This window comes from Brachyhypopomus gauderio, chromosome 9 (assembly GCF_052324685.1).
Source record: "Brachyhypopomus gauderio isolate BG-103 chromosome 9, BGAUD_0.2, whole genome shotgun sequence".
NCBI classification, from domain to species: domain Eukaryota; kingdom Metazoa; phylum Chordata; class Actinopteri; order Gymnotiformes; family Hypopomidae; genus Brachyhypopomus; species Brachyhypopomus gauderio.
This window is the reverse complement of record NC_135219.1, coordinates 18,602,381-18,674,469: the sequence shown is the minus strand read 5'-3', so window position 1 is coordinate 18,674,469 and position 72,089 is coordinate 18,602,381. Positions and strand designations below refer to the sequence as shown.

The following is a 72,089-nucleotide window of genomic DNA, read 5'->3' as shown; positions in this document are numbered from 1 at the left end:
CACACACACACACACACACACACACACACACACACACACACACACACACACACACACACACACACACACACATCTCTCTCATACCCACTCCACACATACATACATACATCTCTCACAGACACACACACACACACACCTCTCATACAAACTCCACATACACACAGACACACACATACATACACCGCACTTAGACTTAGACAATCTTTATTGTCATTCATTGTACACAGGTGTACACAGAATGAAATTTCGTTGCATTTAAGCTCGCACGGAGTATACAGAGGAAAGTTATTGATAGTATCACAGAATTTAGATATAAAATATATCAATAGATTTTTTAGTAACCCAGGTTTAAGATTTAAGATTTCAAGAATGTGACCGTTGGCATCATCTTTCAAACCCTCTAGCATTTCCTTCAGGAAATGCAAATCTAGTTTTATTGATGTAAATCAGTGGCATATTTATTTTGAGGATAAAAAGCACATATTGTACATGCATTACAAAAATGTGGTTTACTAATGTGGTGTCTTTTATTAAGCTAACCACAAGATATTCAGAAGTGAGCTGTGTACTGTATTGGGCAGTAGATGAGAGGGGGTTCTGTTCCCTGCAGGAAACACACATTCAGGACTTGGAATGGAAGTACCAGGACCTGGAGAAGACTAAGATTGAACTGGATGAAAACCTTAAACATCTGAAGACCCAAATCGAGCCGAGAGAGATTTACCTCAAAGAGACGGAGAAAAAGATCCGGGAGGTAGGAACTGTGTTTCATTATACACAAACTGAATGGATCTTGTCCAGGTCTCTGTGAGAGTCACTGCATTTAATTAACGTCATTTAATTAAAGTAATTCTCTTTTTGGGAGAATCTTCAAGCACCCTTACTTCAGACACCTTATTGGAAACCATTACAGTATATGACTTCCACAGAACCAGAAAATAATTAACATGCATTTATGCAAAAATTTACACATAGTATTTGAATATAGCAGACGTGGTGTATTAATGAGTAGTAAGTGTTAATGAGGGACGTGGTGTATTAATGAGTAGTAAGTGTTAATGAGGGACGTGGTGTATTAATGAGTAGTAAGTGTTAATGAGGGACGTGGTGTATTAATGAGTAGTAAGTGTTAATGAGGGACGTGGTGTATTAATGAGTAGTAAGTGTTAATGAGGCTGTTTTTGGTGTTTTTGTTAGATGACGGCTGCGTTGAAGCAGTACAAGTTGCAGAACATCCAGCTACATGTGAGCAATGATGAACTCAAGCGGATACTGAAAGCCAAAGAAAAGGAATTGAACACAGAGAGGCAGAAGGTGAGTGTAGCCAGGCCTCCCAGGGGGAGTGTAGCCACGCCTCCCAGGGGGAGTGCTGCCACGCCTCCCAGGATGTCACACCGCAGTTAAACCCAGGTGTCCGGTGCCACACACCTGCATTCATCTTGCTTGGGACTCTTGCATGCTGTAAAAATGTTTTGCAGGCTTAATTTGGACCATACTGGATGTGTGTGTGTGTGTGCTTGTGTTTGTGTGTGTGTGTGTGTGTGTGTGTGTATGTGTGTGTGTGTGTGTGTGTGGGTAACCTAGGGCAATAAGTTAGAGTGGTGCTTCTGTTTCTGTGTTTGGCCTTGTTTCCATGTTAATTTCCTAATTCAGACTTAGAGATTTGCCTTTGTTATTTTTATTGATGTAATACGTTATATATGCAAGAAAGTACTTCACAATTCCCCCCACCACACACACACACACACACACACACACACACACATACACACACATACACACACACATGCAGACCAAACCCTGCCTATAATAGCTTTGATTTTCCAGGTCAAGAACGGCGAGACCCTGGGCTGCAGGATAAAGACGGACATCATTAACTGCATTAGGGTTTTACAAGAACCAAAGAAGTTAAAGGAAACTGTCCGCAAGCTGTATGAACATCATGTTCAAGGATCTGATGTGGTGAGATGAACACACAACACACACACACACACACACACACACACACACACACACACACACACACACACACACACAGCTCAGACCATTCATGTCTGGTTTTTGTTTACAGTGCCAGGAGGAGAAAGTCAGTGCAGACGTCCAGTCTGAGTTCCGCAGGCAGAGGGATTATCTCGAGAAGAAGGTGGCATCCCTGACCAGGAAGCTGGCTGAAAATGAACAAAAGCACAAATCACGCTATGACAAGCTCGCGGAGGTAGCGCCGACTTCTCCTTTAGTGTTGGCTTCCCAGTCCTGTTTCTTAAATGGGATGATCTCCAACGACTTTCTAAGACGTATTTTAGTTACTGCACGTGGTAGTCTGTGTCTGAGTAGGAGTGACCGTCTGCTTTTGCTCGCCACGCAGGAGAACTTCTTGCTGATCAGGGAGATCAATGAGCAGCGGTTGGCCCAGGATCACGTCAAGAAGCAAACGCGTGCCGTCCAGACTCAAGCCAGAGGGACCTTGTCCAAGAGCTCCACCCACCACAAGAGTAAGTGGAAAAAAATGGGGGCAGACAGCTGTTTTGTTATGACCAATGTAGTTCTTACAACTAACATTTCTCTCATCCTACACATACTAAGACTTTCTCATACTTTGTATTAGCGGCATAATTCAAGGATGTCTTTTCAACACTGGAAGGTGCTATTTATATGGCTGTATTATTAGCAGCGTAACAGTCAAAGGCTGCTTATATAAAAACTCCCCCCTTCCAGTATCTTACTTTTTGATTCGTTGTCACCCTGTGACCACAGCAATGGCAGAGAGGGCAGTTACGCAGCTGACCTCGGAGGACAAGACCGAGCAGAAGATCCAGTTACGGCGACCCAAGATCGAGAGGCTGAAGCTTCGTGGCCAAGGCCTTTCTCCGCCCCTCCCGGCCCTGTCGCCTAGCACCAAACTGCCCGCCCTCAAACTGCCCGCCCTCAAGCCGTGAGCACCGTCCACATCAATTCCACAGCTTCAGATGTGGATGCCAGAATTGTCATTTTATTATTGTTCTTTTTTTATTGTATAATAAAAACAGTGCTTGCAATGGTATGATTTTGGTACAGTTTATTTCTAGATTGCAGATTGCAAACTGGATTTCTAGACATTCTTATACTGAAATATGTAAATATACAGAATTTTTAAATAAAGGCAAGTCTAATATATATATAATATATAAAATATAATATCTAATATATAAAAATGTATAACTAATATTAATTCTAACAATAGAGGAATGTTCTGAATAATAAAATTTCAGTAAATAGTGCATATTTACTCTCGGAAACGAGAACCGGCAGGCTTGCCTGAAACGCTACTCCCACATGATGACAAGCTCAGTTTAGGAAAAATTGAGGCCTCTAAACTTCCTCCAACTTAATGAGGACAAAACAGAAGTTCTCCTCCTAATCTAATGCTTAATCTCGCAGACTATCCCATTACACCTGGCTCAGTAGCCAAAAACCTAGGCGTCATACAACCATCCAAAATGCGTCCGGGACTCTGACACAGTCACAATCTTTAAGTCTAGGTTGAAAACCCACTTATTTAGTTTAGCGTTTGATAATTAATATCCCCCCTTAGATAAAGGTGTAGATCCAGGGGTTCTTAGACGAAGGGTTTTATGGTAGACTGGGGCGCTGGTGCTGTTATCCTGTCATTGCTCGTGGTCACTCAAGTTTGTTGACAGTCCAGTGGATGGATGCCAATGTCTCAGAATGCTCCCAACTCTATGTTACCTTCTGGTTCTGCCTTTTTATCTAGGCTGTAATAATTTTACTTAGGCAGAGCAAGGCAAGGCAAGTTTATTTATATAGCACCTTTCATACACAACAGTCATTCAAAGTGCTTTACAAATGAAAAGAATACACAGAAAAATGTAAAAACAATAGATTTAAAAGAAATTAATCACATTAAAAAATAGAATAAAATAACATAAAATGTAAAAAAGTAAAGTAAATAAGATAATAAAAAAGTAAATAAGATCCACGCTCTCTCATACAACAAACACTGACACAGAGTGCGACCTTCACTCTCACTGGTTGTCTGCGAACTGTGTGCTCGTCGGCCCACAGTTATGCGCGGCCACCTGGTGCTCGACTCCCAGCCGAGGGTGCAACTCCCAATCACTCAGTTACCCTGCCTGGTAACCACCAATGGTGCCACCTGTTGTGACAGAAATGATTGATTATTGACTAATCATCATTGATTAGATCATGTTTAGTTATTATAAGAGATCATTATGAACTTTATGATTTTGGACATGTCCATTCTGACTAAGCAGAAGGACTACAATAATGAAGTAGTGTGTTTCAGTGTAATCATGTACTTATGTTCAGTTCATATTATGCATGTGTGCTATACTGTGACCCAGGTCAGGGAGAGTGCTGAGCGTAAGAGCACTCTGTTAACTGGTAGTCACTAGGCTACTAGTCTTGGGTCATTTAGCTTTCTCTGTGTTCAACTGATACATCAGTTGCTTCCGCTAACTCTAGGGAAGTCCATATTAGGAGATACACACATGTGAGACAAAGTAGCCTGCTGGACGCTTATGTTTTGGAACATGCTGTGCTAAAGATAACCTGCTGTTAGAACTGCTGAATTGTGTTTAAGATTGTATATAAGCAGGGGGACTGCCCCCCTGCCTTCAGAGTTGTCATGCTTGAATGAGACTCTCATGTCTATGTCTGTCTTGTTTCTGTCTTTGTCCTATATATATATATATTTATATTTTTGTAATAAATTAATCATTTAACCACGTCTGAGTCCTCATCCATTTAGTAGAAAATTTCCACGACACTGTATACCCCCCCGTGGAGTTTGACCGCCAAACCTCTCGACCCTTGTAGAGTTAGATCCCCTGATCCTGGCGTCGCCCCCTGATCTTGGCATCGCCTGTGTATACACGTACCAGGAGAGAAATCACAACCTCTGCAATAAGTTTCTGCTGAGGAGAGAGACAAAGTTTAGTTTAACTAAAAGCAGATCTAAAGAGGGAGCAAAGATAAGAAGATAAAAATAAAAAATTAAAATTAAACAAAAAAGAAACAAACATAATAAAATCTAAAATAGCAAGCATGATTAAAACAGTAGATTTAAAGGAAGTTAAATTAATGAAGATAAAAGTGCCGTTACAGAGTAAAGGTAATTAAACTGAGCTGAAGGCCTGCTCAAACATGAAGGCTTTCAGTCTGGATTTAAAAGTATCTAGTGTTGGGGTTCTTCTAATGCTCTCTGACAACCGGTTCCATTTCTGAGCAGCGTAGTAGCTAAACGCCGCCTCTTTACCTTAGGCTGCACTAACTGACCAGTTCCTAATGATCTGAGAGTTCTGCTCGGCTCATATTGTTGGAGCACATCCAATAAATATACTGGTCCTGCACCATTAAGACATTTATAAACCAGTAATATTACCTTAAAGTCTATCCTGTAACATACGGGTATCCAGTGTAAGGATTTAAGGATGGGAGTGATGTGCTACCTTCTTTTACTCCTAGTGAGAACTCTGGCAGCTGCGATTTGAATCAGCTGAAGCTGTTTACTTGTTTTTTTTTTGGGAGTCCAGTTAGGAGCCCATTACAATAATCAATCCTACTAGAAACAAAAGCGTGGATGAGTTTCTCCAGGTCTGCTTTAGCCAGAAAATCTCTAAATTTGTTGATGTTTTTGAGGTGATAGAAAGCTGATTTGGTGATGGCTTTGACATGACTGCTAAAGGTGAGATCAGAGTCCGTTAGTACACCAAGGTTACGTACTAGTTCTTTAGATTTTAGGGCTCTCGAATCTAGATAGGCAGCTAGTCTGTGTCTTTGCTGTTCCCAAATAAAATAATCTCCGTTTGATCTTTATTTAACTGCAGAAAGTTGTGTTTCATCCACTTGTTTATGTACTCAGTGAGTCTAGGGGACCGTAGTTGTTTGGGCAGAGAGCCATGTAGATCTGAGTGTCATCTGCATAGCTGTGGTAAGATATCCCATAATATATCTTATATTATATATCATATATATATATCAATATATCTCATTATATATCTTATATATATCAATATATCCCATTATATATCTTATATATATCAAGATATCTCATTATATATCTTATATATATATATATATCAATATATCTCATTATATATCTTATATATATCAGTATATCCCATAATATATCTTATATATATCAATATATCTCATTATATATCTTATATATATATCAATATATCCCATTATATATCTTATATATATATCAATATATCTCATTATATATCTTATATATATCAATATATCCCATTATATATCTTATATCCCCCATACTCAAATAGTGGCCCACGGGCCTATTTCTGGCCCGCGAGTAGTTTTGAAAAGTGTTTTTTTTAGGAATCTTTTTTTTCAATCGCGCTATCCGCTTTTTTTGAAATCGCGCACCGCGATCTCAAGACGCTGCCGAGGATTGCCTTTATGGCAACAACAAACACGTAGTAGACGCCCAAATGCGTTCGCCACCCCCCCCCGTCTACAGTTTACGTTTTACGTTCACAGCCGCCAAACCCTAACCGGCCCCTTCAGTGATAGAAAAAAAAAATGTGGCCCGCCATCATTTCTATTTGAGTACCCCTGTCTTATATATATCAATATATCCCATTATATATCTTATATATATCAAGATATCTAATTATGTATCTTATATATATATCAAGATATGTCATTATATATCTTATATATATCAATATATCCCATTATATATCTTATATATATATCAAGATATCTAATTATGTATCTTATATATATCAATATATCTCATTATATATCTTATATATATCAAGATATCTAATTATATATCTTATATATATATCAAGATATCTCATTATATATCTTATATATTGTCCGTCCACAGCGGCTGTTGTTGTTGTTGTTTGGTGACGTCATGTGCGTCCCTCAGGTGGGCGGAGCCCGTGATCCGTCTCACCTGAGGGTCGTTTGTTTGCCTATATATGTCTTGTCTTTGTACCAGTTGACCGCTGGTCATTATATCCTTAATTTGGATCTTTTGCACGGGTTTTGGTTTGCACACTTTCTATTAAACCATCCTTTTTCCCTGAGACTTGGCGTGATTGCTTCCTTTCCAGTTGCTCAACCCGCTGGTCACAATATCTCATTATATATCTTTTATATATCAAGATATCTCATTATATATCTTATATATATCAAGATATCTCATTATATATCTTATATATATCAAGATATCCCATTATATATCTTATATATATCAAGATATCTCAGAAACATTACCCTCCTTTTCCACAAAGAAATTCCTTTCTTGAAGGTATGAACTGAACCATTTTAGGACAGTTCCTGAGAGTCCAACCCAGTTCTCAAGTCTATCTATGAGAATTTTGTGGTCAATGGTGTCAAAGGCAGCGCTGAGATCGAGCAGTAGTAGAACAGACATGTTTCCTGAGTCTGTATTTAGCCGAATGTCATTGATAACCCTAATGAGTGCAGTCTCAGTACTATGATTAGGTTGGAAGCCAGACTGAAATTGGTCTAGACAGCTATTTGTGGACAGAAAGTGCATAATTAGCTTGAAGACAATTTTTTCTATTATTTTTCCAATGAACGGTAGATTAAAAATTGGTCTATAATTATTCAACAAGCTTTGTCTAGAGATTTCTTTTTCAAGAGAGGCTTCACAACTGCAGTTTTTAATGCACTCGGAAATACACCTGACATGAGTGAAGAATTTACTATTTGAAGAATGTTCATTGATATTGCGGAAAAGACATTCTTTAAAAACTTGGTTGGTCATTACCATTATCAAGGCTGCAAGTGGATGATTTGAGATGACTCACTGTATCAATTAAACCTTCTTCATTAATAGTACTAAACTGGCATATGTTGAACATTTTGCGTGGTTGTGGAGAGACAATTGGCTCGTTGGTGGATGTAGGCGTACAGATGGCATGTCTGATATTGTGGATTTTAGTATTAAAGAATTTTGCAAACTCATTACATCTCTCAATTGAAACTAGCTCAGGGGTCATATATGTAGGTGGGTTTGTTAGTCTGTCAACCATAGTGAAAAGAACTTTGCTATTGTTAATAATGCTAGAGAAGAAGGATTGTCTAACTTTGCACATTATTTTATTGTAATCACGCAGCCTATCTTTGAAAATCTCTTTATATACGTGAAGGTTGGTTTTACGCCATCTGAGCTCAGCCTTTCTGCATTCTCTTTTTTGGTGCTGAACTGCAGGATCATTTCTCCATGGAGCTTTCTGCTTACATTGCATGGTTTTAACTCTTAACTGGTGCAATCTGATCCAAAATACTGGCAGTTTTTGAGTTGAAACTATCCAGCAGAGTATCAACAGAGCCTGATAGTTGGCAAGGTGCAGAGCACACTTTGGTAACATAAAGTGCAGCTGTCCTTTCATTTATCTGTCTTTTCTTTAACCTAACCTACCTGGCATTGCTATGGATTGAAATCCACATTTCAAAAAATACACAGTAGTGATCAGACAATGCAACATCCTTAATACAGGCTGAAATGTTAAGACCCTTTGAGATAACCACATCCAAAGTGTGACCATGGCAGTGTGTGCTTGCAGACACATGCTGAGAAAGTTCAAAAGATTCAAGTACATCATAGAATTCTTTGGCATAACTATCATTGGGATTATCAATATGAATGTTAAAATCACCAGCAATAACAAAATGATCAAATTCAGTAGAAATAAAAGATAACATATCTGTGAAACCCCTTTTAATATTTTACTCAAATATTCAAAAGATGTGAAATCACCAAGTGGTAACTGTTTGCATTGGAAAGTATCATTAAACAGCATTGCTACACCTCCCCCTTTCTTGCCATTGTGAGAAACATTTAAAAAGTTAAAGTTTGGTGGAGCCGACTCAGTTAGCACAATATCAGCACTATATGAATTTAACCATGTCTCTGTTAAAAGCATGAAATCAAGCCCATAAGATGTAGTTAAATCATTAATTAGATAAGACTTGTTTGTAATAGATCTGATATTTAGTAGAGCTAACTTAATAACCTGTGCATTTTGGTTCAGAGACTGAGATACTTCCAACATACTGTAGGTTGGATGTATTCACAGTATCTGACCTAAACTCCTTGTTCTTTCTGCTTCTGATCAGAACTGGAATGGGAGAGATAATTGGGACACAGGGTCCATGCTTGTTTTGAAAATATGTACCGCTGATATCAACACTGTAGCAGCACGGACCCAAAAGATGTAAATTTTCCTTTACGGTGGTGGAGGGTGGGTGGAGCTCCTGCTGGTGATGAGCTCGCGAGCGGAGCTGTCTATTTGGTGGATTATGAGCTTGTTTTTTACTTTGAGGTTGTGGGGGAGATTTGTTTATTAAGGACTGTGGGGGAGAAGTTGAGGTGATTTGCCGCTGTACCTGAGGACTCGCTGACAGTGAAAGTGTCAGTCTTGTCCCTACAGATACAAGCTTCTCCATGGTTTCTGGGAAGTTCAGGTGAGGTGATGATGAGGTGGAGGATGGTGTGGATTGTCTATTCGGTTGTGGTGTTTCTGGCAGCTGATACAGCACATGGCTCCCATCTAATTACTCCGCATCCTCTGTGGAGGGAGGATGTTGTGTCTCTGTAGTGGCGACGGTGTCCTTGGGTGTTAACGCTGACGTTTCTTCACCAGTTGAAACAGAGAAGTTACACAGAGATAAAATAAAGTTTTCTGACAGGAGATTGACACCCCTCTTGTTAGTTTGCAGTCCGATTGAAGAATTCTCTCTTCCCAAAAAACAGATTGAAGTTGTCAATGAAGTTCAGTCCATTTGACCTGCAGGTTTTCTGCAGCCAAACATTTAATGCCAGTAGCCTTGAGAACGTATTGCAGCCCCCTGCAGGCACAGGGCCACTGATGAATACCTGATTTAATGCCGGAGTTGCTGCCACACTCCAGAAATGTTTATAATCTCATCTGTCCTGTGTATGTCCTTATACAGAGCTAATTTTCCCTGTTTTATTTTCTCGAGGAACACAGATGAGGAGAGACAAGCCTTTTCCAGAGATCCATCCTGGGCCAGCCACCTCCTGCCTAACCGGATATGCCTACACCAAAATGGACATTATCCCTTACAGGTCTAAATTGTTCTTCTGTGTAAATTGTTGTCATTGGCATGGTGACCGGCGTCGGCCCAGAGGAGTATTTTCAAGTGTCCAATACTCATCTCTGTCACACACACATCACCAATAAATGTAACAATTCAGCATGAAATAAAAAAACAGGAAATACTAAGGCCAGCAAAATGGTGGTGGATCCTCTTAGGACCCCCGGCCTGCTACGGACCTGCTGGCGCTGCCATCACCGTTTCCTAGCAACAGACGTCACGCCACACACCCGTCCCACAAAAAAATGTCTTCTGCTCCACACTCCACCACGTCCCCAGAAACGAAAGCTTATGGAGAGATGCAAATGTGAGTGGGAAGAGGCACATTGATGACTGAATAGCATCATTTAAGGCAAATTAAGATGAATTTAAGGCAAATTGAAAGGTTTGTAAAATATTGACAATGATATGGTACAGAACATTGTTATTACTGATTCAGTTTCCTATTGAAACTACTATTGAAAGAACAAATCATGTCAATAGATTAAATCTAAACCTCTGTTTAACTGTTTGAATGGTCTGATTCAATTTAATTAAGAATTTGTCATCTCACTCATTCTCTCCAGGTTACCGCAGCACCACACAGTCACAACCTCAGTTACAACAGTGCTGACTGTGCACATAAACTGCATCAAAATATTCTTTCAAAATATTCTTTCAGATTCAAAATTTAGGGAGAACAAAGGCAGAGGCAGTGGTTAAAGATGTCCTTGCTCCAAAGGCAGTGAGTGACGTTGTGAAGGCCCTAACATCAGATAAATCCTGACCATTCTCATTACACACAGATGCATCAAATAAAAGCAACAGGAAGATGTTTCCCCTCGCTGTTCAATATTTCAGTCCAGAATGTGGGATCACCAACAAAATGTTTGATTTCATGGAGAATCCAGATGAGTCTGCTGCCGGGATTGTAGCTCTGATAGACTGTGCATCAGACTCTGGAACAGCTGAGCTGATTTCTACCTCACAAACTATCTCTGGACTCGTTCTCGCCCCCTACTGTGCAATTTTCCTTTGCACATTTATTTGAGACACCTACAGCTATATACATATTTACAACGCGCGTTCATGGAAAGAAATAAAACAGTCTTAAATTGAGTCCTCTTAATCAGAGTTTAAAGATCGGTGACTGCAAAGTCACATAGATCCCGTCATCACATACATTACGAGCCTGCTCTCCCAGGCTCGTCCCCCCTCTGCCTAGTTACACCCCATTATATTCTATAAGCCCCTCCCCAAGAACATTCCATTCATCATACATTATTTGAAAAAATAACTGTTTTTGCACAATTTCTTGCATGTGCTGGCACTCATTATCTCCAGGGTAGTTAATTTTGCGATGTGGTGCAGCCTTAAATTGTGAAATACAGAGACAACAAATGACAGGAACATGTTTCTGCAATGTGCTCCCCGAGTAAAAACACATCTTCAGAACCAATCTCAGCCCGAACGAACTGGTTGACAAAGGACACACTGACACCTGTTGATTTTTGGCGTATCACACGCTCTGCTGCTCTGACCACCTTCACTGTTCCATCTGAGGGGATCATCAGACCACCATTGTTTTTAAGTTGAAGCAGGTGGTAGATCTGGTCAAAGGATGAGGGTACAGCACCTTTGACAAGGCTTGCACGGCACACCTCACAGGACAGTTTTTTCAGAATTTTTCGGACAACAAACCCTGAAATGTAGACCAGGGCATTGTCCACAAGACCACCAAAGCAGGTGGGCAGGTAACTGTGGTCACATATGACTGCAGAAATGTTTGCAGATGGGGACGGGAGCTCTTCTTCTACCATTAAAGCAGAGTGCATGTCTGCAGCCGATAGTGATACAGTCTCATCTTGTGCTGCCACGTTGCCTGACGCACTTGGTGAGACACCACAGCGCACCATCAGACGATGGAAAACGCCCTGGAACTGCCCTGCAGTGGGACTGTTATTCCAGCCTCCTAAAAAAATCTAAAACATTTGCACACTTAGATTACAGAGATATTTAATGAGGACACTCATAGTCATCAAAGACACATCTTCTGAGGGTAAGTATGGAAAATGTATAACCATGTTTCCTCACAGGCTATGAAATGTAAGTATGGTAATAACTGTATAACCATGTTTCTTCCACAGGTAGGCTATAAAAACAAATGCATAGGTGTCTGAAGAGGTCTATAATATTGTAAACAAGTGATGTATATTCTCTACTAGAATGCCCACCCAGATGGTACCAATATCCGCTCTGGCTCACGGACTGAAAAGACTAATTATAATGTGAAATTTCTACCTGATGCCCTGACAGAATGGAACAAAAGTTCCAAGTGATCCTGACTGAAGCGGTATGTGCAGACATAATGCTGGACTTGGAATTTTTTGTGTTCCTTGTTGCTACAGGCTAAAATATAAGAAACTTAAAACAACTTCCATAAAACATTTGAATTAGTATACCACATTGTATTGTAATACAGAATACATCACTAACCCCTAAACATGCAGAAAGAACAAAAAGTAAAAACATGTTTTTACCTTTTAGCAAAGTATGATATTAACTTTTGTTTCACATATGTATCATAAATACATCTAAGTGCATTACAAATACGTGCTTTCATGATGTGTGTGTGCGCGCGCGCGCGTGTGTGTGTGTGTGTGTGTGTGTGTGTGTGTGTATATATATATATATATATATATATATATATATATATATATATATATATATATATATATATATATATTAGTGGTGGGACTTTAACGCGTTAATTTCGATTAATTAATTACAGGAAAATTAACGCACTAAAAAAATTAACGCATTTTAACGCATTTAACGGACGAGACACTTTTGCACCGTGGAATGTTTCTCAGTGCGCGAGTTCCGGCCATACAGATTATATGGACGCACAATAAGATGAGCATGATGGAGATGACTGAAGAGGCTACGTTGGTGGATGGGAAATTTAAATATAAGAAACTTCCAGATGGAAGTACAAACAAAAATAGTGTTATTTGCACTTTATGTAGGAAGGAGTTCGCTTATCACAGGAGCACTTCCACCCTTCGTTACCACCTCAACGCAAAACATGTTGCGGGTAAAGCTGGGCGTACACTGTGCGATATTTTAAATCGTGTACTCAGCTCCAGCTCAAACTGTACGACTAAATCGCAGGGAGGGTCGGCTCATGAAGCTGCTTCAACAGTGCGATACTCTCACGAGGAGCGATTTGAATTTCAAACATGTTTGATGTTCTTGCGACGCTGCGATTTCTGATCGGGAGTTGGTCGTGAGGTGTGAATCGCTCCTCGTTTACCTGTGTAAACTATACGATGCACGACACGCGATTGAGCCGAAACGAGTGAAAAATCGGCAGAAAATGGGCCAAAAATCGCACAGTGTACGCCCAGCTTAACGCGCAGGTCAGTAATGGTAACTTAGCTGCTAAATGTATTCCTAGTACGATAGGGTGACCAAACGTCCGTAATTCACATCCTGTGAGGAAACGTCCTGGTTTTTAAATTACCTTCATTGGACCATTAAGACTGGATTAAACTTTCGCGAATGGCGCGCGACTCCGCACGCGTTTATACATGATGCGTCACATTATTTGTGTTGTCCGCTCCCTGTGGTCGAAGATAAATGCTTACAAGAAGCGCTGCGAATTACGTCAACTGATGCAAGTTACGAACTACCGTCCAGGGGTGAGTTTCCCAAAACGTTCTTAGCGCCAAGTACTTCTTAACCTCGTACGTAAGAACGTTTTGGGAAACTCACCCCAGAAAGACAATGTCGAAGAAAATCCAGCAGCTGTATGATGAGGAAAGAATTAAAACAGGTTATTGTGAAGAGTGCCACAAATGTGGCTCTGACTGGGGATCACTGGACCTCTGTTAGCAACAAGAATGATCTTGGTGTGACAGCTCATATTATAGATGATGAATCTATAGATGATGAAGATCCAGTCATTTGCTTTGAGCATGCAGAAGACCACTTCTAGGCACTATGGAGATGCCTGTGGCAGAGGCCTGGGAAATTAAAGAAAGTCTACCATCTAAAATGGTATTAAAAACATCTTCTGATTTACTTCAATTCTTCCAATATCCTGAGCAAAACTCCCTAAATTAAACAACATTTTTGGTCAGAATTTCCAATGTTCTGAACTGTTTTCTGCACACTACACATATATTGGTCTTCGTAGTAGACTGGTGGAAAAATAAACAAGATGTTGAAGTTTATGATTATGTTCATTGATTCATTCATCATTCAAACTTAAATGAATATTTCTCATGTTAAATACTGAAATGCGATTAAAATGCGATTAATTTCGATTAATTAATTACAAAGCTTCCGATTAATTCGATTAATTTTTTTGATCGCGTCCCACCCCTAATATATATATATATATACAGTCATACCCCTGTCAAATTTTGACTTAAATTTACTTTTATTTAACCAGAAATTATATTTTTGACTGGAAATCTCCCAGGAGATAATACGATGATGTACAAGAGGCATCATTGTGGGGAAAAAAAATTCTCAGCTTTTATTCACATTTGAACAAAAAGTAGCATGTCCAAAATTATTCAGACCCTTCTCAATAATTAATAGAAAAGCCTTTATTTACAGCAATCAAACGCTTCCTGTAATTGCTGACCAGCTTTTTGCATGTCTCCACTGGTATTTTTGTCCATTCATCTTTAGTGATGAGCTCCAACTCTTTGGAGGTTGGAGGGTCTCCTTGCCATCACCCTGATCTTTAGCTCCCTCCACAGATTTGTTGGTATGGGAGGAGTGAGTAGTTACAGGCTGCAGTGTGCCTGTAATCAGGCATGTGATAAGGGCACCATGGGGTCCTTGCAGCAATAGCGTGGCTAAGCTAAGCAGCACAACGGGACGACAGGGTTGGAGCGTGAGCTCGACTTTACGGAGTGTTCGCTGTTGTAAGGTACGGTGCATTTTTACTCATGTATTCTGCTTTTAAATGTGAGACTAGTGTCCAGTACTAAGTGTTTAGTCCTGCTCTTATATCGAGGGAGAGGCCCAGACGAGGCGCCTCCTGGTGCAGTACTATTGTGGGAGCAGAACTGAGTCATTAGTAGTTTTGACGGGGTTAAAGCAGGTATGTTTCACTTGTATACGGAGTTTTATGGGTTGGGGATTTAGTTAAGCTACATAACTGGAGTGCAACCTTTAGCTTTGCTCTCTAACCACCTGTGCCTTTTAGTTTGCTTAGCTAGCCCCTGTAGCTTCTTGGCCTTAGGCGCTAACCACCTACAGCTTCTATCTTTGGCTGGTATATAATGCTTAGTTATTGCTGCTGCTCCTTTATAAGTTTAGTTTAGACTTGATAAAGACGAGGTTTGGTTCAGAGCGCCGATTTTGGATTAAGAAAATGTTAATGTTGTGGATATTACAACTTGTGTTTGTTTCCCATCATTTTTGTCCCATGAGCCTGATATCATGTTAACCCTTTGAGTTGGTATGTTTTGATAGCTTGCCAACCTTGATGATGATGTTTGCTTCATCTCCTGTCCGTTTATGTGTCCTAAACATGACGGGTAAACAAAAAAAAGTATCGTTTCAACAACGTACAGACAGCAGGTCCAACCACCACTGCTGTGTGCCATTCTGCACAGCATCGACAAGGTGTAATTCCTACCTGAGCTTCCACACCTTTCCAAAGGACTCAGAACTGCAGAAACAATGGGTGGTTAAGATCAGGAGAGATCATTTTATCGTCACGAGTACTTCCCGAGTGTGTTTGCGACATTTTATCGCTGCTGATCTGCTCGAACCTCCCACTCCTGCTGGACGACGACGACTGCGACCTGGAGCTTTTCCTGTGCTATTTCAATGGAATAACTATACTATTCCAACTCCATGATCTGGAGTATGGGAAAGAACAGAGCGTCCACCCAACACTGATCTAACAGAGATGCAGATTGACCATGATGATGATGACCCCTTACCGTGTCATGAACATGACTACTGCGTCAGTAATGAGCCTGCTGCGCTTGATCTCTCCCTCAATGAAAATGAAGAGCTACGCGAGGAGATATCAAGGCTCCGAAAACAAATCGAAGACTTAACTGTCCGCAGCAAGTTCTGTTTGGAGCGGTTTTCTGCCTCTGATGACGACATACGATTCTTTACCAGGTAAATACAAAATATGGCAGGACACAGTATACGGATGGGCCTTCTCTGGTGTCTGAAATACATTGTGAATGAAATAGCGATTATATAACTTTATATATAACTTTTATATTCCACAGATTTGCAAACCATGCCCACCTGATGGGCTTTTGGAAGCAAATAGAGCCAGCCACCCACATCATCATACGGGTTACAAGCGCACGGACTGTTGAGAAGACTGATCAGGTCCCTCACTCTGCCAGTACAACGGTAAATGTTTTCCTGTTGTCCATACAAAGCATGTTATGTCATCATTTTCAAATTAATCTTTACATCAAAAGAAGTTTTGATAGTCATAATGTAATATGACAATAGGATAATGTATTTTTTCCCCAGGTTCTTCAAGCAATTGATGAGATTTTTCTCTTCATGTACTACCCGTCATTGGGACTGATGCAAAAGGATTTGGCCCATAGATTTAGAATCCATCGGTCAACTGTTAGTCGTATTAACACCTGGGCCAACTTCCTTTATACTGTATTGGGAGCTGTTTATGTTTGGTTAGATGTGGACACTGTGAAAACTCACCTCCCAGATGTGTTTCAGGACTACGCTGACACTCAAATAATTTTAGATTCCACAGAACTGAGATGTCAAACTCCAAATTCCCTTCTCCTTCAGAGTGAAGTGTTTTCCACTTATAAATCACACTGTACATTCAAATGGTTGCTTGGGATAGCCCCTCATGGCGCAGTGACCTTTGTGTCTTCTCTTTATCAAGGTGCTATCAGTGATAAAGAGATCTTAAAGCAGTCTGGCATTGTGGCCCTCCTTGACCCATCTATGGCCATCATGGTGGACAAGGGTTTCCTTGTTGAAGACTGCGTTCCATGCAAAGTCCACATACCCACGTTTCTGTCAAAGAGAGCTCAACTGTCTAGGTCAGAGATCAGAACGTCACAGTCCATTGCAAGACTGAGAGTCCATGTTGAGCGTGTGATTCGCAGAGTCAAAGAACATAAAATATTCAGCACAGTGATCCCCCTTTCAATCACAGGGAGCATAAACCAAATTTTTACTGTTGCCTGTCTTTTGGTGAATTATCAAAATGGCCCCTTGGTAAAAGCCTGGGCAAACAATGGCTAATCTCAATCCAGAATTAGACAGATGATGTAATGTGAATTACGGCGATTTATTTATTTTTTTCTCTAACCTTAAAATGATCCCTTTAAGGTCAGGGGTCGGCAACCCGCGGCTCCGGAGCCGCATGCAGCTCTTTGATCCCTCTGATGCGGCTCAGCTTTTGAATAAAATTAATGAGTATTTAATTACCGTATATTATTTTTGAGACTTAAAAAAATGTTCGGGTGGAATTTCACAAATGTCCGGTATTTAGTTTCGGTTCGCTTGAGTGACATGTCATCGTCACTGAAATAAATTTCCAATTATTTTTGCTTTTGTGGCTCCGAGTCAAAAAGGTTGCCGACCCCTGCTTTAGGTCATGCTAGTCTGTAAATATTGGCTGCAATGTTAAGGTACAGTGCAATATGATTAATTGTATAAAATGCTTTCCCTTTTATATGTAAAATTGACAACACAATACAACATTATGTATTAACTTTTACTGTATTTGTAAAAAATGAAACAAATACAATAGTAATACAATTGACAGAATAAATTGAAATTGTTTTAATTGTTCATGAGTTCATGTCTTCATTATGATTTTCTATTGCTTGGGCATAGAGAGGTATTTTGGCATGTAAGTGTTAAAGAAAAACATGTCACACCTCCTTTTCACCTCTTCTAATACACTGCTATCTCTGTAAACTCGCTGCATAAAGATATCATCATGGGCACAGATAACTAAATCACACCACTGCATACCAGTAATCAATAACTGGAACTGGATTTGCCAATAATAACAATGGCTCTCCTTCATTTTGTGTAGGCCTTGTGCCACTTTGAGGAATTTGCAGTCTACATAGCTTTGTGCATTTGGGCACTTAATTTCAACAAGCCCAAATGATGGACGCTCAAGTGGGTCATATACAAGTCCATCAGGTGATGCACCCAGCCAAGAGGCATCTGGATGAATCACTAGCCCACACTTGGTTAAGTTCAAGTTTTTCAGAACTGCACAGTCCTTTAAGGCCTCTGTTTCCATTTCAAGTCCCCTCTTCACATGTGCTGTTTGTCGTGTCCCTCGGATTATCCTTTCTGCAGCACCTGGACCTCTAACGTGGCTCACCTCTCTGAAATGTGAGGCAGTTACTCTTTCTCTCCTAAGTGAATGCCACTCAGGTGTAGCACTTTTGGATCTTGGTGCCTCTTCAATAAGGTGTGACTGTGACAAGGCCACAAAAGGTGTTGGAAAATGCTTGAAATTGTAACTTCATTTCACAACAAATATCTGTCTGACTGAACAGTTATTTTGTGTTAACAAATACGAGCATCTTGCAATTCCAGGATGAAACATGAGAGAACGTGAAGACGTTACGATTGGGTGTTTTGAAAATAAACAACCATTAAATAATGTGATGATAAAGCGAATAATTTCAAGTACATGTATAAATATTTAACTTATCCCAACAAACATGCGACGTCAGAAAGACGTTAAAATCAAGTCTGTATCACGTCGGTCAGTCCAGACCCTTTTTTGCATGTCTGGTGGACGTTCAAAATCTGACAGTGTGACTAGGACCTTAACCTTTTAACTTAACATGAACGTCTATGACGAGTTTTCTATCTGAACGTTTGACTAGGACCTTTATTGGATGTCAGGACGTGCAAAAACTGCAACTGAACGGCAGTAATAGACGTTTAAAAAAGACGTCGCTAAAACTTTCATTCTGGCTTTTCAGTGGACGTCTTTTGAACATCTGACAAAGTGTCTTTGCTCGTGCTGGGAAATATTGAAATGGACCTTGAAAGTGACATACAAGTGTTTGAATTCCACAAGGTGTATGAACCCTGCAAACATGACTTTGTTCATCGCGCTGAAGCGCGGCGCACGCGAGGTCGTGCACCTCTCGAATTTTGTAACTTCGCACGCGCCGCGCCTCAGTGCAATGAACAAAGTCATGTTTGCAGGGTTCAATTCAAGCGCTTGTACCAATATTTCCCAGCACGTTAAACTTAATTAAGTTAAATATTTATACATATACTCGAAATGATTCGAAATATTGCGCTTTTAATCACATTATTTAATGGTTGTTTATTTTCAAAACGCCCAATCTTAACGTCTTCACGTTCTCTCATGTTTCATCCTGGAATTACAAGAGGCTCGTATTTGTTAATGTAATACATGAAAACTGTTCAGTCAGACAGATATTTGTTGTGAAATGAAGTAGTTACAATTTCAACATTTTCAAGTACTTTAGCCTAAATTGCAGCACTTTTCAAACCTGAAACACAAAGCAGCATTAAAATTCGTCAGGTAAGTGTTCATTCCCCTGTTTTGAGGGGTGTTTCTTTTATACTACCACATATAGTTTCGGACAACACTGCAAAGCGGAAAGTATAAAGCCTCCACCGCTCGCGGAGGTTCGCACGAGGTGCGCGCGGAGTCGAGCGCTATGGTCACTCAACCAGGCTTTAGCGCCCTTCGTTGAAATGTTCCAAAAGCACCGCTTGCAAACGGGCTTGTTCAAGTCCTTCAGTTTTCCATCTGTATCTGCTTCGAATCCAACAGCACTGCGTTTGCTTAAGCTGCCATATTAGCATTACAAACTGTCCTGTGCATTACGGCAGCTTGGGTGGGTCAAACGAAAGCGCATTTTATGTAAAAAGAATCGATACTTAAGGGAAACGAGTATTGTACCGTTTCAGAATGTTCAGTATCGATACGTATCGATATATCAATTTTTTTGACAACACTAATCTGAAGTACAACAAAGCTAAATTAAATTTTGAAGAGAACAGATCAGATCGTCTTATCAGATGATCAAAAGCATATATATTTTTAACCACACACTGTAATCTGCCTATTAAATTTGGTACTACATACCTAACTCCACTGGCTGTAGTAGCACCTGGTTTTGGCTTTAGGACAACCATGGCATCCACGGGTCCAGGCTTCACCCCCTATTAATTTAAAAGATGGTGTTAGTAAAGTGACTGTGATACATTAACTAACATTAAATAATGAAATAAGACAAACCATTGTTGGTGGTTTATGCCACTTCTGTTCTGTCTGTGTGCATGAAAGGACAGGAGGGACGACAGACATGCCAGATTCAGAATAATGAGCAGTCTGGAAAAGCAATGCAACCAAGTGTTTGCAGATTCCGCAACTAGCAACACAAGAGCAGTTGCTCTTAATGAGCACAACTGGCATTGAATCACGTAATGTCATCTGAAATACACAAGAGGCAATATTTAATATCTTGAAAAGAAGACTTCAGCAATGTCAATAGGCGCAATATCTGTCCCATCATGTTGGTAGTGGTGAATGTCACTTGTCTATTGTCTCATGTAATGTTTGTGCTGTTTTGCATCACTCTTAAAACACTTGGCTATACTGTCTTTCTATTCTACAGTGTTGTGCATGTTTCAATCTACTAGTTCAGTGAGCAACTATAAACTAAATATATTTTAGATTTAAACTTCATTTTCACTCCAGATGAAATGCTTACACATAGGAGTGAAACAGGCCTACTTATATTTATATTATTTTGTTGTTTCCACCACCAACAACAGAACAGTGCAGGTTTTACTTCAACTGCTTCTTGAAGAGTGTTATCAGAATATGTTAATAGGTGTAAGTGTTGCAGCCATATGTTAATAAAGAAGTTAAGATGAAAGATTTGAAAGACAGATTGACAGATTTTAGAAAATGCAGTTTGAAGAATAGCTGAGGTGGACTATATTCTGCTTTTGAGTCATAGAGGTAGATAACAATAGCTCGAACTGTAAAATAAACTCCCATTTGTTTACTATAGGCAAAATAGACTGCTAATGATTCCCACTCAGCTACTCTGCATTTGGCTACCATTGTAAGCTTTGAAAACCAATGCCTATGGTTATCACAGCTTACGTGAAGTAAGAGCAAGGATAAAAGATTGAACTTGTGTTGAACTCACTTTTGAACTTGTTCAACAGAACTTTGAACGTGACACTGAACAGAACTCGTGTCATTTTAACCAGTCCTACTCTCAGCTGGTGTGGCGTATCTGTTTTCTTCATAGATCTGTAGCAGTGAGCCCTCACTGTTATCTCGTTAGCCTTACTTTTGCCTGATACTTCCATCAGAAATACAAACATGTTTTAAAAAGGCATTTCTAGTACTAGGACAGGTTGGTTCGTTACTAAAAACAACATCACTTCATTAGACTGCCACCTCAGGCTAGCTAGCTAACTAGCGTCGGCCACTTACCTTCAAAATTGCAGAGGTAGGATGAAACGTAGAACTTGAAACCCTTTTCAAGTTGACTCTGTGTCGTTGTACTTGATGCTCTGACAATACGACGCACATCGTTGACGGTAAATTTCGGGAACTCCAACAGGCACCTTGTGAATTTAGACTCGGCCATGACATCGACACTTCCGCATACCAACCGGAAATACGGTAGCATCCTGACACCAACGAGGAAGTGGTGCGTGCACCTAGGCCATTGTACCGGAAAAAGGTTAACTTCATGAAGCAGTGGACATTATCGCCATATGGTGGACAGTGAAAGCAGCGTCTTTTATTTATTCATTTTTAGCCTTTAACTCCATATTGTTTCATTAAAGTTTTTCACGTTTTGTCAATAAGTCAATAAAGGAAATCTGTTTGGTTTGTTGTGATTTGTTGTTTCTTATATATCTAGCTGGTTTGGGTTCTTATTTTTACACTTTTTAAAATTAATCACATTTTTTAATATGTATACGTATATCGTGAATGTTTATGTATGGATGTAAAAATAACAAAAGTGCTTGTGGAAAAACAAGTTTGATTTATTAGTGATTTTAGTGATTGTGGACATTAGCATCTTTGTTTTCAGTTTTTATTCAAAAAGAGGATTTGTTCCACTGTGCTGGGACACAATTTTTCAAGCCTCACACAGCACTGAGGAGGCTGGTGTACATAAAAATTCCAGTGCAAGCTGATAGAGGTGGAGATAAACCGTGGAACTATTGGGTCAGTCAGGTATCTTTGAACCTCAACAGTAAATCCCACATTCCCTCACCAGAAAAAATAAACACACATGATGGTCAAAGAACAGGGGGCTGTTCCACGAAGCGAGCTTATGAAAGCGGCGCTTATTAGAGTGAGCCTCGCTTGAGTTAACCAAACAGTTCACTTCCGTCTAGTTCCGTTCCACTAACGAAATCCAGACGCAACCTGTTCCCGCTAATTCAAGCCAGGCTTTTGTAATCGGCGATCATGCGCGTGCACACAGTATTTACACAGCCTCACTAATCGATATTCGAAAAGGCAAGAAAATGTCGAAAGAGCTGAAGGAACGAGCAGCTTTTTTGCTTCTTCTGCTGAACATGAGCTACTTATACGTCTGTATGAGGAATATAAATACATTATTACGAAGAATGGCAACACGTCCTGTTTTCATAAAGTCAGAGAAGCTGTCTGGCAAAATATTGCAGACAGACTAAATGCGTGAGCATATAATTTAATCCATTCATTGGCATTTTAAAAGTGTTATAGTAAATTAATAATGTTATTTAATAATTTCCTGATTTAGAAGTAACATAAGCGGGGTTAAGAGAACGTGGCAGCAGGTCAAGGTGAAATATAAAAATATACTCCAGAATGGTAAGTACAGTTGATTAGTCCAATATGCAGGAAAAGGTAAAACACCATTTTAAATAACTGTATAAAATATTTTAGCAACCAGAAAGAAATTTCTGCCTGTTCAGAAAGGCCAGCTGTAAGTCGTGTGTGTCTATGTATCTGTCTGTTAATGTGCTGTGTGATCTCATGATTTGTGTTGTGTTTAAAGGAAATGGAAGAACAGAGAGAAGACCCTCAGACCTCCATGTCCAGAGCTCACACCTCTACAAGAGAACAAGTGAGTAGTAGTTATGCAGTTCAACATGAATAAATACTTCTCAATCTTGACTATACTTCTGTTAGGTCCTGATATGTACCCTGATATGTACTATTCTCTTGCAGGAGCGAGATGAGTTATTACTGTACACATTGTACTATTCTCTTACGGGAGCGTGATGAGTTGTTGCTGTGTGATTGTGCTGTTCTCCCGAGGGAGCGTGATGTGCTGTGGAATGTGTGTTGTGTTGTAATCTCTTTCAGGTGCGCCCGGGATGATGGGGTCACATGGTTCTGGGTGGTGCCTGACAAGTCAGTCCCAGTCCACAGCTACAAAATGCTTCCTGGGGGTGAAGACGGCAGGAGAGAGTGGCAGGCTCTCCTCGTTTGATCTCCCTGTTTTGGGGATGACTTTGGATATATATACACATCTGCTAACCGTAATCGAGACTTGTTAGACTGCCCCTTGTTCTTGTGTGTGTGTGTGGTGGACTGTGTTTCTGTTTTTGCGTAGTTTTGCGTAGTGTTTGTTATGTAGTGTTCTCTTTTATTTTCTTGGTTGTTGTTGTGTAAGTTTAAAAGAAGTCGCTTAGCACCAGGTAGTTTTCTTTTCCCGTTTTCAGCGTGGCCTACCTGAAGTCAGTGGTGCTAAGCCAATGCTTGTTACATCTTGCATTTTCTGCATTTTCATGTGGTCCAAATACATGTTATTGAACGTGTTGTCGGTTCCCCTTTATATTTCACTCCTCAATCACTCCAACATTAATTCGCTGTTACCGTCTGACCTAGACCGGGCGGTAACACTTCTGTCTTTGTAACGTATAGAACACGCTGAGAGGGATCCTGATGCGGAATAACACGATCTTTATTAGGATAACTCTGTGTAACTAGCCACACGATGAGCACAGTGACGTATGGCAGGTGCAGAGCAGTAGCGTGGGAGCGGTGGTCAGTGCGGTCCAGGGTCGAGAGGCGAGGGCAGAGTCCGGGAGGTATCCAGGGGTCAGACAGGAGAGTCCAACTGCACTCTTGGCATTACTCCTTTTTGCAGTATTGCCACCTTGTGCAAAACTGCACAGGCTGCTTTAATGTCACAGGCTCTCTCAGGGGTCACTCTGAGATGGCGCAAGCAGTTAAATCTGCTCTTTAACTGTCCAAATGCCATCTCAATGCATGCCCTTGTCTTTGAATGTGCACGATTGAACCTCCTCTCGGCATCTGTTGTAGAGTCTGCATATGGGGTAAGGAGAAAAGGTTGGCAGGGGTAACCCCTATCCCCAAGCAGTAAGCCAGGAAAAGCACCTACAATTATAAGGAGTAGAGTTAAACACTGAGGCCAAATCTGCACTATTTTGTGTGGTTGGAGTATTCTTACCTTCGGCAAACCTCTGTGCCAGTGAGGAGGCACGAAATATTGTGCACCGAGCCGGGCCATTTTGCTTCAATGTTGGAGAATAGAAATTGGCTGGTGCAAACCATCTAGAACAATGGCAAAAGTGACAAAGGGTGAAAGTTGTTCAAACCCATGGAGCGACATGCTTTACAATTTCTGTTGGGTGGGCAAAACTTGCATGTACCTGTACATTGATGCTGTGAAATGATTTTCAGTTCACATAGTCTGCCTCCATGGGTCCAGATGGAGCCTTTATCCTGATGTGAGTGCAGTCTATAGCACCAATGACATTTGGAAATCCTGGAGAATTCAATTTGTTTTGAATTGAATGAATTTTAGCATGAAATAGTTGATCAAGATGAATACAGAGCACTTCGGTAAGTGCTCTGGATAAGAGTCTCTTTTAAAGTCATATAAATTTAACTCCAAGTTACTGCTGTTCTGAAAAAGCTTCTTTTATGGGAAGGATGCCTCTGTGACCAGGGAATTTAATGAATATATTAAGGAAACGCTTAAGCGCAAGACAAACCTATCGAATTTCGCAGCAGACCGTCGCCTTACTAAGATGTTCTGCATACCCAACGCTGTACAGAAATGCGCCGCTGGCAAAGAAGTGCAAAGCGATACAGACTGTTTGGGGTTTGGTAAGAGCTCTACTACGTCTAGTGTTCTTCTCAATATATGGCCCCAGTAATTTACAAAGATATATAATACTGTGTCTTCTGAACCTGTAGTGCTCAAATAAGTAGTCATCCGGAAAGCCCAGTGGATCTGTCCTGTCCTGGAATGACCTTGGAGCTGGTAGCATGAATGCTCTGTGCACTATACACGCTCCCTCATCTACTGGATTTTCTACAAATGGGCATGCCATGGTCAATCAGCCTTCAGCCTTCACTGTTAGCTGTTCTTTTATAGCATACATTTTGGATTATTTGTATCACCTGTATGAAAATCTTGGTAAGGTAGTTGTCTGTATCAATTTCCTTTTTGCACCATTAAGTTAACCACACATTTACATTATTTATACTGAACATATGTGAATTGCGGAGTGATATGATTTGCTTGTAATTTGAACACAAAAGAGGAAGTGTGGGGATAAATATATACCTAAAAGTATCTTCACCTAAATTACTCAGTTATTATTAATACTCAGGTACAAAGAATTGTATTTTTGTGATATAGTGTTTATGCTAATGTATGTTTGTTGACCATAACTGCGATTAGACACTGTATTCCATTTTACACTGACCTGAATTTGTTAAGATTAAACCAATACATTAAAATGTGCAAAAACCTCGCTGATTAACAATGAATATGTACTCTGAAGATCGAAATATAAATTGCATTTGGAAATATAATTATTACATTTTGATAATAATGACCTGCAATCATTCCAAACTAATAATTACAGTACTCCATTAAATGTATAAAAATATATGATATGATATGCTACATCCACAGCAATTTAATGGATAGAATTGCAGCGGAACCTTGTTCCTCAATTTTGTTTCCCGGATGGCGAGACTGACATCACGCTGCTGAGCCAATAGAAGCGGTCCCGCTAAGCTAAGCTTCAACTCTAGCCTGGTACGGAGCAGGTTAGTTCAAACGTATATGTTGCTGTAGTAACTGAGCGAGGCTCAAGTCTAGCCTCTTTCGTGGAACCGAATTTGAGCAAAATGAGCCAGGCTTGTCTTAAAAAGCCCGGCTTACTGAGTTAGCTCGCTTCGTGGAATACCCCCCAGGTTAAGGGGTTTTGTAAAACATATTAACTTTTACCTCCCATTAGAATGGAAACAATACTTCCCCTTGGCCCACCGGGGAAATCCCCGGTAGTAATGTATGCCAGTCCGCCCCCGATACCTACAGTTGCATACATTTTACATACATTTATTATGCATAAAGCAGTTTTACCCTGCTGACTGTCAAAACCTATAGAGTTTTCTGTTGCCATCTGCACAAACGGCAGTCATGTTCGGGGTACAAGCAGAGTGAAGCATGTGAAGTTTTGTCACACTGAAACTTGCACAATGAGTACTCCATGGAGCTTCTCTGGAACATGTCTCCATGTATCTTCCCAATTAGCAAGGTTACAATTTAATAAGTTAAAATTAAAAGTCCTAAAGAACACCTAAATATGTATTAATCCACACTGGACTTACCCTTCCAAACTGCCAAGTCCTCCCATCCAACATCTGCAAAAACTTTGCCTTGCCTTGTATATATGTATATAATATATATTATATAGTATATATCATTTGTATATGTATATATTATATGTATATAATATATACTTATTTTATTTGAATCACTTGTATGATGCATGTAATGTTTAATTACAAATGTCTACATGCCATTTATTCTGGCCCTTACTTGCAGAAGTCCCTACAAGGTAAGATATACAGACAAACACTCTGAAAACAGTGATCACACTACAACACATAAAACATGCAACAGAAACAAAAACAAACAAACGTTTGACGTGACAGTGAACTCTTATTTTGATACACTCGTTGATGTTTTGAATAGGCGCCTCATCAGGATACCTAAGGGTCCTCGAGAACTCACAATATAAAACCACCATCTTGGCCTGTCTTGGCCACATTTCAATCTTTCTTCTGAGCAGGAAAGGGGCTCCTTGCAAGTAGCTGTTGAAGCGCTGCAGCAATTGGTAAGCATTTGTTTAGACGTTACCGGTTTTTCTATTCTATTCCGTAGTTGATGTTTGCCGTTGCTAAAAGCCGTATTGTCAGAGCCTTTTCGACGTGTGACACCTCTGGTACGTTGACAAATGCACAACAATTCTGTTAATTTGTCGTAGTAGTGACTGTTAAAGGTACTGTAATCTTTTAACACTGCAACTACCAGCATTTTCATACGACTCCTTCTAGCAGAGAGTGCCAAATGGCAGTGCTGGGGTCATTTGCATCCCATTAGGCCAGGCAGAGTTGAGCTCATGCTCCTTATGCAGGCCATATTCAATAGTATTTTCAGAATTTGCTGCAGGCCATATTCAATAGTATTTTCAGAATTTGCTGCAGGCCATATTCATTAGTATTTTCAGAATTTGCTGCAGGCTAATGAAAACTGCACTAATGGACATGATGGCCTAATGCAGAGGTGTCCAAACTCTGGCCCGCAGGCCAAATGTTTAGGCCATCCTTTGTTATGTACATGCAGCCACTACTTGGTAATGCTAAACGGGGGGATGGGTGATTGTGTGAACTATGTTGATACATTGACTCAGATGGAGAAGAAAAAAACCCTTTAAGAAAAAATCAGAACTTTAGCTATTTTTGACCAATCAGCATGTCTCCTTTTGCAGTGAGAACAATCCAAAATTAGTACAAAGGAGGCAGACTTGAGATGTTTTAGAATTATAGTTCAAATAATGTCGTTGTCAGTTTAATAATGGAGAGAGATGACTGCAGACATAGGAAACTTGTTAATAAAGTGCATAGACTTTAATAAACTGCACCAAAGTAAATGGCCTATCTGGCTACATGCTAAGTGAAATAAAATAGAATAAAGGTCTAATAAAAGCCATCCTTTATGTACATGCAGCCACTACTAGGTAATGCTAAACGGGGGGGGGGATGGGTGATTGTATGAACTGTGTTGATCCATTGACTCCGATGGAGAAGAAATGGTGAAATAAAATAGAATAAAGGTTTCTCACTCTAGTACTATATTACAATATTATAAATGTACAGAATGGAGGTAACTGAGATGGGTTCTATATATTTTTTTAATGTTGTTGCAGCCATTAGATCGAAATATGCCGGTACCAGGTAACAGTGAACAGGTATGGGTGTGATGGGTGGTAGTGTGAACTATTATGACTATTATGTATGTATCCACCTACATGTGGATAAAAATCCATGTTGCTATATTTCACTTACTCTCGACTTAGAAGCAAAGATGGCAAAGGTTTGCAGAACACAGCAGGCTTTGGACGTGGTCCTCAACCATGTCGACCCTTGTGACTCTGATGGAGGAGAAATAACTCTTGATCCGAGTAGTGACTCTGAAATCTCTTCTGGTAAGATTTCCTATTTTTGTTTGTCAGTTATGGGTGTTGTGTTTTTGGAAGAGACACTGCAAAAAGTACCATCTGGATAAGTTAAAATTACTCGAATATTATTCTATTTCAAGTAGTTGAGGGTTTATTGTATAAATTTATGTAGAAATATCTTTACCTATTGACATTTTTTCAAAAGATAAACTATTTAAATATATATATATATATATGCCACGTATTGCTGTGTGAAAACAATCCTACATTACTTCCAAGGTGGCATACTTGAGATGTTTTGGAATTATAATTGGGGTTCACACACGTAGTGTGGGGAAACCTATTTTTGCAATTTAGGGTTCACACACATCTCAGGACTGTCACACTGTGCAGTTTTGAAACATTTGGCCACTAGGTGGCACTATTTGTGAATCATGCATAACTTTTCCAAATCTTTGCTTAGGAAAATGAAACTTGATTCTTTTGATTCCTTGCAGTCCACCTGACAACTTTGCAATTACAAGTCCTATTAAAAAAGGCGTAGTTTTGTCACATTCATCAATTGTTTGAAAATAGCACTTTTCGAACTAGTCCTAGGAATTTGATCCAATGATGGCAAGAGTGGCATGGGCATAATCTGTAGACACTGTAGGTAAACTATTTTTAAAAATTGTTGGATTTTTTTTATTTTCAGGTGGGTCCATTTTCCCATTATATCATTGAGGCCATATATGACCTATATTGCTATAATTCATATAAACATGTTGATCAACTCCCAATTTCAAAGCCTTTTATAGACAGGTCCTTCAGGTATGCCAAGTTTGGTTCAAATTGGCCTGTCGCTGCATTGTCCAAAAACCTAAGAAATCATAAAAACTCATGCTGCAATCCGGTTATGCAGAATACAGACAAATAAAGGGTCTTGTATGAGTCAGATCAATGAGATAAATAACTTTGCAATTAGATCTCATAACAAAAGGTGCACTGCTTGACCAGAAATGAACCTTTTATTTCACTAAAATGTCTTATTTCATTACTGTAATATCAGTATGGTATTACATGGGCTCCATTTACTGGCCAAATACTGGAACTGACTGAATAGTACATACATAAGACCCCACACACACACACACACACACTGCTGATCTCAGCATGTGATTTAGTTCTTTGATCTGACTCAATTTCCCAATACACATTTTGATCGTTTTGGGCCTTTAGTGCCTCAATTGAATCTTTTTGTGCACATTAATTTATTTATGCACACCCCCCCCCCCCCCCCCCCCCCCCCCATTAAGGCCAAAATACCTATTTGTGTGTGAACCCGCCAATCGCCGGCTACGTTTCAAATATTATGTTTGTCAATTTCACATTATTTCAACCTTTCACTAATCAAATCTCAAACATATGGTCCTGTAGATGAGGAGACTTCATCACCAGTAAAGAGGGGTCGCGTGGAGACACACGGGCGGCTGACAGAGACTGCAAAAGGCGGCACAGTGTGGCATGAAGAACAGATCGGAAGACATGACTGAGTGCATCCAAGCCCAAGTAAATGCAATACCACGAATGGAGAGCCAACTGCTTTTGCCCTACGGAAAGTATCGAGTCGCTTAGAGAGTTTCCTCTGTTTCATTTCTATTGAAATGCTTCGGATCATACAGGGGTGGACTGTCCAGCATGCACGCCAGACACAGCAAGAAAACTGGTTCATGTCCCTCGCTGAGCTAAAGGCGTTCATTGCAATCCTCATCCTGCGAGGTGTTGTGCGCCTTCCAGCGGTGCATGACTCATGGTCTACAACACTGGGAGTGCCCTTAATCACCAAGATTATGTCGCGAAACCGCTTCCAGAACATCATGCAGCACCTTCACTTTGACGACAAGTACACACGCAGTGAACGAGCTGCAACTGACCGGTTTGCTGCAATCTCTAATGTTTGGGGGTCTTTCGCTGCCAATTGCATCACTTGTTACAACCCAGGAAGGCATATCACCATAGATGAGCAACTTTTTCCAACTAAGACCCGTTGCTCTTTTCTTCAGTACATTGCAACAAAACCCGACAAGTTTGGGATAAAGTTCTGGGTGGCATGTGACCTGAAATCCAAGTATGTATGCAACATCATTCCATATCTTGGCAAAGACTCCAGTCGTCCCGTGGGGGAAAGACTATCGGAAAATGTGGTGATGAAGCTTATGGAACCATTTATGGACCAAGGAAGAACTGTTACCACAGACAATTTTTTCACCTCACTGTCACTAGCAAGGCAGTTGCTGGGCCGGAAGACCACCCTCCTTGGCACAGTAAACAAGATTCGTCGTGAGCTTCCAGACTCTGTCAAAAAGAATTTGGGCCGTGAGGAATTTAGTACACAGGTGTTTTCAACCTCTGGTGCCACGCTGACCGTTTACGCGCCCAGACGGAAAAAGACTGTCTGCATCCTCAGTAGCATGCACAGTACGGTGGAGATTGGAGACACCCGAAAAAAAAAGCCAAACACAATCACAGACTACAACAGCCTAAAATGTGGTGTGGATGTCATGGACCAAATGGTGCGAAAGTACAGTGTACGTTCAGGAACACGGCGTTGGCCAGTCGCTGTGTTTTATAACATGATTGACATTTCATGCCTGAATGCACATGTGCTTTTTCAAGCATGCACTGGGGTAAAAGAGAGACGGTCCGAGTTCTTGGTGAAGCTTGCAACAGAACTTGCACAGTCTCATATGGAAGCCAAGGAGGTGTCCAAGGTAGAGTTTCAGCAGCAACAACCCACACCTGACACAGGGAAAAGGGCATTGTGCCAGGTTAAGTGTGGCTGCAAGAGTAACCGTGCCACTAAGCGTTGTGGTTTTTGTAAAAGGTTCACATGTGGCAAATGCAGAAAGGAGATTATGTGGCAGTGCCAAGTGTGTTTAGACAATTTGTAAGTGTGCTGAGTCTATTGGGTTTTCATACCAGTCTGACAACAAGCAATGTAGCTCGCTACTGCACAATGACTGTATGTACATAAACTTCTTAGCAGTTTATATTTGTTTAGTTTACATTTCCATTTATGAATACTTATCATAATGTTGCATGCTTATTTTATCCTTTATTACTATTTCGTTGTACAGAGCAACACGTTTCTTTACTGTGCATATACCAATAAAGTTTCTCGTGATGTTTTGCACTGGGCTCCAAAAGTACATTGTGACAAAAGTGCGTCTCTACTAATGACATGGCAGAGACTGAGGGGATTATTAATATTTCAGGGCGAACCCTTTCGGTATTCCGGCGAGGGCATCCTTAACTGGTGATGCACCGGTATCGGTGACCATCAACTTCTGTTCAAGAGACTCATAAATATTGGAGTTGGATAGTGCTGCTTCTTGTCAGAAAAGAAATGTTATCAATCGTACGAACCACCCTAGGCATTTGTTAGTAGAAAATAGGAAATGAATAAGCTGACGTTTAACCAAAAGCTTTAGAATCAACAGATTTTTTTCATGCAACGTAAAACATAATTGTCTGCATGCGTGAAAACGTCATTTAGGCCTACCTAATCTTTTCAAATTCAGAGTTTGTCATGCACAGAGGGAACAGGTTTCCTTAGATACAATGAAAATTTTACTTTGCTCCTCGCTAAGAATGCCAAATATGTCATTAACAAATATCTAAGTATATACAAGCACATATCTTAATCAAGAAATACACACTAAATAAATAATTCATTTTGAAATGAGCTTTAATTTCCTTATAAACTACAATCAACGATTGAGTACCCATGTGCAGTTAACAGGATTTGACCCTACCTTATTTCCTGACGACACATGCATGGTGGTCTCTGGTTACAGAATTCAGTGGTCACAGATGTCTAACACGGGAAACAAGCATAAGACCAATTCAGAATAAAAGGCCATGACTGTTAATCTAAGACAATTGTTTTCTCTTTCAGGGGACATCGTCCATGCATCCTGGGGATGAGGTACGTGATTGACTAAGTCTTGAATCTGGAGTCTGAAGGTTTCCTCCTGTGATGATTTTGCACTGGGCTCTGAATGTCTGTGGCGAGAAAAGTGCACCTCTACTCTTGACATGGTGGAGTCTGATGGGGGGGGGGGGATGTTAAAGAAACTGATTCAATAGCTTTATCACCGTACTTTGTAAATATACAGGCGGGACTCATTTTGTCTTGAATTTTGTTTCAGGTGGTGTGCTCTTGACTCCACCTGAAACTTGACTCCACCTGGCTGAGGCTCTGTGAAGAAATTCTGTAATGTCATTATCCTGGTCTACAGTCATGGCCAAAAGTTGTGAATTACACAAATATTATATTTTCACATGATCTGCTGCCCTCTGGTTTTTATATGTGTTTGTCAATTGTTTTTATCACATACAAAAATATAATTGCAATCATAGGAGTAACAAGCTTTTATTGACAGAATGAGTTAAGTTAATACTGTGCCATTACACTTATTAGCTATACACAGTGCTTACTTTGAAAATCAAACGATGCCAGAACGCAAACAGCGGCATGAGACAAGGGGTCAGAGGCCAACAATGTCACCGGATCGCAAAACAAAATCACAATGTCACCGGATCACAAAACGCTTAGGCACACAAATGTTAAAATAACAAGCCAATTTGTATATATAAATTACTTTTAAATTATTTACATGTGTTTTATAAGTGTTTAAGTGCAGAAGTGCATACAGATTTCTTCATAACTTATAATTAGTAGGCTTGAAAGTTACTGGATCGAGGCAGACAGTTCCCGGAACACACCCTTCAAAATGAGAGTTCCTGGATCCTGTTCCGGCAGGATCCGGCTCAAATTAAGCCCTGGCTATAGAATACAAAAGTAATTTTGTGAGTCGTAGCTTTTTCATTTTTTAAGACTCCTCATTGAAAAGTCACATTACACATACCAAACAACAAAAAGACTATAGATCCTTGTTCCTTGTGCATGTGATAAATTACATTCTGCACAGTTACCTCAGGATATGTCAACAGAAAATAACAATCATAGAACAATATATATCTATAGTCACCATGACAACAGTTATCATGATAAGTGTTAGTATTTCAAAGTGCAAAAAGAGCAGAGCTCCTAGGCATGTTAAACCTGATGTGATTCGCTAAAATCTGTGCTCCTTATTTAAAAGGAATTCTGAGTTTAAGGATTTAGCTTTCTGCTAATTCAAAATGTTAAAAACGTTTGACTTTCTTCCTCTCTCTTTCATTTAAAGTGCAGGCACAGTAAGAAATACACAAACATCTCCATCTTCAAGTAGAATCCATGTTGGGCTTTATTTTGGTCTGGAGGTCTGGCTTGCAGCTCTCAGTTGATCGGGAGGTTCTTCACAAACTCTCTTAGGCTCTTGCGGATATTGGAAGGTTGGGAAGCAGCGCAGTCCAGCAGCGCCGGACCCATGTGGGCATGAAGGGCTTGGCATAGGTGGACAGTGGCCCCTCTCACGCTTCCACCCCTCCCGTGGACCGTACCACTGTTGCTGGAGGTCCCCAGGAGGTACCAGAGCAGAGGAAGCACCTTCTGCTCAACCAGTTGTGGCTTGCAGGGGTAGAGTTCCCTAACCAGCTCTATAAAAAGAATATTTAAAAGGAACAAAGATAAATAAATCAACCCTGGACAGCACTGGGTTATTACAGAAGCATTTTTTTAACCTAGAAAGATTTAATTCAACTAAAGTGACAGTATTTGGTAACTATGGTAACTCTCTGGAATGATTATTATCAATATTATAAATATTATTAATTAATATAGGAATTATAGTATTTCTGGTAAATATCTTTTATCTTTTTTTTATCTCTGGCATCTCTTAGCATATCAGTGGAATTACTTTCTGAAAGAATTGTTTTTTGATAATGTATTTGAATTTGTAGAATATTTCTGTATACACAACCACAAAAGATTAGACACTGTATATTGAACAAAAGAGCCTAAGCACATCCACTGTAAACTCCATTATTTAACTATCTGCTGTCAGATAATGCAAGATCTCCTGTCAGTCTTACAGAAATATTTTTTTCTTTATATTGGACTGTGCCTTAATATGAAAGGAGATTTCCATTTGATCTGCACCACAAACATCTAGCCAAAGAGCAAGAACATTCTTTTACTGATTTGTGTGAACCTTTTCCCCAACCTAGCAACCTTTCATCAAAAGATACAAAGGTAAAACAGAACACAATCATTGTTGTTGTTTTTCTAAAGCCCAGTGGCATGTGTCCTTCAAGATGTTTTGTAAAGAGAGAAAATAACCCACCAAGGTTATTGATGAGAGCTTGAATGGCACCTATTGTTGCCATGTAGATGGCGTTATTCTTGGAGTTGAGGTGATTGTCCACTATAGCTGGGACTAAGATGTAGACCACTTGGACCAGGTTGTCTCTGAGCAGTGTGATTATCTTCTGTAAGGCCTCCAAGGCATAGAGGTTAACCTTGCAGTCGTGCTTTGAAAGCATCAAATACCTGTAGCAGAGGAAGAGAGGTATAGAGCAAGCCGCCCATGCATTCATCAGGCACTCACCATATCAGTGCCGTTAAGCCCTGGAGCTGATTTGATTTCAAGCCCTTTCATTTCAACCGACTGATTTTTTCATAAGTCATTCACTTGGATTCTTTGGTTTAATGCAATTTCAAGGATACGCTTGGGTGAAATCTTCACATACATTGTAAAACAAGCTCACACTAACAATGGACACGACTGCCCTCCACTGTAATAGTTAAAACTGATTGTTGTAATATTTTCTACTCTGAAGCATCTGAGCTTTTGACATTTCTTCAGATGTGCCAGCATTTAATGTTCTCCAACGTATGACCCCCCATACAGATCACTTCTGAAAGCTACTGAAAACATTAAAAATCAATTCAGTTCAAATGTGTTACCAGGAACATGTTGCCCACGACCATATATGGGTTGTCCTCGCAGTGGGCCACCAGCTGATCAATGCCCTTGATGGGCTCGCTGAAGTCTTTTGAACCCAGCAGGGCCTTGAGATGCTTGACGTACTCTGTCTTGTCTGCAATGCTGTGGATGTGTGCTCTGCTGCTGTCTTTGCTGAACACACACAAGAGAGAAAACACAAGGATTGGGTTATAGTGTCCAAACAGAAAATGAACAAGGCTGCAATCAAATTAAACCAACATCAACACCATCAAAAATTGCAAACAGTTCCAATCAGGATGCACTTTTTTGTTGTTGTTGTTTTGATTAACTGTTTAAATATTCACCTGCTGGCAAACTGAGGAGGAGGTACGCATGACTCCACAGCTGGGATAGAGTTCACGGGTAAGCGGTACGGTAAGGTTCTCAAGATACAAGAGGGGAGCGTTCGCCGAAATCAGCAGTTACCTTTCAGAGGTGCCGCGTCGTCTGGGCTCACGTCCCTCACCGTGTGCCTAAGGCTACGCTTCATTCGTTGCGTGTTCTGACGCTCCACCTGTGCGGCTGGAGCTTCTTGCTGCTCCAGACGAGGCTGACGCATCTTATATCTTCGCATTCCTAGACACCTTTGTCCTCTCCTGGGAATACACACGTACGAATCACCACAAAACATGGAGTGATGATATTGAAGTCCACATATTGCTTCATACTTTGATTCTATCCCAAAGGTTTCAAGCCGGTTCATTTTGAACCATGCTCTGTCCTTTAACTACTGGGTCTGGGACTACACTGTGCATGCCTTACTGTAAATACACTGTGTGGTGCCACGCACTGCCCTGTACTTTATTATTTGTTTACAATATATGTCTACCATCACAGTTTATATGGTTTTTTTATTGCAGTCTGTTTCACCTAAAAGTTTTGTGAATAAGCTTTGTTTAGTGAGTAAACATGGGGCATAGTGGCTGAATGGCATAAAAAAAAAATCCTCATCATGTATCCAAACATGAATCGCTACCTTGGATTTCAGAGTGAGGACAGTGTTCCTGATGGTTGCCAGGTCTTTGGCAGGGATGCACTTTTCCACCATCTTATCAAAGTCATGGTGGGAGGACAGGAACAGCAGCATACGCCGGCCCAAGCGCCTGAGACAAAGAACAGACCCCAAAACAGGAGAGAACCGTGAGTGAGAGACCCGTAACTCACAGCACACCGACCATTTATCTTACCAGGTCACAATTTTACAAGGCCGTCTGTGTGTAGAAAACATGATAGTGCTTCTATTACTCTACAATTTAGCAGCATTTGCTGACTTCAGAGTATCAGACTAGGAGACTAAAAGAATCAGCAAAAGATTAGTATCTGGGAAACTGAATAAGCTTTGTAGAATTCTCGTTCTGATCCCAGTACTAACCTGGTTTCTTGGGAAGCGTCCTGTGCCAACTTGGAGACTGCAGGGATAATTCTCGCTATGACGTCTTTCGCCCCAGACAATAAGCGGCCAGCGCCAATCTTCTCTACCAAAGTAGCCAAGTGCAGAGCAGTACACTTTCTTACTGCAGCATTCAGATGACTTTTGAGGAAAACAGAAGGAAAAAAATTAGGGCATTCAAAAAAAGAAGGTAATAACTATTAATCCATCCAATCAATGAATACAGTAGGCCTACAACTTTTAGCTTCTATAAAGAAACTTAATACCCATATGTATGATCTAAGTGCACAATCAAATTATCATATTCTATTCGATGGCTTAGTTTGCACCAGTGAGTGTACATCTGTATTTTTTAAACAGAAAATGTTTGCATGTCCTCTGTAAGCTAGCTAACTAGCCTATTCTTTAAGCGGTGTGAAGGGCAGTTTGGATCAGAAGAGAGGAGGTGGAATGCAATAAAAATAATATTTAACAGGATAAATAACTAAAAATATTGATATAGGCCAGGGCAATATTTTGAAATAACAATGGAAAAGTAAAAACAGCAGCCAAAATCAGTGCTTTGTTAGCTTCTTGTGACTGTTGTTGCTATCTGAAAGCCACAGTTTAAAGCTCACTGCAGGCTAACTGACCAGAGTCCTCCAGCGAGAAGGGCGTTCATGCTCCGAATGGGGGTGCAGTTCTGCACCATGCTGTCCAGAGCTGTGTCCACGTCCTGCCTGATGAAGGCATTGGACTCCGCTGCTTTGTGAAGGAGGACCTTAGCTGTAGCCTCCACTTCCTGGTCCATCCCTTTCTGCAGGCTGGAGTACAACTCCCTCAAGGACACCACCGCCATGCGGGACACGGCAGAGCGCAGGTTCTGCACCTGCAGGAAAGACGACGTTCCAGCTCGTTTCAGTCACATCCAACACTGCCACCGCCATCGTAATAAGTATAATCCACCACTGCAATGTGTTATGTAGGCGGAAATACCTTAATCACTAATTACAGTTAGATATGCCATCTGAATTTCAATTAGATGAGAAATGTTTTTATAAAAAATGAATTTCAAAGTACTTTGCTAACGCTGACTTGACTTTGTCAGCAACATCACCTGTAATATGTACATGCTGATGGTGTCTGCCAATTTTAGAATTCAGACCGATACACAGTCAGCAAATCTAGTGGCTTACCTCTTGAATAAGAACAATGCAGACATCATGACGCCTGCTGCCAAGCACATCAGAGTGATGCTGAGCCAATCTACGGATGAACAGCAACCCTTCAATTTTCTTCTCCCTGTATGAAGATATTGAACATAGACACACACTGTAACCATCGGATACTGAAAGAAAAAAATGCTACAAGAAAATGGACAAAGAGGAAAAAACTTCACTAAATACATGCATACTTACCATATATGCAGAACACCATAAATGACTTGCTGTTTAACCTGCCCTAGCCAAATGCTTCAGAATTTTGCAGGTGTGACTTACCAGTCATCAGAGCTAAGCAGACTGAAGCTCTGAGCGAGAGCGAGGTCTGGATCGGAGAAGGTCCGTAAAGTCTGCTGCTCGTGGGGATCCTTCCTGGGAGGTCCTGGTTTGAGTTCATCTAGAGAAGAATACCAGAACCCAAACAAACTGACTAGGACTTTTAGGGCTACCAGCTCAACTTTGGTCAAATCAGCTTGAAGGCTGACAGCAAAACATTATTCAATGTGGTGAACTAGATTTAAAACATTGTTGTGTAATGCAGTGTTAACAGCAAAGCAATTTACATGCAAGTGCAGTGATCACACATGAAGTGCTGAAGAGCAGGCAACACTCATCAGAACTGTTTGAAAGGGACGGACGTGCTCTGATCAGTCTGGTACCTCGTCTGCGTCGTGGCAGCATGTTTTTAGTAGGGACAGCCGTGGGGGGGCTGGGATGAAGCGGAGGACTCAAACTTTTGACGGGACTTCTGGGGGTGCGTGCGTTTCTGGAGCTTGAGGGCAAATCATCCAGGATGACACCGGTCTTAGTCTGTGCTGGAAGACTACTGTTCAGCTGCAGGTCTGATGGGAAAGAGGTTCACGGGTAAGCGGTAATGTAAGGTTCTCAGGAAACAGGAGGGGAGCGTTCGCCGAAGTCAGCCGTTACCTTTCAGAGGTGCCGCGTCGTCTGGGCTCACGTCCCTCACCGTGTGTCTAAGGCTGCGCTTCATTCGCTGCGTGTTCTGATGCTCCACCTGTGCGGCTGGAGCTTCTTGCTGCTCCAGACGAGGGAGACACATCTTGTATCTTGGAATCCTAGACAACTTTGTCCTCTCCTGGGAATACACACGTACAAATCACCACAAAACATGGAGTGATGATATTGAAGTCCACATATTGCTTCATACTTTGATTCTATCCCAAAGGTTTCAAGCCGGTTCATTTTGAACTATGCTCTGTCCTTTAACTACTGGGTCTGGGACTACACTGTGCATGCCTTACTGTAAATACAATGTGTGGTGCCACGCACTGCCCTGTACTTTATTATTTGTTTACAATATATGTCTACCATCACAGTTTAGATGGTTTTTTTTTATTGCAGTCTGTTTCACCTAAAAGTTTTGTGAATAAGCTTTGTTTAGTGAGTAAACATGGGGCATAGTGGCTGAATGGGATAAAAAATCCTCATCATGTATCCAAACATGAATCGCTACCTTGGATTTCAGAGTGTGGACAGTGTCCCTGATGGTTGCCAGGTCTTTGGCAGGGATGTACTTTTCCACCATCTTATCAAAGTCATGGTGGGAGGACAGGAACAGCAGCATACGCCGGCCCAAGCGCCTGAGACGAAGAACAGACCCCAAAACAGGAGAGAACCGTGAGTGAGAGACCCGTGACTCACAGCATACCGACCATTTATTACTATCTGGGAAACTGAATAAGCCTTGTAGAATCCTCGTTCTGATCCCAGTACTAACCTGGTTTCTTGGGAAGAGTCCTGTGCCAACTTGGAGACTGCAGGAATAATTCGCTCTGCACCAATCTTCTCTACCAAAGTAGCCAAGTGCCGAGCAGTACACTTTCTTACTGCAGCATTCAGATGACTTTTGAGGAAAACAGAAGGAAAACAATTAGGGCATTCAAAAAAAGAAGGTAATAACTATTAATCCATCCAATCAATGTATACAGTACAACTTTTAGCTTCTAAAAAGAAACTTAATACCCTTATGTATGATCTAAGTGCACAACCAAATGATCATATTCTATTTGATGGCTTAGTTTGCACCAGTTATTGTACATCTGTAATTTTTAAACAGAAAATGTTTGCATGTCCTCTGTGAGCTAGCTAACTAGCCTATTCTTTAAGCGGTGTGAAGGGCAGTTTGGATCAGCAGAGCGGAGATGGAACACAATAAAAAGAATAAACAAGAGGATAAATAACTAAAAATATTGACAGGGTGTCTACAGGTTTGACCAAGTGAAAATTTAGACATTTTAAGACTTTTTAATACTGTTTTCCAAATAAAATTAAAACCAACTCGCAAGAACATACACGTTAAAATAAAGCACAAAAACTAACTGATTATTAGTTTTTGTGCTTTATTTTAACGTGTATGATCTTGCGAGTTGGCTTTAATTTTATTTGGAATTTTATTTAATTTTATTTGGAATCTACCGATATCCGCCCCCGAATTTCAACACATGGCTGACGGAATTATTCCTCCCTAAATTTAGCTCCGCAAATTTAAGATATTTTGGTTGAAAATTTAAGACAAAATAAGACTTTTCAAGGCCTTATTTGACAAAAATTAAACTTAATACCATTTAAGACTTTTTAAGGACCCGCGGCCACCCTGATTGATATAGGCCAGGGCAATATTTTGAAAGAACAATGGAGAAGTAAAAATTATCTGAAAGCCTCAGTTTAAAGCTCACTGCAGGCTAACTGACCAGAGTCCTCCAGCGAGAAGGGCGTTCATGCTCCGAATGGGGGTGCAGTTCTGCACCATGCTGTCCAGAGCTGTGTCCACGTCCTGCCTGATGAAGGCATTGGACTCCGCTGCTTTGTGGAGGAGGACCTTAGCTGTAGCCTCCACTTCCTGGTCCATCCCTTTCTGCAGGCTGGAGTACAACTCCCTCAAGGACACCACCGCCATGCGGGACACGGCAGAGCGCAGGTGCAGCACCTGCAGGAAAGACAACGTTCCAGCTCGTTTCAGCCACATCCAACACTGCCACCGCCATCGTAATAAGTATAATCCACCACTGCAATGTGTTATGTAGGCGGAAATACCTTAATCACTAATTACAGTTAGCTATGCCATCTGAATTTCAATTAGATGAGAAATGTTTTTATAAAAAAGGAATTTCAAAGTGCTATGCTAACTCTGACTTGACTTTGTCAGCAACATCACCTGTAATATGTACATGCTGATGGTGTCTGCCAATTTTAGAATTCAGACCGATACACAGTCAGCAAATCTAGTGGCTTACCTCTTGAATAAGAACAATGCAGACCTCATGAAGCCTGCTGCCAAGCACATCAGAGTGATGCTGAGCCAATCTACGGATTAACATCAACCCTTCAATTTTCTTCTCCCTGTATAAAGATATTGGACATAGACACACACTGTAACCATCGGCTACTGCAAGAAAAAATGCTACAAGAAAAGGGACAAAGAGGAAAAAACTTCACTAAATACATGCATACTTACCATATATGCAGAACACCATAAATGACTTGCTGTTTAACCTGCCCTAGCCAAATGCTTCAGAATTTTGCAGGTGTGACTTACCAGTCATCAGAGCTAAGCAGACTGAAGCTCTGAGCGAGAGCGAGGTCTGGTTTGGAGAAGGGCCGTAAAGTCTGCTGCGAGTAGGGATCCTTCCGGGGAGTTCCTGGTTTGAGTTCATCTAGAGAGGAATACCAATCAATCAATCAATCAAAATGTATTTATATAGCGCTTTTTACAACAGTTGTTGTCACAAAGCAGCTTTACAAGTGTCCCAATAAGTGTTAACTGCTATAAATGCATGACAGGCACCATAAAACAAAAGACACTCACACTTTACCAGAACCCAAACAAACTGACTAGGACTTTTAGGGCTATCAGCTCAACTTTGGTCAAATCAGCCTGAAGACAGCAAAACATTATTCAACATGGAGAACTAGATTTAAAACATTGTGTTGTGTAATGCAGTGTTAACAGCAAACCAATTCCAACCTCTGCCAATTACTCCTTCAGACATGTCGTCAGCAGGGGACGCCCTGGTGCTTTGCACTTGAGATCCTGAAAAGCACAATACATATTAACACATACTCTATCAAAAATCTCAAATATAACTTCTGGTTTCATAGTGGTTTCTTCATGGTGCAGAAAAACAATGTTAATGGGTGCAGGTATAGCAATGTACAAGAGGATCAGCAGGGGCTTTTTGTTTGTAGTATAGGGCTTTCAAAGCAGTTTTTACTTTTTTAATACTTTTTTCTTTTACTTTTTTTGTTGTTGTTGCTGCAACAAATGGTTTGGATGCCATTTCCAGGAGAGCAAAAGAGTGAGCTCACCTTTGGCAGGCCTGAAGGCACGGAGTGGCTCTCGGCCAGCAGGTTTGGTGAGTGGAGGCAACATTGCTTCTCTGCCACTTGCATTCACCTTAGCCCGCTTCTTAGCCACTCTTTTACGCAAGAGGCGCAGGGAGTTCATCATCTGAAAAATAAAGAGTCTGTCAGCCCAAGAGCAACTGCCCATACCCACTATATCCGTCAAGTACAAGTACATACAACAATACTATACAAGTATTGAATGACCAAAGAAACACAAATTTTGCCCAGTTTAAAGCTGGATCCTCCCTGTATGTTAGGTAAATGACATTTACTGGGTCTATTATTATTAACTACATATCAATGCCTTGATGCCAGAATATATGAAGAGTTTGGTTCCGAAACGCGATAAATGCAGTTAAAAAAAAAAAGAGTTAGAATCAGAATGGTATGTGACCACTCTTGAAAAGCCAATATTCAATTTTTATCAAAACGCCACATCCGCCGTGTAATACTGCCCTGCTTTCTCTCTTTCCTTCCAAAATGCAACAATCGCCAATCCTGATTTCCCGCAGTACGCCACATCTCCACTCATCCAATCACAGTGCACCACCAGATACGGAATGTAAACATCATAGCACGCGACCTGTTGAGCCGCCCGGCATTTCATGTAGCTTACTTTGTTAAAATATGTCTCGTTTTTCACTCTCAAAGTCCGCAAAAATGAACGGTTTTGATGATATAGAGGAGCCTGTTCGTATAGCAGTTATTGGAAAAAGAGATATATTTATTTTATTTTATCAATGCCCAGGTTCTGACCAGTCCCACTGTCGGCGGCAGAATATCAGCGGCAGACTATCCAGCCCCTAACCGAGAATCGTTACATTGCCGCGAAATAGACGGACTGGCTAAAGTGCGCACGTTTAGCTCGCAAAATTATCAAACGTGGAAAAGATTTAGCTCTGTGACTCATGTACAAACACTGTTTGCTGGGGGTTGTTCATAACCAAGCTAGGAGCAGGGTTATTATATTATAATAATATAAATTTATATATTATATGAATTTGTGTTTTTAGGCCCAATGGTCAAACTATTATATTAAGATGTACAATTTACAGTTATTTATTATTGTATTTTGCACATTTTCAGTCAAAAAAAATTTCTAATAATGACAAAGGATATATAAGACATTTTGAAAAAAACATGGCATGGATTTATTGCGTTTTGTGAAAAAATGAATTGTTTTTTTTAAATAAATCTTTAAATATTAAAATCTTGATTTAATTTGTTTGTGTTTTTTTAACCTTAGTATGGTATTTGATAGTTTGAAACAAAAAACTGTGGTTTTCAGCCTACCACTTAAAGAAAACACATTTTTACTCAAATTGATCAAAATGGATTTATAGCGTTTTGGAACCAAACTCTTCATATCTTAACTAGGTTAATTTATTTATTCACAGCCACCATATACCCAAAGTGAGATGGATACTCTCAACCAGACAATGCTCCCTCTCATAGTGCTAGGACTATGTTGATATCCTTAACAACTGAGATAAACGCAAATGTAGCATCAGCAGAAGGAAACATCATCTCATCATATTTGGACACCTAAGCAAAGCATATCGCATGCATGGTCAGATTTAATACTGGGATGCTACAGGGCCTTTATTATGTAAACACAGACGTTAGGTTTGTCAGCTTATATTAGGACCAATGCTGTGTTTATGCATTAAAATCCAGAAAGTACAACACTTGAGTAACATTTGCAGGCAGCAACCAAAGAAATCTATCAGTTATGTTGTATCAGTTGGTGTAATCAGTTGGTGTATTTGTATGTATTTTAAATGTTTTATGCTATGTAAAATTCTACATGTTTTTTCTTTATGAGTTGGGCATATATTGTACTTTTTAGCCTCTATACAGCACTTTGGTTGACTCCGTCATAAAAAATGTGCTTTATAAATAAGCTTACTTACTAGTTAAACTAATGCATCTGAGACTGAGATACTCCAACTATGTACAACATGATATATGTTCCTACTGACCTCCTCCTTGTCCACTGGCTCCTCATCTGGGTCATGTATGAGGGCGAGGTCCAGGTGGAGGTTCCTGCCAGGCTTCTCCTCCTGCAGGGCTTCCACTGGGGAGGTGGGCGGAGAAGGTCTCATCAGTCCTGACGAGGTCCCTCTCGTGCGTGAAGTGAGCACAGGCAGTTTGGAACACCTGCTGGAGCCAACTTCACCTGCATGGGTGAATAAGGCCATTAGCAGAAATTACCTCACCATAACATTTCTCAGTGCCTTAGTACTACGTTGCATGTTTCTTTATCTGAAAGTGCCACTGAAATATGATTCAAGCAAGATGGACCGAGAACGGCAACTTCTCATATGCATCTTGCTACAATTCATGTAATGGCAGCACAATGAAGTAGTACTGAATAACTGAAAGCAGGGCATCCGTGAGCCCAGAAGCAGGAAGACATTTATCAGAGCTTCAGTATATGTGTGACCCAGTTTTACAATTTGATTCAATGTAATTATTTTGGCACAATTCAGAATTATTTTAATTCTGATACTGGTAGATACATTAGCCTAGCTCTGCTAATGGCTAGCACATCTCGCCTCTGCTAGACACTGTTCCATTACTGAGTGAAACCATGTCAGATGAAGATCATCAAATTTGAATTTAAGTATTTTGTACATTTGACAAGTGGTGACTATAAATGATCTACGTATATGCACATTTGTTGGTTAAAATTAAATTCATATAGAATATATGACCACAAAATTAGATCTGCTCATCAATTTACCACTGACGTGGGAACAAGTGCAAGACAAGCTTAGTGCAAGACCAACTTAACTTAAGCGGGCACCCAAATAACCAGCCATGCCTCACTGTGTGTGCCTAGCACGTTCTTAGCAACGTAGCCATGCACTCACCAGTACTGTCCCTCCACGGGCCCGGGTCTCTGCGCCGAGGGCTTGTATCTCGCTGCACTCCCGGAAGAGTGGCCAGAGGGTAGGAGGGCAGTAAGAAATACCCGGGGGGGTTCCCAGGTAGCAAGCGGCTGGATTTGGGCAAACCTGCGTGGGAAAGGGCATCCATGCTCATGAGTTTAGCTCCGCTCACTTGACACCTGAGTGAAGTTTCTGACTAACTGATCTCCTTGTTCCCAAATATCGTATTTAGCAATATTTTAACACAAAACAAATGATGCAACATTATAAATTCTACATTTTGTACAGGTATTTCAATGACATATAAAGTAAAGCCAACATCAATAAGTCACCTCTACCAGCATCACTGGGGTTAGCTGCTTCGAAGATGTCTGGGAGCAAGGGTTGAAGATGTCCTCCGCTCCGGTGAAGTCTCCCCACTCTCTCTCTCCTCCACCCTGGAGAGTGGAGCTGGGGAGGCTCCACTGAACCTGGACATGAAACACAGACAGAACTGTAGAGGACACGTTCAATCTTCAGACCAGCATATGAAATTAAGACCTGCAGATCATACTGCATTTTAAATAATAATAGATTATGATAATGGATATTTTGGCATGTGGGATTGGCATTCTGGGGAGTGGGGTGCTGGCACAATCAACTGACTGCAATAAAACATTCAAGTCTAGTCTTGCTTGTAAGCTCACATTGTCCTTGCCAACAGAAGTAGGTACAAAGCACAAACTCCTTATATCACACAGACTGCTGCTGCATACCACTGCTTAACGCTGGCCAGGTGATACCCAATACTTAAAGAAGCCATGTTACATAGATTACAAAGATTAATAGATATATGCTTTGGCAGCAGTCCAGATGAGGTATCAGAAGCCAGCAAAGCAGCATGACAATGTTTTGTTTATATTGTTTGGGGGTGTACTAAAATAGTGATAAATGACATCTGTAATCCATATACATGTATTATCAGTATTATACTATGCTGGTATAACAATGATTCGAAGCATTATAACCTTAGACCAGGGGTCTCCAACACGTCGCTCGCGAGCTACCAGTAGCTCGCCACCCCTTTCCGAATAGCTCGCCAAAGGGCCAATGAATTACATATAAATTTGTAAACCTAATTGGTCCCATCGAGAAATCTACTTAAATTCATGTCCAATCAAAATTCACAGTTGTCCCTCCCCTTCTAACACTAAATGATTATTCGCCAATTATACAACAGTTAGTTCACAATCCGACTGGTTGAGAAGTGTTCTAACCCTGCAGATATGTGTGATAACAGCACGGTATTCTCGTTCTCTGTATCACTCCGCGGACGCGTTGTCAAGTAACGGCATGTACATATATTCACTATAACACACTCTCTCTCGTTTGCTATTGCTCAATTAGCTGTCAATCAAAAAGTTAGGCTGCCGTCAATATTGAATAAACCAGGGGTCACCCACGTCATGAGTCGCCACGTCATGTTTTTGCTACTATTATTATTACACGCAACTTTCGTTCGCCTCGCCACCCCCACCCCCCCCCCCCCCCCCCAAACCAACTTTTTGTTCGATTGATGCGTTCTAATCTGGTAACCCTCCGCAATAATTTGTATCCAAGAAGTAGCTCCCAGTCTCAAAAAGGTTGGAGACCCCTGCCTTAGACTAAACACAACCGCCTAGCAGATAACGAGTGTCACTGTATGTGGGCTGTCAAGGTGCCCACTCTAAAGTGCTCTACTCTACACCAAACATATCACAGCTAAAGTAAAGAATGGAACATGAAATACATTCAGTTTTTTCTCGATGGAATCGGCATGTGCCTGTTTACAGCCTTGATATTCACCATGTGGGATCAGGGAGGAATTGGGTAAATACTGAAATGATCATATGACTCCTATCTTATCCGTGATCAGTGGAACTGATGGAGTTACAACTCTCCCCATGTTACAACCATACCCGGTCTCCCCTATAGGGCTTTCAAAGCAGTTTTTGCTTTTTTAATACTTTTTTTTTTTTTTACTTTTTTTGTTGTAGTTGCTGCAACAAATGGTTTGGATGCCATTTCCAGGAGAGCAAAAGAGTGAGCTCACCTTTGGCAGGCCTGAAGGCACGGAGTGGCTCTCGGCCAGCAGGTTTGGGGAGTGGAGGCAACATTGTGATGGTGGGCGGAGAAGGCCTCATCAGTCCTGACCTGGTCACTCTCGTGCGTGAAGTGAGCACAGGCAGTTTAGAACACCTGCTGGAGCCAACTTCACCTGCATGGGCGAATAAGGACATTAGCAGAAATTACCTCACCATAACATTTCTCAGTGCCTTAGTACTACGTTGCATGTTTCTTTATCTGAAAGTGCCACTGAAATATGATTCAAGCAAGATGGACCGAGAACGGCAACTTCTCATATGCATCTTGCTACAATTCATGTAATGGCAGCACAATGAAGTAGCTACTGAATAACTGAAAGCAGGGCATCCGTGAGCCCAGAAGCAGGAAGACATTTATCAGAGCTTCAGTATATGTGTGACCCAGTTTTAGTTTAGCTTAGTTATGATTCTTTTAGTTCATTGCATCATGAAATCTTACATTTCAATACAATTTGATTCAATTTAATTTAGTGCTGTTAATTCCAGGTGCCGCGATTAAAAGTCCTCACCAGGATTTTGCTCAAGCTTGCTAGATTTTCTAATTAGCAATTCAGGTAAAATTAGTGGAATCAACACAATCCAGGAAGCCAGAGCAAAATCCTGGTGAGGACTTTTAATCGCGGCACCTGGAATTGACAGCACTAATTTAATTATTTTGGCACAATTCAGAATTATTTTAATTCTGATACTGGTAGATACTGAAGAGCCAAACTACAGTACCTCCTAGCTCTGCTCATGGCTAGCACATCTCGCCTCTGCTAGACACTGCTAGACAGTCCAGATGAGGTATCAGAAACCAGCAAAGCAGCATGACAATGTTTTGTTTAGATTGTTTGGGGGTGTACTAAAATAGTGAAAAATGACATCTGTAATCCATATACATGTATTATCAGTATTATACTATGCTGGTATAACAATGATTCGAAGCATTATCACCTTAGACTAAACACAACCGCCTAGCAGATAAAGAGTGTCACAGTACACCCACACTGTATGTGGGTCGTCAAGGTGCCCACTCTAAAGTGCTCTACTCTACACCAAACATATCACAGGGCTACAGTGCCATGTGAATTCATTACAATGTTGAAGAATATGTGATGTCATATTTTCTGATAAAACTGATGTTTTACTGGTCAGGTCATGTGCAGAAAGCTGATGGTTCTGCACCTCTGCCAGTCCTTACAAACAAATGTAATAAATGTTTTTTTCTACTTCATCATGCATGATTATTTGGTTTGTTGAATACGCATGTAATCTTCAGTGTTACACAGTACCAGTGTGGAGTGGTCCTTCTACAGGGATGTTAACATGGCCGACATTTGAGGGTCCCGCCGTCCTTCTGTGAGGGAAGGGTGCTGGTCCACAGGGATCCGTGTGGATCACTGTCGCTTGGGGGTTGTAGGGCACACCTGAAAATCCCACAGCAGGTAAAGTGAAACCCAGCACGCCTCCCAGTGAGGCTCAAATGCCTTGTAAGTGTTTCCCAATGAACAAGTGATTATAACAAGGGCTATGGTGCCATGTGATGCCATTAGAATGTGGGGAGAATGCTTAAGAATGTGATGTCATGTTAGAAATCTGTTTCTTTTTTAAAAAAAATATTTTTATTTGCTTTTTCCATGGCCACATGGACAATGTTAATACATATATGTAACATGGTGGGATTTATGAAAATTGTGCTGAGTCAAAGAAATCAAAGAAATAACCCATGCTCCATTAATTACATTATCCTGTACACATGAAATAAAGAGCTTGACAGTCATCACTAGAATAAATAAACATGTTATTTTTCTGAACCTTAGAAACCTACTATATAAATGGGTATATTTAACTTTTAATTATTATGAATAAGCCTATGGAAATCCATACTCATAAGAATTAATATACTGTCTTACATAGAAGTATAAAATGATGTACAGTATATGAAAATGTATTTTTCTCACCATGAGTGGTAAAACCTGGTGTGTCTTTGAAGTGGTTCTGTTCCTGTCCAGGCCTTGGCTGGTCAGTTGTCCTGGGGTAAAAACTCATTCTCCACCTGAAAAATAGAAAGAATAGAAAGAGAGAAAGATCTAGAAAAAATAGAAAGATTTGTTAGATTATTTAGGTTTGTAATTCTCAGCAAAATGTCGTGCGACTTGTTTTGAGCTTTTCAGCATCAAAACTGAATCCAAACATTCCACCTTCCCAACCAAACATTCTAAACCAAACGTTCCAAAGTTGAGTATCACGTGATATCACAATTTCCTGTTATTCTAACCAAAACACCAACTCAGCCAGGCTGCTACAATAACCTTTTTTTTTTTTACCTTTATTTACAATAATCGCTTACAAACAAAAACAAGGCACAAGTGGTAATACAAGGAATCAGAGTTAAACAAGTTGAGTAGCATATGTACAAAAAAGTAAATAATAAATAAATAATAACGCTAACGACAGCTAGCGTCGCCACAGCGGGCAGAAATTATCATACAGTTAAGCCCGCCCACTAAGAGGGAAGATATGATTGGTCAATTTTGCTGTCATTTGAAACTGGTTTTGCCCTGATTGGCCTAGGTGCACGCACCACTTCCTCGTTGGTGTCAGGATGGTACCGTATTTCCGGTTGGTATGCGGAAGTGTCGATGTCATGGCCGAGTCTAAATTCACAAGGTGCCTGTTGGAGTTCCCGAAATTTACCGTCAACGATGTGCGTCGTATTGTCAGAGCATCAAGTACAACGACACAGAGTCAACTTGAAAAGGGTTTCAAGTTCTACGTTTCATCCTACCTCTGCAATTTTGAAGGTAAGTGGCCGACGCTAGTTAGCTAGCTAGCCTGAGGTGGCAGTCTAATGAAGTGATGTTGTTTTTAGTAACGAACCAACCTGTCCTAGTACTAGAAATGCCTTTTTAAAACATGTTTGTATTTCTGATGGAAGTATCAGGCAAAAGTAAGGCTAACGAGATAACAGTGAGGGCTCACTGCTACAGATCTATGAAGAAAACAGATACGCCACACCAGCTGAGAGTAGGACTGGTTAAAATGACACGAGTTCTGTTCAGTGTCACGTTCAAAGTTCTGTTGAACAAGTTCAAAAGTGAGTTCAACACAAGTTCAATCTTTTATCCTTGCTCTTACTTCACGTAAGCTGTGATAACCATAGGCATTGGTTTTCAAAGCTTACAATGGTAGCCAAATGCAGAGTAGCTGAGTGGGAATCATTAGCAGTCTATTTTGCCTATAGTAAACAAATGGGAGTTTATTTTACAGTTCGAGCTATTGTTATCTACCTCTATGACTCAAAAGCAGAATATAGTTCACCTCAGCTATTCTTCAAACTGCATTTTCTAAAATCTGTCAATCTGTCTTTCAAATCTTTCATCTTAACTTCTTTATTAACATATGGCTGCAACACTTACACCTATTAACATATTCTGATAACACTCTTCAAGAAGCAGTTGAAGTAAAACCTGCACTGTTCTGTTGTTGGTGGTGGAAACAACAAAATAATATAAATATAAGTAGGCCTGTTTCACTCCTATGTGTAAGCATTTCATCTGGAGTGAAAATGAAGTTTAAATCTAAAATATATTTAGTTTATAGTTGCTCAGTGAACTAGTAGATTGAACCATGCACAACACTGTAGAATAGAAAGACAGTATAGCCAAGTGTTTTAAGAGTGATGCAAAACAGCACAAACGTTACATGAGACAATAGACAAGTGACATTCACCACTACCAACATGATGGGACAGATATTGCGCCTATTGACATTGCTGAAGTCTTCTTTTCAAGATATTAAATATTGCCTCTTGTGTATTTCAGATGACATTACGTGATTCAATGCCAGTTGTGCTCATTAAGAGCAACTGCTCTTGTGTTGCTAGTTGCGGAATCTGCAAACACTTGGTTGCATTGCTTTTCCAGACTGCTCATTATTCTGAATCTGGCATGTCTGTCGATCCCTCCTGTCCTTTCATGCACACAGACAGAACAGAAGTGGCATAAACCACCAACAATGGTTTGTCTTATTTCATTATTTAATGTTAGTTAATGTATCACAGTCACTTTACTAACACCATCTTTTAAATTAATAGGGGGTGAAGCCTGGACCCGTGGATGCCATGGTTGTCCTAAAGCCAAAACCAGGTGCTACTACAGCCAGTGGAGTTAGGTATGTAGTACCAAATTTAATAGGCAGATTACAGTGTGTGGTAAAAAAAAATGAATGCTTTTGATCATCTGATAAGACCCTGTTCTCTTCAAGATTTAATTTAGCCTCGTTGTACTTCAGATGACATGTGATATGTGATTCACAATCAGTTGTGCTGGTGAACAGATTACAATGTGTAAAAATAAATGTTATTCACTCTTCTTTTATTTCAGAAGTACACTTTTCAAGGGCTACAGCGGTGAGCTCCCACACCCGGCCACCCTCAATCATGGACCAGTCTACGCTGGAATCAAAGCAGATTCTCTTCCACTCATCTGCACAATGAACATCTCGCCTGACAAGCCACTTGTGGACTCCATCTTTGGGAAGGTACAAGTTGGCAGTGTACTGTCCTATCAACAACCACCACCTCCATCTGACAGTGTTGTCATACATGAGGATGCACCCCCATTCCCGAGTCTGCCACTAGAATGTTACCATCTAAGCCCACCTGAATATTCATTTGTGCCAACACACCAAGAACAGCTACACCTAAGCTCACTTTCTGTGACCTTGTCACAATCACACCTTATTGAGGAGGCAACAAGATCCCAAAGTGCTACACCTGAGTGGCATTCACTTAGGAGAGAAAGAGTGACTGCCTCACATTTCAGAGAGGTGAGCCACGTTAGAGGTCCAGGTGCTGCAGAAAGCCTGGCAGAAAGGATAATCCGAGGGACACGACAAACAGCACACATGAAGAGAGGACTTGAAATGGAAACAGGGGCCTTAAAGGACTATGCAGTTCTGAAAAACTTGAACTTGACCAAGTGTGGGCTAGTGATTCATCCAGATGCATCTTGGCTGGGTGCATCACCTGATGGACTTGTGTATGACACACTTGAGCGTCCATCATTTGGGCTTGTTGAAATTAAGTGCCCAAATGCACAAAGCTATGTAGACTGCAAATTCCTCAAAGTGGCACAAGGCCTACACAAAATGAAGGAGAGCCATTGTTATTATTGGCAAATCCAGTTCCAGTTATTGATTACTGGTATGCAGTGGTGTGATTTAGTTATCTGTGCCCATGATGATATCTTTATGCAGCGAGTTTACAGAGATAGCAGTGTATTAGAAGAGGTGAAAAGGAGGTGTGACATGTTTTTCTTTAACACTTACATGCCAAAATACCTCTCTATGACCAAGCAATGGAAAATCATAATGAAGACATGAACTCATGAACAATTAAAACAATTTCAATTTATTCTGTCAATTGTATTACTATTGTATTCATTAATTTTTTTTACAAATACAGTAAAAGTTAAGAAATACATAATGTTGTATTGTGTTGTGTCAATTTTACATATAAAAGTGAAAGCATTTTATACAATTAATCATATTGCACTGTACCTTAACATTGCAGCCAATATTTACAGACTAGCATGACCTAAAGCAGGGGTCGGCAACCTTTTTGACTCTGAGCCACAAAAGCAAAATAATTGGAAATTTATTTCAGTGACGATGACATGTCACTCAAGCAAAGCGAAAGTAAATACCGGACATTTGTGAAATTCCACCCGAACATTTTTTAAAGTCTCAAAAATAATATACGTTAATTAAATACTCATTAATTCTATTCAAAAGCTGAGCCGCATCACAGGGATAAAGAGCTGCATGCGGCTCCGGAGCCGCGGGTTGCCGACCCGTGACCTTAAAGGGATCATTTTAAGGTTAGAGAAAAAATAAATAAATAAATCACCATAATTCACATTACATCATCTGTCTAATTCTGGATTGACACGGGTGAATAATGTATTTGCTTATATTTTTCTAATTGTTTAGATGTCGATTGTCAAACTGTAAGTGGATTAAATAAAATTGGATAAATTATATTATATATATTTATGTTTTAAGAATATTTTTAGGCCCTCTGAGAGTATATGTATATATATATATATATATATACATACGGTCTCTGGTCTCAACACAGCTCCCTGTCAAATACTGCCCACTAGTGGGACAGTGATGTAGTACAAGTGACAAACTATAAAAAAAAAAAACATACATTGCATAAAATTATACACATAATCACCATTAATAGGTTAAAAGCAGGAATGCTTAGATGTATAATAATTTATAGCTATAGTAAATTATATATGCTGTTTCAGTGTGTGGATTATAGTTCTACTGTAAATTAAACATAGAAGTTATTTTTGTTGTATAGTCAAAGTCAAATTTATTTATATAGCTTTCACAACACGTCACAAAGCAGCTTTACAATCGTATGGGTCCAGATCCCTAATGAGCAAGCCAAGGCGACAGTGGCAAGGAAAAACTCCCTATGGTGGTGGGGATTAGGAAGAAACCTTGGGAGGACCAAGACTCAAAAGGGAACCCATCCTCCATTGGGTGGCCCGTTAGCACAAGTCCGTGGTGCGCAGGCTGGTTCTACAGATAATGTTTAAAGAGAGGTTTAAGGAAATCTCTCTTATTATTTGAGTGTTTGGAGTTGATTTAAGTGCTTTAGCTAATATTACTGTCATTTAATTACCCTCGCATAAGACCCAAAAACAAACACAAAAAGCAAGAACAAATGTTCAATTTAACCCACAAGCACTTAGTGTTGTGCTGAAGTCCTCCCTGAGGCCGGTCTGCAAAACCACACCCACTCAAAGGGGGCGTCAGTTCTGGCTGGGCTGGCTGGGACTGGAAGGCTCAGGTGGTAGTGCGTTGTGACCTGCTCTCGGGCAGGTAGAGGACCATCTCTAGAGACACCAGCACATTGAATTCAAAGGCGATCTGCTCCATCCTGCTAATGTGGAAGCTCTCCTCCAGCTCCTGCAAAGAGCAGAGACAGTGAGGGGCGGAGTTAGTGAAGGACCTGGAGCGCTCATTCTGATTGGCTGAGCTTCATGGGAACATGTGTTTGGAATTCAGTGAACAGAGCTCCAGAGCATGATTATACTTAGATATTATTGAAGCCATTTAATGAGAAACCTAACAATATCTCGCAGCAAACCGCTTCTTTGTGTATATTAAATTAATTCCGATATTAGCATTGTATACATCATAATAATAATAATACATTTTATTTAAAAGCGCCTTTCACAACACTCAAGGACACTTTACAAGAAATAAATAAAACAAAGACTGACTTTTAGTCATTACTTGGGTAGCACACATATTCTGAATGAGCAATTTTAATCTAGATTAATTTCAAGATTTCAGTGAGTTTAATCTAGATTTTAAAAAATTAATCTATGCCCACCCCTAATACTTATTAATTCTGCTGGTTTACCATTATGTAATTATATCTGGAAATATAAATATAATTTCTATTAACTGGTTTGCCACAACCACCTGAAATGACTTTCTGATCTCTGACCTTAACCAGAGTTCAGCAGGACTTCTTGGCAACACTGTCCATCACGTCAGCCATGGCAGTGCAGGAAATGACCTACCGCCCACTTCCTGGGGTCCAGCACTGATGATGAGTCTGAGCAAGAGCCAATCAAAGCTGGCCTCACAGGGGAGGGGATGAAGATGCGGATGACCAGCAGATAATCACCACGTCACCCCCCCTCCCCTCACACACACACACACACACCGCACGTCGCCACCGCGCACACACACACCGCAACATACCTGTCAAGTTTTGTATTTAAAAATACGGGACATTTCACGTATATGACGTCATCGCCTAATTTGCATAATCGGTTATTTACATATAGCTGCAATCGAGGCTGTAGGAGAGACGAAAACATCTTTGGAGTGGCAAAAAGTGAAGAATAAACACCCCAATTATGTTTTGAACTACAAATGAATAAAAAAATTCAATTTTCTAGTGGTATTTCTAGATACAAACGGGGACATCTCCTGGGCATATTTCTGTGCCTTTAGCCCGCGTTCGTGCTTGGCAGATTGTTCGTGCTGACGGACATCGTTCCTTCCCCCATGAGAGGCACTAAAATCACAGCTACATATCTTACAGAATGAGTAGCTATGCCCCTTCATGCTCCTCTTTAGGAAAGTAAATTCCCTGTCCCATTCGTCAAGGTACTTACACGTACGCTTAGCTTTTTTGGCAGGACTGCCTTCTCTCGTTAAATCCATGTCTGATTTGTTGTTCCAGGTTTGCTCCCACTGTCAACACTAAACCCGCGAGTTTTCAATTTTTTATTTTTTTTAAATAAAAAAAAATATATATATATATGCCACGTATTGCTGTGTGAAAACAATCCTACATTACTTCCAAGGTGGCATACTTGAGATGTTTTGGAATTATAATTGGGGTTCACACACGTAGTGTGGGGAAACCTATTTTTGCAATTTAGGGTTCACACACATCTCAGGACTGTCACACTGTGCAGTTTTGAAACATTTGGCCACTAGGTGGCACTATTTGTGAATCATGCATAACTTTTCCAAATCTTTGCTTAGGAAAATGAAACTTGATTCTTTTGATTCCTTGCAGTCCACCTGACAACTTTGCAATTACAAGTCCTATTAAAAAAGGCGTAGTTTTGTCACATTCATCAATTGTTTGAAAATAGCACTTTTCTAACTAGTCCTAGGAATTTGATCCAATGATGGCAAGAGTGGCATGGGCATAATCTGTAGACACTGTAGGTAAACTATTTTTAAAAATTGTTGGATTTTTTTTTTTTTCAGGTGGGTCCATTTTCCCATTATATCATTGAGGCCATATATGACCTATATTGCTATAATTCATATAAACATGTTGATCAACTCCCAATTTCAAAGCCTTTTATAGACTGAGGTCCTTCAGGTATGCCAAGTTTGGTTCAAATTGGCCTGTCGCTACATTGTCCAAAAACCTAAGAAATCATAAAAACTCATGCTGCAATCCTGTTATGCAGAATACAGACAAATAAAGGGTCTTGTATGAGTCAGATCAATGAGATAAATAACTTTGCAATTAGATCTCATAACAAAAGGTGCACTGCTTGACCAGAAATGAACCTTTTATTTCACTAAAATGTCTTATTTCATTACTGTAATATCAGTATGGTATTACATGGGCTCCATTTACTGGCCAAATACTGGAACTGACTGAATAGTACATACATAAGACCCCATACACACACACACACACTGCTGATCTCAGCATGTGATTTAGTTCTTTGATCTGACTCAATTTCCCAATACACATTTTGATCGTTTTGGGCCTTTAGTGCCTCAATTGAATCTTTTTGTGCACACATTAATTTATTTATGGCCCCATTAAGGCCAGAATGCCTATTTGTGTGTGAACCCGCCAATCGCCGGCTATGTTTCAAATATTATGTTTGTCAATTTCACATTATTTCAACCTTTCACTAATCAAATCTCAAACATATGGTCCTGTAGATGAGGAGACTTCATCACCAGTAAAGAGGGGTCGCGTGGAGACACACGGGCGGCTGACAGAGACTGCAAAAGACGGCACAGTGTGGCATGAAGAACAGATCGGAAGACATGATTCAAAACTGCTCTTAAAACTCATCTGTTCAAACTGGCTTTTTCACTTTAACAAATGTAATTTTATCTCTGTTGCTGTGTTAGAATTTTATATTTGTTGTATGTTTTAATTTTGTTTCAATTTTGTAAGGTGACCTTGAGTGCCATGAAAGGCGCCAAACAAATAAAATTTATTATTATTATTATTATTATGATGGAGTGCATCCAAGCCCAAGTAAATGCAATACCACGAATGGAGAGCCAACTGCGTTTGCCCTACGGAAAGAATCGAGTCGCTTACAGAGTTTCCTCTGTTTCGTTTCTATTGAAATGCTTCGGATCATACAGGGGTGGACTGTCCAGCATGCACGCCAGACACAGCAAGAAAACTGGTTCATGTCCCTCGCTGAGCTAAAGGCGTTCATTGCAATCCTCATCCTGCGAGGTGTTGTGCGCCTTCCAGCGGTGCATGACTCATGGTCTACAACACTGGGAGTGCCCTTAATCACCAAGATTATGTCGCGAAACCGCTTCCAGGACATCATGCAGCACCTTCACTTTGACGACAAGTACACACGCAGTGAACGAGCTGCAACTGACCGGTTTGCTGCAATCTCTAATGTTTGGGGGTCTTTCGCTGCCAATTGCATCACTTGTTACAACCCAGGAAGGCATATCACCATAGATGAGCAACTTTTTCCAACTAAGACCCGTTGCTCTTTTCTTCAGTACATTGCAACAAAACCCGACAAGTTTGGGATAAAGTTCTGGGTGGCATGTGACCTGAAATCCAAGTATGTATGCAACATCATCCCATATCTTGGCAAAGACTCCAGTCGTCCCGTGGGGGAAAGACTATCGGAAAATGTGGTGATGAAGCTTATGGAACCATTTATGGACCAAGGAAGAACTGTTACCACAGACAATTTTTTCACCTCACTGTCACTAGCAAGGCAGTTGCTGGGCCGGAAGACCACCCTCCTTGGCACAGTAAACAAGATTCGTCGTGAGCTTCCAGACTCTGTCAAAAAGAATTTGGGCCGTGAGGAATTTAGTACACAGGTGTTTTCAACCTCTGGTGCCACGCTGACCGTTTACGCGCCCAGACGGAAAAAGACTGTCTGCATCCTCAGTAGCATGCACAGTACGGTGGAGATTGGAGACACCCGAAAAAAAAAGCCAAACACAATCACAGACTACAACAGCCTAAAATGTGGTGTGGATGTCATGGACCAGATGGTGCGAAAGTACAGTGTACGTTCAGGAACACGGCGTTGGCCAGTCGCTGTGTTTTATAACATGATTGACATTTCATGCCTGAATGCACATGTGCTTTTTCAAGCATGCACTGGGGTAAAAGAGAGACGGTCCGAGTTCTTGGTGAAGCTTGCAACAGAACTTGCACAGTCTCATATGGAAGCCAAGGAGGTGTCCAAGGTAGAGTTTCAGCAGCAACAACCCACACCTGACACAGGGAAAAGGGCATTGTGCCAGGTTAAGTGTGGCTGCAAGAGTAACCGTGCCACTAAGCGTTGTGGTTTTTGTAAAAGGTTCACATGTGGCAAATGCAGAAAGGAGATTATGTGGCAGTGCCAGGTGTGTTTAGACAATTTGTAAGTGTGCTGAGTCTATTGGGTTTTCATACCAGTCTGACAACAAGCAATGTAGCTCGCTACTGCACAATGACTGTATGTACATAAACTTCTTAGCAGTTTATATTTCTGTTTCGTTTACATTTCCATTTATGAATACTTATCATAATGTTGCATGCTTATTTTATCCTTGATTACTATTTCGTTGTACAGAGCAACACGTTTCTTTACTGTGCATATACCAATAAAGTTTCTCGTGATGTTTTGCACTGGGCTCCAAAAGTACATTGTGACAAGTGCGTCTCTACTAATGACATGGCAGAGACTGAGGGGATTATTAATATTTCAGGGCGAACCCTTTCGGTATTCCGGCGAGGGCATCCTTAACCGGTGATGCACCGGTATCGGTGACCATCAACTTCTGTTCAAGTGTTCTGGATAGTGCTGCTTCTCGTCAGAAAAGAAATGTTTATCAATCGTACGAACCACCCTAGGCATTTGTTAGTAGAAAATAAGAAATGAATAAGCTGACGTTTAACCAAAAGCTTTAGAATCAACAGATTTTTTTCATGCAACGTAAAACATAATTGTCTGCATGCGTGAAAACGTCATTTAGGCCTACCTAATCTTTTCAAATTCAGTTTGTCATATGCACAGAGGGAACAGGTTTCCTTAGATACAATGAAAAATTTACTTTGCTCCTCGCTAAGAATGCCAAATATGTCATTAACAAATATCTAAGAATATATATACAAGCACATATCTTAATCAAGAAATACACACTAAATAAATAATTCATTTTGAAATGAGCTTTAATTTCCTTATAAACTACAATCAACGATTGAGTACCCATGTGCAGTTAACAGGATTTGACCCTACCTTATTTCTTGACGACACATGCATGGTGGTCTCTGGTTACAGAATTCAGTGGTCACAGATGTCTAACACGGGAAACAAGCATAAGACGAATTCAGAATAAAAGGCCATGACTGTTAATCTAAGACAATTGTTTTCTCTTTCAGGGGACATCGTCCATGCATCCTGGGGATGAGGTACGTGATTGACTAAGTCTTGAATCTGGAGTCTGAAGGTTTCCTCCTGTGATGATTTTGCACTGGGCTCTGAATGTCTGTGGCGAGAAAAGTGCACCTCTACTCTTGACATGGTGGAGTCTGATGGGGGGGGGGGGGGATGTTAAAGAAACTGATTCAATAGCTTTATCACCGTACTTTGTAAATATACAGGCGGGACTAATTTTGTCTTGAATTTTGTTTCAGGTGGTGTGCTCTTGACTCCCATGGCTGAGGCTCTGTGAAGAAATTCTGTAGTGTCATTATCCTGGTCTACAGTCATGGCCAAAAGTTGAGAATTACACAAATATTATATTTTCACATGATCTGCTGCCCTCTGGTTTTTATATGTGTTTGTCAATTGTTTTTATCACATACAAAAATATAATTGCAATCATAGGAGTAACAAGCTTTTATTGACAGAATGAGTTAAGTTAATACTGTGCCATTACACTTATTAGCTATACACAGTGCTTACTTTGAAAATCAAATGATGCCAGAACGCAAACAGCGGCATGAGACAAGGGGTCAGAGGCCAACAATGTCACCGGATCGCAAAACAAAATCACAATGTCACCGGATCACAAAACGCTTAGGCACACAAATGTTAAAATAACAAGCCAATTTGTATATATAAATTACTTTTAAATTATTTACATGTGTTTTATAAGTGTTTAAGTGCAGAAGTGCATACAGATTTCTTCATAACTTATAATTAGTAGGCTTGAAAGTTACTGGATCGAGGCAGACAGTTCCCAGAACACACCCTTCAAAATGAAAGAGTTCCTGGATCCTGTTCCGGCAGGATCCGGCTCAAATTAAGCCCTGGCTATAGAATACAAAAGTAATTTTGTGAGTCGTAGCTTTTTCATTTTTTAAGACTCCTCATTGAAAAGTCACATTACACATACCAAACAACAAAAAGACTATAGATCCTTGTGCATGTGATAAATTACATTCTGCACAGTTACCTCAGGATATGTCAACAGAAAATAACAATCATAGAACAATATATATCTATAGTCACCATGACAACAGTTATCATGATAAGTGTTAGTATTTCAAAGTGCAAAAAGAGCAGAGCTCCTAGGCATGTTAAACCTGATGTGATTCGCTAAAATCTGTGCTCCTTATTTAAAAGGACTTCTGAGTTTAAGGATTTAGCTTTCTGCTAATTCAAAATGTTAAAAACGTTTGACTTTCTTCCTCTCTCTTTCATTTAAAGTGCAGGCACAGTAAGAAATACACAAACATCTCCATCTTCAAGTAGAATCCATGTTGGGCTTTATTTTGGTCTGGAGGTCTGGCTTGCAGCTCTCAGTTGATCGGGAGGTTCTTCACAAACTCTCTTAGGCTCTTGCGGATATTGGAAGGTTGGGAAGCAGCGCAGTCCAGCAGCGCCGGACCCATGTGGGCATGAAGGGCTTGGCATAGGTGGACAGTGGCCCCTCTCACGCTTCTACCCCTCCCGTGGACCGTACCACTGTTGCTGGAGGTCCCCAGGAGGTACCAGAGCAGAGGAAGCACCTTCTGCTCAACCAGTTGTGGCTTGCAGGGGTAGAGTTCCCTAACCAGCTCTATAAAAAGAACATTTAAAAGGAACAAAGATAAATAAATCAACCCTGGACAGCACTGGGTTATTACAGAAGCATTTTTTTAACCTAGAAAGATTTAATTCAACTAAAGTGACAGTATTTGGTAACTCTCTGGAATGATTATTATCAATATTATAAATATTATTAATTAATATAGGAATTATAGTATTTCTGGTAAATCTTTTATCTTTTTTTTATCTCTGGCATCTCTTAGCATATCAGTGGAATGACTTTCTGAAAGAATTGTTTTTTGATAAATGTATTTGAATTTGTAGAATATTTCTGTATACACAACCACAAAAGATTAGACACTGTATATTGAACAAAAGAGCCTAAGCACATCCACTGTAAACTCCATTATTTAACTATCTGCTGTCAGATAATGCAAGATCTCCTGTCAGTCTTACAGAAATATTTTTTTCTTTATATTGGACTGTGCCTTAATATGAAAGGAGATTTCCATTTGATCTGCACCACAAACATCTAGCCAAAGAGCAAGAACATTCTTTTACTGATTTGTGTGAACCTTTTCCCCAACCTAGCAACCTTTCATCAAAAGATACAAAGGTAAAACAGAACACAATCATTGTTGTTGTTGTTTTTCTAAAGCCCAGTGGCATGTGTCCTTCAAGATGTTTTGTAAAGAGAGAAAAGAACCCACCAAGGTTATTGATGAGAGCTTGAATGGCAACTATTGTTGCCATGTAGATGGCGTTATTCTTGGAGTTGAGGTGATTGTCCACTATAGCTGGGACTAAGATGTAGACCACTTGGACCAGGTTGTCTCTGAGCAGTGTGATTATCTTCTGTAAGGCCTCCAAGGCATAGAGGTTAACCTTGCAGTCGTGCTTTGAAAGCATCAAATACCTGTAGCAGAGGAAGAGAGGTATAGAGCAAGCCGCCCATGCATTCATCAGGCACTCACCATATCAGTGCCGTTAAGCCCTGGAGCTGATTTGATTTCAAGCCCTTTCATTTCAACCGACTGATTTTTTCATAAGTCATTCACTTGGATTCTTTGGTTTAATGCAATTTCAAGGATACGCTTGGGTGAAATCTTCACATACATTGTAAAACAAGCTCACACTAACAATGGACACGACTGCCCTCCACTGTAATAGTTAAAACTGATTGTTGTAATATTTTCTACTCTGAAGCATCTAAGCTTTTGACATTTCTTCAGATGTGCCAGCATTTAATGTTCTCCAACGTATGACCCCCCATACAGATCACTTCTGAAAGCTACTGAAAACATTAAAAATCTATTCAGTTCAAATGTGTTACCAGGAACATGTTGCCCACGACCATATATGGGTTGTCCTCGCAGTGGGCCACCAGCTGATCAATGCCCTTGATGGGCTCGCTGAAGTCTTTTGAACCCAGCAGGGCCTTGAGATGCTTGACGTACTCTGTCTTGTCTGCAATGCTGTGGATGTGTGCTCTGCTGCTGTCTTTGCTGAACACACACAAGAGAGAAAACACAAGGATTGGGTTATAGTGTCCAAACAGAAAATGGCTGCAATCAAATTAAACCAACATCAACACCATCAAAAATTGCAAACATCAAAGCAGTTCCAATCAGGATGCACTTTTTTGTTGTTGTTGTTTTGATTAACTGTTTAAATATTCACCTGCTGGCAAACTGAGGAGGAGGTACGCATGACTCCACAGCTGGGATAGAGTTCACGGGTAAGCGGTACGGTAAGGTTCTCAAGATACAAGAGGGGAGCGTTCGCTGAAATCAGCCGTTACCTTTCAGAGGTGCCGCGTCGTCTGGGCTCACGTCCCTCACCGTGTGCCTAAGGCTGCGCTTCATTCGTTGCGTGTTCTGACGCTCCACCTGTGCGGCTGGAGCTTCTTGCTGCTCCAGACGAGGCTGACGCATCTTATATCTTCGCATTCCTAGACACCTTTGTCCTCTCCTGGGAATACACACGTACGAATCACCACAAAACATGGAGTGATGATATTGAAGTCCACATATTGCTTCATACTTTGATTCTATCCCAAAGGTTTCAAGCCGGTTCATTTTGAACCATGCTCTGTCCTTTAACTACTGGGTCTGGGACTACACTGTGCATGCCTTACTGTAAATACACTGTGTGGTGCCACGCACTGCCCTGTACTTTATTATTTGTTTACAATATATGTTAGGGTGCCCGCCAAAAACGAACTTCTGAATTTCACATGTGGTACCCTCTCAGTTTGTTATATGGCATGATAGTAAATCACTGTAATTTTTTCAAAATTTTTATTGAATATTTAAAGGTGGCTCAATGTGTATAAAGTTAACACATTGGTTAATATACGATAGCCGCTAGTGCTGGGCAGTTAATGTTTACTTTATGTCTCATCAACCAATGTCAAATTATTAATGCACTATCATATATAATCACAACTCAAATTGTATTATTTTAAAGTGAATTCACAACTGCTTTAACTAAGTTTATGCTACAGCCAGTCCAAAGAATTATAAAATTCACGCAGTCTGCGATGCTGTGCTGCTACTGCTAGTGCTGAATGTCATCTGCAACACTGCCAGGCTCTGCAAACAATGATTTCCTGGCGACGGGATATCTGGCTCTGTGGCTCAAGACTGCCTGCAGAAGATACTGTTTCTGATCTTCATTTGTTGTAATTGGAAGTGTTGAAGTCCTGCATCAGTTTTACTGCTCGCTCTGCTCAATCATTTACCACGGCCAAACTGTCAACATATTTCTTTGCTTGTAGAAAGTCGTCACATTTCTGCCAAGTGTCAGGATCTGCTTGTGTAAGGAAGTCTGCATTCAACCCAAGAGTGTGAAAGAATGATATTGTTCTGTTTGTGCCAAAGTCTTGGAGTTCCTTTTCAGGAATGACACCAGGTTCAATCTCGATCCGTTTTGGTGGCTTAGTTTCATCAGAGCCGGCTTTCTGAAGGGCAGTAATCATATTTCTTTTGATGTTGCTGTTCACACCATCAAAGAATGCAAGAGCGATTAATTCTTCACTCAGGTACCATAAGTGTCTTCGCCATATAGTATCAACTTTATTCATGTTGAGCCACCAGTAAATATTAACCTACAGCTCTGAAACTTTGCAGTGTTTATAAACAAAGCTGGCACTACAATTTGGGAGGGTACCACAGTCAAAATTGCCAACTTTAATTTTTTACATTGGTTTGGCGGGCACCCTAATATATGTCTACCATCACAGTTTAGATGGTTTTTTTATTGCAGTCTGTTTCACCTAAAAGTTTTGTGAATAAGCTTTGTTTAGTGAGTAAACATGGGGCATAGTGGCTGAATGGCATAAAAAAAAAATCCTCATCATGTATCCAAACATGAATCGCTACCTTGGATTTCAGAGTGAGGACAGTGTTCCTGATGGTTGCCAGGTCTTTGGCAGGGATGCACTTTTCCACCATCTTATCAAAGTCATGGTGGGAGGACAGGAACAGCAGCATACGCCGGCCCAAGCGCCTGAGACAAAGAACAGACCCCAAAACAGGAGAGAACCGTGAGTGAGAGACCCGTAACTCACAGCACACCGACCATTTATCTTACCAGGTCACAATTTTACAAGGCCGTCTGTGTGTAGAAAACATGATAGTGCTTCTATTACTCTACAATTTAGCAGCATTTGCTGACTTCAGAGTATCAGACTAGGAGACTAAAAGAATCAGCAAAAGATTAGTATCTGGGAAACTGAATAAGCTTTGTAGAATTCTCGTTCTGATCCCAGTAATAACCTGGTTTCTTGGGAAGCGTCCTGTGCCAACTTGGAGACTGCAGGGATAATTCTCGCTATGACGTCTTTCGCCCCAGACAATAAGCGGCCAGCGCCAATCTTCTCTACCAAAGTAGCCAAGTGCAGAGCAGTACACTTTCTTACTGCAGCATTCAGATGACTTTTGAGGAAAACAGAAGGAAAAAAATTAGGGCATTCAAAAAAAGAAGGTAATAACTATTAATCCATCCAATCAATGAATACAGTAGGCCTACAACTTTTAGCTTCTATAAAGAAACTTAATACCCATATGTATGATCTAAGTGCACAATCAAATTATCATATTCTATTCGATGGCTTAGTTTGCACCAGTGAGTGTACATCTGTATTTTTTAAACAGAAAATGTTTGCATGTCCTCTGTAAGCTAGCTAACTAGCCTATTCTTTAAGTGGTGTGAAGGGCAGTTTGGATCAGAAGAGAGGAGGTGGAATGCAATAAAAATAATATTTAACAGGATAAATAACTAAAAATATTGATATAGGCCAGGGCAATATTTTGAAATAACAATGGAAAAGTAAAAACAGCAGCCAAAATCAGTGCTTTGTTAGCTTCTTGTGACTGTTGTTGCTATCTGAAAGCCTCAGTTTAAAGCTCACTGCAGGCTAACTGACCAGAGTCCTCCAGCGAGAAGGGCGTTCATGCTCCGAATGGGGGTGCAGTTCTGCACCATGCTGTCCAGAGCTGTGTCCACGTCCTGCCTGATGAAGGCATTGGACTCCGCTGCTTTGTGAAGGAGGACCTTAGCTGTAGCCTCCACTTCCTGGTCCATCCCTTTCTGCAGGCTGGAGTACAACTCCCTCAAGGACACCACCGCCATGCGGGACACGGCAGAGCGCAGGTTCTGCACCTGCAGGAAAGACGACGTTCCAGCTCGTTTCAGTCACATCCAACACTGCCACCGCCATCGTAATAAGTATAATCCTCCACTGCAATGTGTTATGTAGGCGGAAATACCTTAATCACTAATTACAGTTAGATATGCCATCTGAATTTCAATTAGATGAGAAATGTTTTTATAAAAAATGAATTTCAAAGTACTTTGCTAACGCTGACTTGACTTTGTCAGCAACATCACCTGTAATATGTACATGCTGATGGTGTCTGCCAATTTTAGAATTCAGACCGATACACAGTCAGCAAATCTAGTGGCTTACCTCTTGAATAAGAACAATGCAGACATCATGACGCCTGCTGCCAAGCACATCAGAGTGATGCTGAGCCAATCTACGGATTAACATCAACCCTTCAATTTTCTTCTCCCTGTATGAAGATATTGAACATAGACACACACTGTAACCATCGGATACTGAAAGAAAAAAATGCTACAAGAAAATGGACAAAGAGGAAAAAACTTCACTAAATACATGCATACTTACCATATATGCAGAACACCATAAATGACTTGCTGTTTAACCTGCCCTAGCCAAATGCTTCAGAATTTTGCAGGTGTGACTTACCAGTCATCAGAGCTAAGCAGACTGAAGCTCTGAGCGAGAGCGAGGTCTGGATCGGAGAAGGGCCGTAAAGTCTGCTGCTCGTGGGGATCCTTCCTGGGAGGTCCTGGTTTGAGTTCATCTAGAGAGGAATACCAGAACCCAAACAAACTGACTGGGACTTTTAGGGCTACCAGCTCAACTTTGGTCAAATCAGCTTGAAGGCTGACAGCAAAACATTATTCAATGTGGTGAACTAGATTTAAAACATTGTTGTGTAATGCAGTGTTAACAGCAAAGCAATTTACATGCAAGTGCAGTGATCACACATGAAGTGCTGAAGAGCAGGCAACACTCATCAGAACTGTTTGAAAGGGACGGACGTGCTCTGATCAGTCTGGTACCTCGTCTGCGTCGTGGCAGCATGTTTTTAGTAGGGACAGCCGTGGGGGGGCTGGGATGAAGCGGAGGACTCAAACTTTTGACGGGACTTCTGGGGGTGCGTGCGTTTCTGGAGCTTGAGGGCAAATCATCCAGGATGACACCGGTCTTAGTCTGTGCTGGAAGACTACTGTTCAGCTGCAGGTCTGATGGGAAAGAGGTTCACGGGTAAGCGGTAATGTAAGGTTCTCAGGAAACAGGAGGGGAGCATTCGCCGAAGTCAGCCGTTACCTTTCAGAGGTGCCGCGTCGTCTGGGCTCACGTCCCTGACCGTGTGTCTAAGGCTGCGCTTCATTCGCTGCGTGTTCTGATGCTCCACCTGTGCGGCTGGAGCTTCTTGCTGCTCCAGACGAGGGAGACACATCTTGTATCTTGGAATCCTAGACACCTTTGTCCTCTCCTGGGAATACACACGTACAAATCACCACAAAACATGGAGTGATGATATTGAAGTCCACATATTGCTTCATACTTTGATTCTATCCCAAAGGTTTCAAGCCGGTTCATTTTGAACTATGCTCTGTCCTTTAACTACTGGGTCTGGGACTACACTGTGCATGCCTTACTGTAAATACAATGTGTGGTGCCACGCACTGCCCTGTACTTTATTATTTGTTTACAATATATGTCTACCATCACAGTTTAGATGGTTTTTTTTTATTGCAGTCTGTTTCACCTAAAAGTTTTGTGAATAAGCTTTGTTTAGTGAGTAAACATGGGGCATAGTGGCTGAATGGGATAAAAAATCCTCATCATGTATCCAAACATGAATCGCTACCTTGGATTTCAGAGTGTGGACAGTGTCCCTGATGGTTGCCAGGTCTTTGGCAGGGATGTACTTTTCCACCATCTTATCAAAGTCATGGTGGGAGGACAGGAACAGCAGCATACGCCGGCCCAAGCGCCTGAGACAAAGAACAGACCCCAAAACAGGAGAGAACCGTGAGTGAGAGACCCGTAACTCACAGCACACCGACCATTTATTACTATCTGGGAAACTGAATAAGCCTTGTAGAATCCTCGTTCTGATCCCAGTACTAACCTGGTTTCTTGGGAAGAGTCCTGTGCCAACTTGGAGACTGCAGGAATAATTCGCTCTGCACCAATCTTCTCTACCAAAGTAGCCAAGTGCCGAGCAGCACACTTTCTTACTGCAGCATTCAGATGACTTTTGAGGAAAACAGAAGGAAAGAAATTAGGGCATTCAAAAAAAAGAAGGTAATAACTATTAATCCATCCAATCAATGTATACAGTACAACTTTTAGCTTCTAAAAAGAAACTTAATACCCTTATGTATGATCTAAGTGCACAACCAAATGATCATATTCTATTTGATGGCTTAGTTTGCACCAGTTATTGTACATCTGTAATTTTTAAACAGAAAATGTTTGCATGTCCTCTGTGAGCTAGCTAACTAGCCTATTCTTTAAGTGGTGTGAAGGGCAGTTTGGATCAGCAGAGCGGAGATGGAACACAATAAAAAGAATATACAAGAGGATAAATAACTACAAATATTGACAGGGTGTCTACAGGTTTGACCAAGTGAAAATTTAGACATTTTAAGACTTTTTAATACTGTTTTCCAAATAAAATTAAAACCAACTCGCAAGAACATACACGTTAAAATAAAGCACAAAAACTAACTGATTATTAGTTTTTGTGCTTTATTTTAACGTGTATGATCTTGCGAGTTGGCTTTAATTTTATTTGGAATTTTATTTAATTTTATTTGGAATCTACCGATATCCGCCCCCGAATTTCAACACATGGCTGACGGAATTATTCCTCCCTAAATTTAGCTCCGCAATTTTAAGATATTTTGGTTGAAAATTTAAGACAAAATAAGACTTTTCAAGGCCTTATTTGACAAAAATTAAACTTAATACCATTTAAGACTTTTTAAGGACCCGCGGCCACCCTGATTGATATAGGCCAGGGCAATATTTTGAAAGAACAATGGAGAAGTAAAAATTATCTGAAAGCCTCAGTTTAAAGCTCACTGCAGGCTAACTGACCAGAGTCCTCCAGCGAGAAGGGCGTTCATGCTCCGAATGGGGGTGCAGTTCTGCACCATGCTGTCCAGAGCTGTGTCCACGTCCTGCCTGATGAAGGCATTGGACTCCGCTGCTTTGTGGAGGAGGACCTTAGCTGTAGCCTCCACTTCCTGGTCCATCCCTTTCTGCAGGCTGGAGTACAACTCCCTCAAGGACACCACCGCCATGCGGGACACGGCAGAGCGCAGGTGCAGCACCTGCAGGAAAGACGACGTTCCAGCTCGTTTCAGCCACATCCAACACTGCCACCGCCATCGTAATAAGTATAATCCACCACTGCAATGTGTTATGTAGGCGGAAATACCTTAATCACTAATTACAGTTAGCTATGCCATCTGAATTTCAATTAGATGAGAAATGTTTTTATAAAAAAGGAATTTCAAAGTGCTATGCTAACTCTGACTTGACTTTGTCAGCAACATCACCTGTAATATGTACATGCTCATGGTGTCTGCCAATTTTAGAATTCAGACCGATACACAGTCAGCAAATCTAGTGGCTTACCTCTTGAATAAGAACAATGCAGACATCATGACGCCTGCTGCCAAGCACATCAGAGTGATGCTGAGCCAATCTACGGATTAACATCAACCCTTCAATTTTCTTCTCCCTGTATAAAGATATTGGACATAGACACACACTGTAACCATCGGCTACTGCAAGAAAAAATGCTACAAGAAAAGGGACAAAGAGGAAAAAACTTCACTAAATACATGCATACTTACCATATATGCAGAACACCATAAATGACTTGCTGTTTAACCTGCCCTAGCCAAATGCTTCAGAATTTTGCAGGTGTGACTTACCAGTCATCAGAACTAAGCAGACTGAAGCTCTGAGCGAGAGCGAGGTCTGGTTTGGAGAAGGGCCGTAAAGTCTGCTGCGAGTAGGGATCCTTCCGGGGAGTTCCTGGTTTGAGTTCATCTAGAGAGGAATACCAATCAATCAATCAATCAAAATGTATTTATATAGCGCTTTTTACAACAGTTGTTGCCCCATGCAGCTTTACAAGTGTCCCAATAAGTGTTAACTGCTATAAATGCATGACAGGCACTCAACTACCAGACACCATAAAACAAAAGACACTCACACTCACACTTTACCAGAAGTACCCAAACAAACTGACTAGGACTTTTAGGGCTATCAGCTCAACTTTGGTTCAAATCAGCCTGAAGACAGCAAAACATTATTCAACATGGAGAACTAGATTTAAAACATTGTGTTGTGTAATGCAGTGTTAACAGCAAACCAATTCCAACCTCTGCCAATTACTCCTTCAGACATGTCGTCAGCAGGGGACGCCCTGGTGCTTTGCACTTGAGATCCTGAAAAGCACAATACATATTAACACATACTCTATCAAAAATCTCAAATATAACTTCTGGTTTCATAGTGGTTTCTTCATGGTGCAGAAAAACAATGTTAATGGGTGCAGGTATAGCAATGTACAAGAGGATCAGCAGGGGCTTTTTGTTTGTAGTATAGGGCTTTCAAAGCAGTTTTTACTTTTTTAATACTTTTTTCTTTTACTTTTTTTGTTGTTGTTGCTGCAACAAATGGTTTGGATGCCATTTCCAGGAGAGCAAAAGAGTGAGCTCACCTTTGGCAGGCCTGAAGGCACGGAGTGGCTCTCGGCCAGCAGGTTTGGTGAGTGGAGGCAACATTGCTTCTCTGCCACTCGCATTCACCTTAGCCCGCTTCTTAGCCACTCTTTTACGCAAGAGGCGCAGGGAGTTCATCATCTGAAAAATAAAGAGTCTTTCAGCCCAAGTGCAACTGCCCATACCCACTATATCCGTCAAGTACAAGTACATACAACAATACTATCCAGCCCCTAACCGAGAATCGTTACATCGCCGCGAAATGCACTGGCTAAAGTGCGCACATTTAGCTCGCAAAATTATCAAACGTGGAAAAGATTTAGCTCTGTGACTCATGTACAAACACTGTTTGCTGGGGGTTGTTCATAACCAAGCTAGGAGCGGGGTTATTATAATAATATTAATTTATATATTATATGAATTTGTGTTTTTAGGCCCAATGGTCAAACTATTATATTAAGATGTATAATTTACAGTTATTTATTATTGTATTTTGCACATTTTCAGTCAAAAAAAATTTCTATTAATGACAAAGGATATATAAGACATTTTGAAAAAAACATGGCATGGATTTATTGCGTTTTGTGAAAAAATGAATTGTTTTTTAAAAATAAATCTTTAAATATTAAAATCTTGATTTAATTCGTTTGAGTTTTTTTAACCTTAGTATGGTATTTGATAGTTTGAAACAAAAAACTGTGGTTTTCAGCCTACCACTTAAAGAAAACACATTTTTACTCAAATTGATCAAAATGGATATAGCATTTTGGAACCAAACTCTTCATATCTTAACTAGGTTCATTTATTTATTCACAGCCACCATATACCCAAAGGGAGATGGATACTCTCAACCAGACAATGCTCCCTCTCATAGTGCTAGGACTATGTTGATATCCTTAACAACTGAGATAAACGCAAATGTAGCATCAGCAGAAGGAAACATCATCTCATCATATTTGGACACCTAAGCAAAGCATATCGCATGCATGGTCAGATTTAATACTGGGATGCTACAGGGCCTTTATTATGTAGACGTTAGGTTTGTCAGCTTATATTAGGACCAATGCTGTGTTTATGCATTAAAATCCAGAAAGTACAACACTTGAGTAACATTTGCAGGCAGCAACCAAAGAAATCTATCAGTTATGTTGTATCAGTTGGTGTAATCAGTTGGTGTATTTGTATGTATTTTAAATGTTTTATGCTATGTAAAATTCTACATGTTTTTTTTATGAGTTGGGCATATATTGTACTTTTTAGCCTCTATACAGCACTTTGGTTGACTCCGTCATAAAAAATGTGCTTTATAAATAAACTTACTTACTTACTAGTTAAACTAATGCATCTGAGACTGAGATACTCCAACTATGTACAACATGATAT

At 40.5% G+C, this 72,089-nt stretch overlaps 1 protein-coding gene and 2 non-coding genes across 3 annotated transcripts in view; all 3 read left to right on the top strand.

Annotated features, from left to right (window-relative positions):
- The window catches only part of LOC143523323 (uncharacterized), a 5,563-nt gene extending 2,627 nt beyond the window's left edge, over positions 1-2,936 (top strand). Inside the window, exons 4-9 of the mRNA XM_077017707.1 lie at positions 611-754; positions 1,198-1,314; positions 1,828-1,962; positions 2,072-2,215; positions 2,366-2,492; positions 2,755-2,936. Of these exons, the coding sequence (XP_076873822.1) occupies positions 611-754; positions 1,198-1,314; positions 1,828-1,962; positions 2,072-2,215; positions 2,366-2,492; positions 2,755-2,936 (849 nt within the window). The remainder of the gene's footprint in view (positions 1-610; positions 755-1,197; positions 1,315-1,827; positions 1,963-2,071; positions 2,216-2,365; positions 2,493-2,754) is intronic.
- Positions 2,937-32,660: 29,724 nt separating this feature from the next.
- On the top strand, positions 32,661-32,751 carry LOC143523689 (small nucleolar RNA SNORD88). Its single transcript, XR_013133435.1, has one exon. It is a non-coding gene; the product is annotated as a small nucleolar RNA SNORD88 (small nucleolar RNA).
- Positions 32,752-59,834: 27,083 nt separating this feature from the next.
- LOC143523688 (small nucleolar RNA SNORD88) lies at positions 59,835-59,925 on the top strand. Its single transcript, XR_013133434.1, has one exon. It is a non-coding gene; the product is annotated as a small nucleolar RNA SNORD88 (small nucleolar RNA).
- Positions 59,926-72,089: the final 12,164 nt, after the last annotated feature.